At 39.8% G+C, this 72089-nt stretch overlaps 3 protein-coding genes across 4 annotated transcripts; all 3 read left to right on the top strand.

The window, feature by feature from the left end:
• Nucleotides 1-37: 37 nt before the first annotated feature.
• Nucleotides 38-1216, top strand: LOC141651216 (uncharacterized). Its single transcript, XM_074458938.1, has 2 exons — nt 38-403; nt 1083-1216. The coding sequence occupies exons 1-2, from the start codon at nt 55-57 to the stop codon at nt 1214-1216; spliced, it is 483 nt and encodes a 160-aa protein (XP_074315039.1). The 5' UTR covers nt 38-54.
• A 35997-nt stretch (nt 1217-37213) lies between these two features.
• LOC141607938 (phosphomevalonate kinase, peroxisomal) lies at nt 37214-47119 on the top strand. Of its 2 annotated transcripts, XM_074427289.1 has the most exons (10): nt 37214-37490; nt 37960-38110; nt 38666-38763; nt 39940-40049; nt 40141-40193; nt 41363-41749; nt 43605-43709; nt 44208-44435; nt 45202-45324; nt 46202-47119. In XM_074427289.1, exons 1-10 carry the CDS (start codon nt 37483-37485, stop codon nt 46466-46468), a joined length of 1530 nt encoding a protein of 509 aa, XP_074283390.1. In that variant the 5' UTR covers nt 37214-37482; the 3' UTR covers nt 46469-47119. The 2 variants fall into 2 exon arrangements, with proteins under 2 accessions (XP_074283390.1, XP_074283395.1); XM_074427294.1 differs by lacking the exons at nt 37214-37490; nt 37960-38110 and adding an exon at nt 38489-38581.
• A 6058-nt stretch (nt 47120-53177) lies between these two features.
• LOC141607935 (extra-large guanine nucleotide-binding protein 3-like) lies at nt 53178-61667 on the top strand. Its single transcript, XM_074427285.1, has 9 exons — nt 53178-53560; nt 54154-55351; nt 55430-55567; nt 57515-57619; nt 57724-57903; nt 58489-58666; nt 59504-59757; nt 60536-60705; nt 60887-61667. The coding sequence occupies exons 2-9, from the start codon at nt 54371-54373 to the stop codon at nt 61488-61490; spliced, it is 2610 nt and encodes an 869-aa protein (XP_074283386.1). The 5' UTR covers nt 53178-53560; nt 54154-54370; the 3' UTR covers nt 61491-61667.
• Nucleotides 61668-72089: the final 10422 nt, after the last annotated feature.

The raw sequence follows: 72089 nt of genomic DNA, 5'->3' as shown, positions 1-72089 counted from the left end.
TAAATTAGGGTTGAACTCATTCATCACTTATCGATTAAGAGGTATAATAAAGCCATGGAGTTCAACAACGAGGTGGAAGCGAGATTGCGGGAATCGTTGGCGCAGCATTTGCCATGGAATACTGAGCGTCGTAGATTGGAGTTAAAAATTACCGATTTGGATGATTTAGTATCCGAATTAAAGTTTAGCAAGAATGCCGAGGCGAGGGCGGTGAAGAAGCATAATCAGGCCTTGGAGTATAATCAGGAGGTGGAGGCGAAACTGGAGGACTTGAGGAGGGAATTTAATGAGGAGAAGGGAAAATTACTGGGAAAATTGACTGAGACGGAGGCGGAATTGGCGAATTTGAAAGAAAAATTGAAAGGAGATAAAGTACTGGAGATTGGTGGGAATTCAAAAGCAGGTATTTGGAATTTTGAAAGCTTTGTTCTTTTAGTTAATTTGGTTTGCTAATTGCCAACATTGTTTGCTGTTTTGCTCGCATAGTCGCATGATTCGAACTTTTCTAATTCATGTCTCGTAGTTATTCCTCGGGATTTTGATCCGTTAAAGAGGCCCTGATTAGAGCATTTAGCCTTGAATTTTACGCGAACAAGCAATGATACTCCTATTATTTTAGATAACTTTGTGAAACCATTTTGATGCATAGCAAATGACTAATGTTTCTGGAAGTATGAGAACAATTGATCATAGTTCTGGTTTTGTTCTGAATCATGCTTTTTCTTTCCTGCTTTTCCCGTTTGATTCTCTGAAAAACGAATTGACCAGAAGCATTACCAAAACTGTTGAGAATAGCAAATATTTTTGGGAGATGGACAAGGAGAGATTTATTTTGGAATAAAAACATAAAGGACAATTAAATACGGAGTACTACTTTGAGGTGGCAAAATCAGGCAAAGTAACGGATTAAGGTGGGGTATTTGTTGTCGTTGATACAGTGGTATTTCTTTGCTTGTTAAGTTGTGGTAACTTGTAAATGGTAATTGATAAACTGTAGTTTGAGATGTGACCAAATTGTCTATCCTGGTTATAAGAAATGAACCCGTTTACCTGTTTTTTTTGTCCCCTTCTCTCCAATTCAGATCCAGCTTTTGAAAGTCGTATCAATGATGTAAAATTCCCTTTGAAGGCAGTCACGAAATGTGATGAGACTGCTAAGGCGACAGCCCTTTCTGAGGAGAAGCTTGTAAGAGAATTTGGTCACATCTCAAACTAAGATTCTATGATAAACTGTAGTTTGAGATGTGACCAAATCTCTCCTCGTTGTTGAACTCCATGGCTTCATGAAATAAGATTCTATGTGCATGAAATAAGGTTCTATGTTCATGAAATAAGGTTCTATGTGCATGAAATAAGTGTTAAATGGGCATAAATAAAATTATATGTGCATGAAATAAGGTTATATATGCATGAAATAAGGTTCTATATGCATGAAATAAGGTTCTATGTGCATGAAAAAGTTGTTCAGTTACAGTTGGTTATATTATGATACTAATTACTTTTGGTTAAGGACGTTAATTTTTGGATACGGACCCGCTTAATCCAACCCTAAACCCTTTCCCGTCCTAAATTTTAACACTATTCCTGCATTGTTTGTCCCAATAATAATGGTTAGGATTTGGGGTGTAATAGACTTATCAATGCACGAAGTAGTCTTGTAGATGTATGAAAAAGTAATATATGTGCATTAAACAACCGCGTACATGCATGAAATAAGATTACATGTGCATTAAATAACGTTCTATGTGCATGAAATAAGTGTTAAATGGGCATGAAATAAGGTTCTATGTGCATGAAATAAGGTTCTATGTGCATTAAAAAGTTCTTCTGTTGCATCAGTTGGTTATCTTATGATACTAATTATTGTTGGTTAAGGACGTTAATTTTATGTGGCATGAAATAAGATTATATGTGCATGAAATAAAGTTCTATGTGCATGAAATAAGATTCTATGTACATGAAATAAGTTACTATGTGCATTAAACAACGCATAATCAAGATATTAGGATAAAGTATTTTTTTCACAAGGATTATGAAGCTCCTTGCTGTCAAACTCTAATGTACACATACTGTAGCTTGCATCTTTTATTACTTAGCCACTACACTGCCTGATAATCAAGAAGACTATACATGGATTGGCAGCTTGAAGTTGGGACTTGGGAGATTACAGTTATTCTCATTCTATAATATGATTTGATTCATCTCTTTGGAGCAATTGTGTTGTGTATAACTCTCATTTCATCTTTGTTTGTCCTATTTTAAAGGCTATTAGCTCAATGGTAGAGCGATGTGTAATTTTGCACAAAGGTATGGGTTCGAATCCCATATAGCCTATTAAATAACAAGTCTCATGACTGCAACTTGTCGAGATGCAAGTGGTACATCGCAGCGAAGATTAAACAGACTGTAATCATAATTGGGCAATGATGAGCCGGGTCGCACGTGCAGCAAGAGCATCAAGGAGGCAGTGTAATAGCTTTGTAGTGATCAGAAGTTCAAAGGCTAGCTTATGCATAGAAAATATGACCATACATTCCGGTCTTTGGTGATCTCAATGTAAAAGAAACACGGGTACTTCCTAGCCAATGTGGGAGTTGAACCCACATCTTGTGCATTGCACAATGCTCTTCCATTTGAGCTAATTGGCTTGAAAGTATATGAATTGAATAATAATCAACATACACCACAACACATTTCTAGCAAAAACAGGATCAAACATGATCGGCAAAATTGACAACTTCGGTCAAATTTCGAGATAATGATGACCAATGCATAACTTGATAGTTGGACATGAGATAGACATCGTGTTTTGAGGAGGCCCAAACAAGGTTCCTTAGCTGTGAACATGTCAAAACAAGTATCTAAGACACAAATATGAGTCCTAAAATGTTGATTGAAGCAACTTACACCACTGTAGTGATTAGTTGACTCTTCCACGAGCAAGTCCACAAAATTGAGGAAAAATAGCAGAATTGGGTGCACCAATAACTTCAAAACTTCTCGAAAATTACTGTAAAAGAGTGATTGACAAGTCTACCAAAAGGGGACGAGGACAAATAAGAAGTTCCTAGAAAAGCTGAAAGATATGATTCCACACTTATCCGAAACCGGTAAGCACACGAGTCTCGGAAGGGAAGCACAAAATTCATATGACACGGTTTTAAACATGAAACCAACCCATTACCCCTAAAGTTTAATGAGGAACACATGAGAGTGTTGGCCTCGCATACGAAACCGAGTCTCATACATGACTCATTAGGAAAGAGGATAGGCCATTCAAAAAGAAAAAACCAACAAATTTAATCAAGAGATTAATATGTCAGGTCAAGATTTACATAGCCTTAACCGAAATTTGTGGAGAAGCTGCTGTGAGAAGACTTTGAATTTTCTACTTTCAAAGCATGAAAATGGACTGATATAGCAACCAATGAAAAAGAAACAGTGGAACAAACAAATCTCCCTTTTCAAACTCAGTAGACTGTACATGACAGCTTAGCCTATGTACATTAACACAATGTGACAAAGAAGAAGATATTTTTCATGACTGTTGCACCAACTGCAATACCTGCCAGTCGCGGTAATTAAAAAAAAAAAAGAGAATTCAAAGACTCACCCTGCAACAAGTATGTTGAGCATAACTGTTGCACCAACTGCAATACCTGCTAATTCTCCCACCCGTGTTTATGCAATGTTCGATGAGGATGACGGTAGTAGCAGAATTTATCCATCAGAAATATGTATGGTAGATAAATGTATGGACATGACACCCATTCATGACATCGGGTTTAAAACAGTATTAAACAGTGTAACCATGTTGCAAGTTGGTGCCCAGAGTGCGATAATGAAGTATACTCCTGTTCATCGCAACTTCCCTTGGCAATCATACAATGAACAGACAGCTTTCATTCAATCACCATTAACAACCATAATCCATTTTTATCCTCCATCACCACCTCCATTTTCGAACACCACCATACATCACCAATCAGCGGCATCAACAACCACGAGCAGCCTCGTTTCCTTCAACTGCTTCAACACCAATAGCCGCAGCAGCAGCTCGTCACCATCCCTTCATCTCCTCCCTCTCCATTCACACTTGTCCTACGACTCAACCGAGCCCACAAAACTCCATCAACCCCAGACCCGAGTCATAACAGCATCGAAACTGAACACCAGCTTCAATTTCAGCTCAAAACCCGACTCCATAAGGACCATAACATGTCCTGCTCCTCCAATCAGCCGGACATCAATTCAACCACCAATTCACTCGATCCCATTAAATGTCGAGTCACCAATTCAGCCACCATAATTTCATGTCTAATTCACGAAACCCTAATTTCACATAAATGATAATCAATTTTGAAACTTTACCTCGAATTAACAGGATTGATTTATTGAATAATCATCGAAAAGTTAATTGTCGAAGAGTTTGTTCATCAGATATGTGTGGACAGCGGGCCGCCCACGGGGGCGCTTGGTGAAGGTCGGAAAACAAGCGTTTGCATTTTGTATGGAGTCGCCACCAATTTTTATGGGAAATTGGAACCGTTCGAATACCTTGTGTCATGTCAAGACACAAAGTAGTGACATGAACACTAAGCAATCGTTACCCTTAGCATTCTATGTCTAGAATGACTCTCGTGGATGCCAATGAACACGGGTGCTCACGGAGATCTGGAGTAAGGGGTGAGGGTACGTATTAGGAAGCTCTTTTGATCGAACACCTAATCCTGCCCGCCTCGATAGCGGCCTCTACTAATGATTAGGGAGTTTATTCGTACTTGATATATCGTCGGCTATATGCATGCAATGCAACATCCATAGATTAATCCTAGCATGTGAAGATTAGACTAAGTCGGTGAGACAAATAGTTTATCATGCAATTAGGTCGAAGTAGGAGTTAATGCTCATTTACATGTGAAAGCATACAAACAATAAAAGAAATACAATAATGATGAATTACAATAACGAAAATTACAATAATTACAATGGAATAGGCGATTTATGTCGAAAATACCTTTAAAACGGATGATTTGAGAAAAAGAAATAAAAGAATAAAAGAATAAAATAAATTAACGAACAGGAATCAGAAGGTGATAATACGATTAGTAGTTAGTTAATATGTAAACTAATTAAACTACGTCAAGGCAGAAACGGAGTTCAGGGACAGAAATCATCCTGGAACAGCGCAAGAGATCGCGCCCTTTGGAAGAGGCGCGGCGATTCTTTGCGTCTGTTCCAAGGGTGAGTTCTGGCTGTGAAGCCGGAACTGCAAATCGTTAATGTCGATTGGTAAACTCAAAGGATTAATTGATGATATTTACTCGGATGAAAGTGACTAATGGATTATTTAACATGTGAACGGGTCATAAAAACAGTAAAACATGGATGGGACGGAATTAAACGGATTAATTACATGAATGAATGAAAACATTAATGAGTCCTCTGTTGAAATAAGTCAATTAGGCTAAATACGACGGATATACAACGAATATGTGAATAAACAGATGAAAACTATATCAATGACGAATTCCAGAAACTCAACATGAACAAATTGAATCTCCAAAATCCGGGTTTGAATTTAATGACGAAAACCCGTAAATATGGATTATTTAGGATTTAAGTCGGATTTATGATGAATTAAACATATTAATGAATTATGATAATACAATATGAATTATATGCTATGATGACGAATTAACAAACAAACATATGAAAACAAATAAGAAAGACGGAAACACAGAGGACGAAGGAAGAAGAAAGGAAGCAGGAACTGCGGCAGCCTCACGAAGAGGCGCAGCAGGAACTGCGCTCCTTCGAAGAGGCGCAGCAGTTGCTGCGTCCTTTCTCTTCGTCTGTCTACTGGAAATCCGTAAAAAGAGATTTTTGAAGACGGTTTTAGAAATCGGTTTTAATCGGTATTTTCGACGTAAACCTTACAATTGATGATTACAAAAAGTAAAATACAATAAATAAAAGGATCATACACCCTCAGACTTACATGTTGACGGAACGAGATGAACTAAGATATTGACTAGTGAATGCTCGACGCGAATGTAAAGAGAGTGCCCTCGTAAGAGGAAAACGATTGATTAATTTAAGTTGATTGAGTGTAGTTGGTCAAATTGGTCGGTCATGCAACGGAGAGGCTGGTACCCGGAAAGATCCGAGCTTACGTGGTCGGAAGTTCAAGCACGTAGGCGCCAATTAGTAAGAACGAAGTCTAGAATGCAAAGGGAGAAGAGAAGGGCGGACACTCGCGTGAGAAATATGAGGAACGAAGGCTCCTATTTATACTAATCACGTGAAGGAATAGGGTTTCGGAGACTCTTTGGAAGTGAATCTCGGAAAGATATGAAAAAGATACGTAAGACATGCAAAGAAGGGCCTGGGAAGAGGCGCAGCAGCCACTGCGTCTCTTGGAAGAGGCGCAAAGACTCGTTGCGTCTATTCCCGGTGAGTTTTCCTCTATTTGAAGAAAGATTTCCGCGTTTGAGTTATGGTAGGACGGAAATAATTCGATCATCTTATGAATATTACGGGATATTATTTGCCAAAAGATAGAATTTGTGAAATATGGAATAGAAATATCCGGAACATTCCAGAACATTCCGACTCGGGATTTAACAGTTATCAGAAGATGGAGACGGTTTTTGACCCGGACTCCGAATGTACTCTAATTACTGCCAAAACGACCGTATCAGGACGTAGATGACAACTAAGAGGTAGACATTAATGTTTGAGCAATCACTTGACGATAATCTTACGAACTGTCACAAATCGTTCCGCGTACCAAACATGCGGCCCAATCATCACCGGGTGGTTTGCGGAAGGTGCAGAAACGAGGTGTCTACAGAGCCCCCACTTTGACTGAGGCTTGGACAAGGCGAAAGTCAAAGTATAGCCATCAGGTCAATCGAAGATTACAACCTGACGACTATGGCGACGCGAGGCGGCTCAAGGGGTCTGAACCAAGGACCTGTCGTCGGGAACATTTTAGAGTCTGTCGACTATCGGGGAGGGTCGTTTAAAGTCCATTAGACTACGTAAGGAAGCTCGCCAGCCATAAGAAGAGACCATACATGAGATTTAATCGAACTTCGCGGGGAAACAAGAAATATTGAAAGCAGCAGGACGTCGGTAGAAACTGCTGGGGAATCCGCTTGCGTTAGTCTCAAGCGAACTCTGGCGAAATTTGAGGTTGAATCTGCTTGCGTTGGTCTCAAGCGAACTCTTACTGGGGAATATACTGACGACTAGGAACATCTTGATCGTCGTGGGAGAAATCTTGAATGAGCAGTACTGCAAAATACTACTGCGCTGGATATAAGGATCTTGAGCAATACCGCAAAAATCTTTGCTATTTGGGTGATAAGGTATGAGCAATCGCAAAATACTCTCTTATTTGGATAAAATGGATTTGAGCAATAATGCAAAATATTGCTGTGCTGGATAAAATAATATGCAACAGTCCGTCGTTTGGCTGATGAAATGCGGGCCGGAACGAAAGAAAATCATCGAAACGGACCAAAAGAATATAACAGCGTCAAGGAAGAGGCGCACCGAAGATGGGCCCACAAATAACGAACTCATAACGAATTTTTGAAAATCCGTATGGAGGGAACACAAGGAAGAGGCGCAGCAAGAGCTGCGTCTCTTGGAAGAGGCGCAGCACCTGCTGCGTCTTTTCCCCAAATTGGCTATTTCTGCGTAAAAACGCGAAATCAGAAGGGATTGTATTTCATTATTTCGAAACATAAATCACTCATTTCTCTCTCAAATCTTCACCATTTCCGTCGAGGTTTGATCCAAAAGCTTGCATTAAACATGACTAATCGAGGTATGTGTTCCAATCTTGCATTAATCATCTACATTTGTTGAATTTTGAGCCGCGAGATTTAGGGTTTTCGACCCTTTTGATCGAAAATTTGGGGCTTTTCCCCCAAATGGATTTGCCATGCCAAATTGATGTTAGAAACGGATAGTAGGCAATATTAAGAATATAACCATGTGTTTGCTTCGAATTTTTGTCGAGTTTTGAGCCTTTGAGCGAACTTTGAGACGGTTTTACAGCTAAACCGTAAATTGCTTCGAAAATAGCCTTAGGAATGCCCATTGGCGATGAAACTTGGTATTTGGGATCCTTGAATGATGGGTAAACTTCCTACCATCTCAAAATTTTGGTTTGTGACAACTTTTCAGGACACCTTTCTAGGGCATAATCGCCGTTATAGCGAAATGCTGCCGAATTTTCGACTTGAACTCGGAACTAGGCTTTGACTTGGACTTGACTTGACCCAATTTATCACATGAGTGATTGGGTTGGCGGGAATATGGCCAAAGATGGCCGGAAAGGGGCGTTTTCGGGGCTTCGAAGGCTCGAAAATCCCTTAACAAAGGCTTGTCGTCATGTGACGCGGCCTGAATTTACTTTAATGTTGCAGGTGATGAGGCTTCTACTTCTGGGAGAACTCCCATGGAGATAGACGCCAGTACTATTGAGGAGGCTTTGGAGCAGGCCTTCACCGCTGCGGTGATGGCCACTGGAGACGAGGCTCACGAGGAGGAGGCCGTCGAGGAGGAGGAGGCCCCGAGACGGGCCAACGTTGGGCGAGGAGGTCGTCAGCTGAGAGGAGCCCCTGCGTGGGCTGAGACCTGGGAGAGTAGGCACCTTGTGTGGGCTGCAGAGGGTCACCTGTCCTACAGGACGGTGAAGAGCTTGGTAAATAAGAATTCACTACTCAATATTCCTCCTCTTTCATTCTTTTTAGTTCAAATCTCTTGCAAATTTCATTCAAAACTAAAGATAGCTTTGTTTCAAATCATGATAGGAGGCCGGGAACATCAGGTCGTTCTCGGGTTACACGACAGCGATGGAGCACTACGAGCAGCTGTCGGCGGAGGAGAGGGCCATGATCGAGCGTGGAGCGTTCGGTCCTCTGGTTCGTGTCCTGGAGGGATATCGTGAAGAGGAAGTTGCGGGCTAACCTTAGCCTGGTCCGCGCTTTCTTGGATCGATTCCGGGATACGACTTCCACGTTTCACCTGCCTTTCGGCGAGGTGGGAGTTACTACGAAGGACTACGGCATGATTTCGGTCCGCCGTGTGGGACCGAGGAGATGGTGTGGCCGAGAGGCGCCATGAGAGCGGACTCGGGCCGAGGCGAGGAGATTGATCGGTGGAACTTATCGCCGAAGGTGTTGCGATCGGGTTTGGTACCCAGACTTACGTTCGAGACTACTTTGCGGGGAAGACCCCGGCGCTGGTGACGATCGATGGGAGGGAGACGGCTCCTCCTCCCTGCACAGCTGAGCAGAGGGCTCGCCTGTGGCTTTGGTGGTTTCTGTCTTCGATTTACCTCGGAGACAAGGGCGAGAGGCTATCGACGAAGCTTCTTCCCTTTCTTTCTAACCTGAGTTCCCTAGGACGTTGGGACTGGGTCACTGCTGGTTTTGCGGTCCTCATCCGCTTTATGAGGGCCATGGTTCGTCCAGAGCTGATGGAGAAGGGGACTTCTCCAGGCGCTGTCGGACCTGGACTACTGTTGGAGGTATGAACCTTCCTTTTAATAGCAAATTCCTTTCTTTATCGAATCACGAAAGATCGTTCTTGATTATTTACGTTTTACTGAGGCTTGGGTGTACTCCTACTTCCCGAGTCTCGCGCCGAAGAGGACGGAGCCGTTGGAGAAGGCCTATCCCGTGGTGAGGGATTGGGTGATGTGCCGGACGAAGAGCAAGCGTTATTCTCACAATGTCTACTGGCGGGATGTGAACGCCCTTCAGCTGAGCAGCGTGAGTATCCCATTTATATTTATTCATACTTCTTTTGCTTTTAATTGATCATAGGAATGACCTTTGCCTTTATATTGTCGCAGTGGGTGCCCAGACCTTGGGCGGAGTACGCTAGAGCGCCTCCTTTTGTCGCTGAGGTCCTTCGACCTGGGAGTCCGAGTAGGCTGTTGTTGTGGACGTCGATGGGTCTGTGTGGTATCCGGGCAAGCGGTTGGCTCGTCGGTGCTCTCGGGACGTGTTGACGGTTCCGTCGACCCTCCCGGGACGATGTTTAGGGAGCCTTCGAGGCCGAGAGGGAGGCGGACTTGGGCTGGTGCCGTCGGACGACCTTCTTCTCCTCGGCGAGGACTACTCGGCGTTCCTCTACGGGAGGTTGGCGTACTGGCCGGTAGTGGTGAGTATCTTTTACTTTCGTTTGATTTGATTTTAGCGGATTTGCGACGAAAGATCGTCGGTTAACGAGAGCTATTTGTCTTTGCAGGAGGTTGAGGCGGCGGGCATCGAGCCCCCAGAGTACCCCGAGTCCCTTGAGTACACTGACGCGACCGGGAGGACGACGATCTCCGAGTTGCGTGACTTTGACGTAGCTGTGACGGATGCTGGCCTAGACGATCGGCAAGATCTCGATTCGGAGGGTGAGCCTCCAGCTTATATACCTTTCGTGTAAGAACACATTTGATTGAACTTGTTGAATTTACTGAGAATTTCTCTTGAAATGTAGGTCGCGCCATCTCGGTTCGTGGCATTATGGAGGGTGGCCAACCGGCTGCGAGCTACTGCCATCGAGGCACTCGTCGGTGGTCGAGGTCGTCAGGTATGAACCTCATTTGATTTCTTTTGATTTTTGATTTTGGATTTTGCTTGAATTGATTGACATGAGCCAATTTATTGCTGTTTACAGGGCGACCGCGAGCTGGAGCGAGAGTTGGCCCAGTCCCGGGAGGAGACGGCTCGCTTGTTGAGGGAGCTCGAGTTTCGGGATGCCGAGAATGTCGTTCTTGCGGCGAGAGTTGCTGAGTTGGAGGGTGCCCAGCGGTAGTTTTGTGTAGTTTTGTAGACTTGTACATTTCGACTTCCGATTTGAACATTTTTTGGACTTTGTTTGGGGCGCAAGCCCCCAGTTTGCTTGGACTTTTGGACTTTGTTCGGGGCGTAAGCCCCCAGTTTGCTTGTACATTTGTATCATTTGGTGTATATACGACGGCCTGAGTGCCTTTGCTGCTGGGTTGTGTTGCTTGTACCTGCAGGTTAGTTCTTGAACAGGTTTGGTAGACAACGGTTTACGCCGTCATGCTGCCGAAATTTACATAGAAATCACGCAAAACATACATTTTATACATATGGCCTTAAATCAGCGCGAAATGAGACTCAAAAGAGCGCGAAAAATGCAAACATTTTGGCAAAAAATTTGCCGGAACATGACCGGACGGTAGGGAGGGTTACCCCCTAAAAAAAGAAAAAAGAGAAATCTATAAGTGTAGAAATGAAATGTTGAAAGTCGTGAAAAAATGAAAAGAAAATTATTTCCTAAAAAGAAAATGAAATTTATTTCCTAAAAAATAAAATGAGATTTATTTCCTAAAAATAAATAAATGAAATAATAATAAAAAGAATTAAGTGTGATGAAAATGGCGACGGTGTCGACGTTGCCTCGAAATGCGTGCCCGCGGATTTAGGAAACTTGAAGTATGGAAATCTCTTCGTATTTACCAGAGTAAAACCCCGCAGGAATAGGAAATCGTGCGTTTATGGAATTAGGAAAGATCCCACGCGGAAATCTCAGAAAGTGAGCCTGGGGAAGAGGCGCAGCATGAGCTGCGTCCCTTGGAAGAGGCGCAGCAGGTGCTGCGCCTGTTCCCAGGCTGATCCGTTCTGGCGGATTTTTGGAAACAGCAATTAGTATAAATAGAAGCGTCGATGGAGTTTTAATTCACACAAATCTTCCGTCTCTTCTTCGTCTATTCACATAAAATTCTCAAAATAAATTTTCAAGAGAAAATTATCGTCATGAATACTTTGGAGATCCGCTTGAAGGAATGGACTAATGAATTTTCGAACACGGAGAAGCATGACATGGGTGCTTATAACCTTGGGTCTTTATTGAGTTTGAAACTCATTAAAATTGTAAAACCATTCTTGGATGCTTGCCTTGACTATTGGGATCCGAATTATCATGTTTTCGCGTTCCCGGGAGGTGATATTTGCCCGTTTCCCGAAGAAATTGCTGCTATTGGTGGGTGGGATCCCGAACATTTACCTGCTATTCCTTCCACTTCACAAGGGTATAAGAGCAAATTCAGAGACTTGCTTGGACTGACCAGACTTGAGGTGGATCGTCTAGTTACCCCGAAAGGCGTGAGAATGTTGGATTTTATTGATCGATTCATCAACAGGGCCGACCCTACTGTTTCTTATGTTGCCAGGAGGAGGGCATATGGCTTTTGTTTGTTGCACGTGTACGTCTTCCAAGGACATGTTGATGAAGACTTGAGAGGTGATCCTCGTCTTTTGTGCCTTATCGAGCAAATGGAGCTGCGCAGGAGCCCAGCTTGCTTATGCTTAGGGGAGATTATCTTGGGCTTGGATAATAGGAAATCCAACAGCGATCTGCCATTTTTGGGGAGTCCCGTCATCTTACAGGTAAAAGACACCTTCTCTTTTTCTTCTTTTTTTTTTCTTTTTTTTTGTTTTTCGTTCGTTTTTTTTTTTTTTTTTTTTTTTTTTTTTTTTTTTTTTTTTTGTTCGGTGTCTAATACCTGCTTTTGGTAGGTTTGGCTTATGGAACGGCTCCGACTGCTCGAGCCCCCAGTTCATGCATTTTCCTATCATTCCCGTATGATTGCGATGAGGACGCGGTTGTACATGGTGGACTTCACCCGGGTCTGCGATTATTGGAAGAACAAGCTGAAAAGTGATGATGGCCCGTTGATTAGGTGGATCGTACCATGGTGGCACCTCAAGTCTGTCACTAGAGTGTCTTCTTTGGATCCTACTAGGTCCGTGCGCATTCCGGGACTGGAGTTCGTGGTATGCATCTTTCCGGAAAGATTGATGAGGCAAGTTGGGTTGAAGCAGACGATCCCTAGGCTTGATACCGTCCCGCAGACTGCTATGGCGCTTACTACCGAGACCCGAAGAGAGTGGGCTATCAAATGGGCCCAAAGAAACATGTGGTTCTTGAGCTTCTCCGCCAATGCTTTGTGGGTGTCGGATTCCTATCTGAGGTGGAGAAAGGCTGCAACTTCGGAAGAGCGCGAAGGACTGAGGAAACGCGAACCTGTTGACTACAAGGTGCGCGAGGGAGAGAAAGAGAAAGAGAAGCATCTGACAGAGGGAGAAGAAGAAGCCGGGCTTCAGGTCATTCGTCCTTCAAAGAAATCAAAGACTACTCCTGTCGCAGAGATGGTGGTTAGCAAGAACGGAAGAGTCAGGCCTCGAGAAAGACCGTTGGTGATTAGGTCTGAAGTGGTGCATGAGCGCCCGGCTCGAGGTCGTGACAAGAAGTATGACAAGAATGACAAGGGCAAAGGGAAGATGGAGGAATAGCCCGAGTCTTTATTTATTATTTGATTATTATTATTATTGTTGTAATAAAAAGGAGGGATTTTTAGAATCCTAGCCTATTCTATTTTTATTATGTAACGTACTATTATTATTTAGAAAGCGAATGAAATAAAAAAAGGTTAAATGGTTATGAAACCGTTGTGATTTTCTTTTATTATTCTTGTCGAATTTCAAATGCAATGCAAATGTCCTTCTATTTACATTTTAGATATAATGGGTTGAATCCTGTGAAGGATTGCCTACGTATTCACTTAAAAAAGCGAAATCAAACCCTTGTGCGTAGTTCGAGTAAATGTAAAAGAATAATTGTTCTAAGCAAGAGCTTGTAATGAACATAGAAAATAAGCATGAGCTTTTGCTTGTTCTCAAGGTGCGAATTTAGTTTATTTGATGACATGAGGATGACAAATTTGTCAAAATGCAAGAGCATAGTGACACTTAGCTTATTTCAGCTTGGCCAGGGGCCGTTTATTTAGTGCCACAAGAGCGACACATGGGTTTACGCGAGGCGCGTTTTTTGTCCTATTCTAGGCATAGTATCGTTTCAATTGGTCAAGGTTTGTGGGGTTTGAAAACTCATTCCCATCTAGGTCTGTGATCCTAACCGCACCCCCTGGGAGTATGGATTTGACTAGATATGGTCCGGCCCAATTAGGTTTGAATTTTCCCCTTGGGTCGACAGGTAAAAGAGCTCTAACCGATTTGAGTACTAAGTCTCCTTCTTTGATGTTTCTTGGCCTAACCCTTTTGTTGAAAGCTCGTTTGATACGTGCTTGATAGGTTTGGACATTATGTAAGGCGCGTAGCCGACGTTCATCCAGGAGGATGAGTTCTTCGTATCTATCCTTCTTCCAATCGGCTTCAGGGATTTGGCTTTCGAGTAGAATACGCAAGGAGGGTATTTCTAGTTCGACTGGTTGTACGGCCTCCATGCCGTAGGTCAAATAGAAAGGAGTAGCCCCAGTGGGCGTCCTGACTGATGTACGGTACCCCCATAGGGCAAAGGGTATCTTGCTTGGCCAATCTCTGTAGTTGTCAGTCATTTTCTTGAGAATTGTGACAACATTCTTGTTTGCCGCCTCTACCGCGCCGTTAGTCTGTGGTCTATAGGGCGAAGAGTGGTGATGCTTAATCTTATATTTGGCTAGCAATTGCTCTGTTTCGGCTTGGAAGTGTGACCCATTGTCACTAATGATCTCATGTGGGCAACCATATCGACAGATGATGTTGTTTTGTATGAACTTTGCCACATTTTTAGCCGTAAGACCAGTGTAGGAAGCTGCTTCTACCCATTTGGTGAAATAGTCAATCGCCACTAGAATGAAACAGTGACCTCCTGTTCCGGCTGGGTTTATCTTTCCGATTATGTCAATTCCCCATGCAGAAAATGGCCAAGGAGATGTCGTCGTATAGAGCAATGAAGGAGGGACATGTTGCACATTCCCGAAGATTTGACAATTGTGGCAATGTCTCACGTATTTGATGCAATCAGATTCCATTGTGGTCTAATAATATCCCAAACGTGTGATTTTCTTTGCCATCATGGGTCCACTCATGTGAGGACCGCATTCTCCGTCATGGACTTCTTCCATCACCTTTCGTGCCTGTGAATGATCAAGGCAACGTAGGACTACACCAAGAGGTGTTCTTTTGTATAATTCTCCTTGCATCAGAATGTATTGGGAAGCTAATAGGCGTATAGCACGTTGTCCCCTCTTGTCCATATCCGGTGGATAGGTACCATTGAGCTTAAAGTTCAAGATTGCTTGGAACCAGGGTTCCTGTGCGATTTCCTCTTCATCGGTGATTTGGTGGACATAAGCCGGTTCTGACCGTCGTTCGATGCACAAAGGCATGTCCATCATGTGGTCTGGCATATTTATCAAGGATGCAAGTTTTGCAAGAGCGTCTGCAAATTGATTTTCCTCTCGAGGTAGGTGTAAGTAGGTCACGTGGTCAAAGAATTGGGCCACTTGGTCTATCCTAGCTTGATAGGGTGCAAGGCTTTCACTTCGGATTTTCCAAGATCCTGTAACTTGGTTGATGATTAGTGATGAGTCCCCATGTACTCGGAGGTTTTTGATGCCTAAGCTTACTGCCGCTTGTAGTCCAATGAGACAAGCTTCGTACTCTGCAGCGTTGTTTGTCACCTCGAAGTCGAGTTTGACAGCAATCGGTGTATGCTCACCTTCAGGAGAAATGAGCAACACTCCTATTCCGAACCCTCTTAAGTTTGATGCTCCATCAAAGTACATATCCCAGGAGTCTACATCTGTTTGAAGTATATCCTCGTCGGGAAATGACCAAGTATCTATGGTTTGTGTGTCGTTGATAGGATTTTCTGCGAAGAATTCGGCGACGGCGCGACCTTTTATAACTTTCAGTGGCACATATTTGAGGTCGAATTCTGAGAGAATCAGAGTCCACCTTGCCAGACGTCCGTTGAGGACGGGTTTCTCGAAGAGGTATTTGACTGGATCCATTTTGGAATATATCTTGACGGAGTAGCTAAGCATGTAGTGACGTAGCTTCTTCGTTGCCCACACAAGAGCGAGGCATGTCTTTTCAAGTTGTGAGTATTTGCACTCATATTCCAAGAACTTCTTACTTAGATAGTAGATAGCTCTTTCTTCATTTCCTACAGTTTGAGCCAGCATAGCACCCATGGCAGTATCGGTTACTGTGAGATATAAACCAAGAGGTTGATCTCGTTGTGGCGGCATGAGGACTGGAGGTTTAGCCAATATCTCCTTGATTCGGTCAAACGCCTTTTGACAATCATCATCCCACATGGTGTGGTCTGTTTTCTTGAGTTTCTTGAAGATAGGCTCACAAATCATCGTAAGTTTCGATATGAATCGACTTATGTACTGTACTTTTCCCAGGAATCCTATGACTTCTTTTTCTGTTTGGGGTTGTGGCATTTCGATCAGAGCTTTGATTTTGGAAGGATCTATTTCTATTCCTCTTTGACTAACCACGTATCCCAGGAGTTTGCCGGATGTTACCCCAAATGTGCATTTCTGGGGATTGAGCCTCATGTTGTACTTTCGTAGCCTTGCGAAGAATTTGCGAAGGTTCGCAATATGTCCCTCTCTTTCTTTGGATTTGACGATCATGTCATCTACGTATACCTCAACTTCTTTGTGCATCATGTCATGTAAGAGTGTAGTTGTGGTGCGTTGGTATGTAGCTCCGGCGTTGATTAATCCGAACGGCATTACTGTATAGCAATAGGTTCCCCATTGGGTGACGAATGCGGTCTTATGCATATCTTCCATGGCCATCTTGATTTGGTTATAACCCGCATATCCATCCATGAAGGATAGTAATGCGTGGTCTGCAGTATTGTCCACCAATATGTCGATGTGAGGTAGAGGAAAGTCATCTTTTGGACTCGCTTTGTTCAAATCCCTAAAGTCAACACAAACACGGATTCTCCCGTCCTTTTTGGGTACGGGTACTATGTTAGCTACCCAGTCAGAATACTCGGAGACTTTGATGAACCCGGCTTTGAATTGCTTATCAACTTCTTCCTTAATCTTTAGAGCCCATTCTGTCCTCATTCGTCGAAGCTTCTGTTTCACAGGTTTGAAGCCTGGCTTAATCGGAATCCTATGTTCGGCGATATCCCTGTCGATCCCCGGCATGTCTTTGTAGGACCAAGCGAAAATGTCTTTGAATTCATTTAGGAGGTCTATGAAAGCGGCCCTTTCGGTAGAGCTCAAGGTAGTCCCTATCCTAAGTTCTTGGGGTTCTAGTTCGGTTCCTACGTTGATGGGCTCGGTATCCTCTATTACTGGTCCCCCTTCCCCTTCCTGTAATATTTCTTTGGCTACGTAGGGAGGTATTTCGGTTAAGTCTGGGTCTTGGTCATCCTCAGTATCATCATAAACAGAATTGCACTCGAAAGAACACAGAGAGTAAGCAGAACCTGATTTATTCATATTAAGATTTGAGTAAATTTGAAACAAAGAAGCCAACTGATCCATGGTCAGTGGCGGCAAAGGGACAGTGGTTGGGGCATTTCCCGAACTACTGTGACTACTCGAGGCTAAGCTAGGAGAAACGAAGGGAGTGGGGATGACAACAGGAGTAGACTCTCTAATGACTTCTCTAGACTCCGACTCTGACTCCGACTCCGACTCCGACTCCGACTCCGACTCCGACTCGAACTCATCGTCTTCTGGTTCTCCTTTGAACATCTTTCCTTCTCCAGTAGTGAGTGATGCGTGTCTAAAATATGATGTTTCACACTTTATTCTACACGCATTTCAGAGCTCAAATGTGCAATATATGCCATTATTTCCCTATTTTCCTCTACTTTTGTGTTTTTGTCTTTATTGCAGAAATATGGAGAATTTAACGGGAAATCAAGCCAAATCCGTCCCCGAGTAATCTGCATTGCAAATGACGTAAAGGAATTTCTTAAGGAACGAGCTTGGTGCGCGATCCAAGGCCCAAAGACGAGTCCACGAGTTTAAAGAAGTCAATTAGTAGCTCAAGCAGTCGATCGACTAGACCCATCAGTCGATCGACCAATGCTCGGGTTCCAGAAGCTACTGTTGCTGAGATCCAGTCGATCGACCACATCGCTGTTTCAGACGAGAATTAAAAGATCGAGGAACTTAAAGCCCATTGTGTTTAGGTTTTGGAATAAGATGTTACGTATATTTCCTATATAACGTAACCTAGATCATCAGTTTATTATCAAGTCTTTTATTCAGAGTTTTACATCAAGTTTTAGCATTAAGTTTTCATTCAAGTTCTTTATCGAATAGTTAGGGTTTGGGATTATTGTGAGCATCGGAATTTCGGTTCTTTATAATCAATCTTTCCCCTGCAATTCGGTATTCCTCCCGTTCACTTTCAGTTCATTTATTTTGCTAATAGATTAGAATTGCTAGTAGATTCCCGAAACCATCTTCATTATTGCATGTTAATTGCTTCCTTTCCTGTTTTAATCATGAATTCAGTAGCTAGTTTTATCGTTTATGTTATTGTTTCTACCCTTAGCATGAGTAGCTAAATCTATAGTGCTAGGATGTAGGGGAATTGTAGCATAGGCGGCATTAGATTGAACACGGACTGAACCCGCATGTCAGTCGATCGACTGACCTTGTAAGGTTATCCTTCGTTTTAATTGTTCTTAATCTTGTATTTAACAAATCGAATGCATGCGACCAGTTAAATACCTATTTTGTGACCGACCCATTAGATCGAAAGATAGGGAAGGTTATTTGACCGTCAATTAAATCGACTAAACTGTGCTAAGATCGAAAGATAGGTATAGTTTAGACCGTTAGTCACTTTTCAGGACGAAAGTTAGTATTAGTGGCATTAGGGACCTATAGCGAGATCGAGAGATGCTATATGTTAGGAGTGGACCGAGAAGACCTCTTATTTCCCGCCTTACCTGTGTTTGATTCAGACCGACTTAGTTTGCTGCCGCCGAAGCTATAATGACCTGACCATCCTAGTACCCTTTCTTTTATCTGTTTAAATCGTATTTTTTTTAGTTTATTATTTTTGTTCACCTTAGCTGTCGACCAACTCAAATCAACCCTCATAATAGTTACCTCAGACTGAACATAAATCAACTAAAGTTTACAACTGCCTCCTTGTGGTTCGACCCTGTTACCACTAGCCTAGGTTAGTCTTAATAGGAGATTATAAATTTTATCTTTGATACTCACAACGACGGGTATCAAATTTTGGCGCCGTTGCCGGGGAGGCAATAGTCCTAATTTTAGTTGTTTTTATTTTTAGTCCTTCTTAGTTTAAGGAACATCCGTTCCTTAAACCGTTCTTATATTTTGTTGTAGTTTCCTCTTATGCGCAGGTCACAGGGTAGAGAATTAGTACCGTTGAACCCTGAGCTTGAGAGATCCTTGCGCGAGTTGAGGCGAACACAAAGAGTATTACCGACAGAGGAAGAGCTGAGTACTCTGTCAAGCTATTACGAGAACGATCTGTTCGAAGAAGACCCACAGTCTTCACCTGTTTCCACTTCTTCAGCCGAGACAGTTACTTCTCCAGAAATTTCAGTCATGGCCGAGGAAGCAAGTATAGCTAGTTTTTCTGAGCCGACAGCCGACAATTTATACAAAGGGTTCGAGTTACCGGGAGATGCCAGGAAATTCGAACCAAAGCCTGCTTACATTACTATGGTCGAGAGAAATCAGTTTGGGGGAGCTGCAAATGAAGATGCAGCAAGGCATATGGAGACCTTTATTGACTACTGCTGCTCCATTCCCCCACCAGCTGGCGTGACCCAGGATCAAATCAAAGAGACCATGTTCATCTTCTCCCTTCGTGATGCTGCAAGAGAGTGGTATAGAAATTTGGACCGGACCGCTCAGGAGATCACTGATTGGAATACATTGGCACTGGCGTTCTACAAGAAGTACTTTTCTGCTTCAAGGACGATCGCTATTAGAGCTCAAATCACGGGCTTTAAACAAGGGCCAGATGAGAATTTCCACGAGGCATGGGTCCGATTCAAGAAGTTAGTGCGAACCATACCGCACCATGGGTTTGAAAAGTGGAGTTTGTGCAACCATTTCTACAATGGGTTGTACGACGATCAGAGGGCCATTTTGGATCATTTGCCAATGGAAGATTCATTTGAAAATGGGAGCAACCAAGGGGTGGAAGATCATTGACGATCTAGCTACCCACAAGGCCGAATATGGGAATTCGAGAGGGAACCAGAGGAGAGCTGCTGAATCCTCTTCTGTTGCTGCACTTGAGGCTCTCACCGCGAGATTTGACAAGTATGAGCTAGGGGGAGCTTCTAAAGGTGGGATATACCAAGTTAATGCCGTGTCAGACGGTCCCTTCGTCTGTGAAAGGTGTGGAGTTGAGGGCCATGTCTCGAAAAATTGCCCTAGCCCCTTCGAATCTTGTGCTGCCTTTCAACACTATAGGCAGACAAACACCTACTACGAGCCACCGCATCCGAACTTGAGTTGGAGAAGCCAAAATGTCCAAAATCCAACCCAACATCCGCCACAGCAGAAGCCATATGTCCCGCCTCATCAAAAGCAACAGCAATACCAGAAGCCTCCTTATGTGCCGCAGCAGCAACAATCACAAAACTCTGAGTTCTCCGAGCTTAAGAATCTGTTTCTAAAGGAATCCCAAGCAAGAGAGGCCGGGATGAAGTTACTTGAGAGCCAAATTGCTCAACTGGCTAGTAAAAGTAACACTCGAGCTCCCGGACACTTACCCACTCAACCCGAACAAAAAGAGACCCTAAATGCCATCACTTTGAGGAGCGGGTCCACCCTTGATGGTCCTGCCATGATTGAGGATGCTGTTGAGAAAGATGAGCCGGAAACAAGTCAAGAGAAAGCTTCAACGAACAAATCAAAGAAAAAGACGTCTGCCAGGCATTTCAGTCGAACGACTGAAGTACCTAGTCGATCGACTGAAATACGGGTTCCAGGAGCTTCTGGAACTGTGCATCCCAGTCGATCGACTGAGGAGGTTGGTCGATCGACCAATATCACTGCTGATGTTGAAGAATTTCGTCCTTTAATGCCAAATAATCGACGAGACCACTTGTTTCGGGGAACCACCGTCCCGAAAATTTTGGGGGCGGACGAGAGTCTTGATGGGTCGGATCCCAGCTCAAGTTCGATCCGATGACGGTTAATGGCTCTCATTTGAGACGGTCTGAGGAGGGGTCTAGCTTCAACAAAGAAAAGGTGACGGACTTTCAACCTAAGTCCAAGGATACCGGCACACGCGACTTAGAAGAGAGGGCTAAGGTGCTCCTTACAGCCCCATATCCAGAGAGGCTCGTGCCGACCAAAGAACAGGTATCTTTCAGTAAGTTTGAGAAAGTTATCCGTAGTCTGAATGTGCAAGTCCCCTTCCTTGAGTTAGTTAACCAAGTGCCCGCATACACTAAATTTATGAAACAACTGTTGTCCAAAAAGCGGTCACTTGAAACAGTGCACACTGTCGCACTTACTAAGGAGTCTTGTTCTTATCTGTCTCACACTGCGCCCCATAAGTTAGAGGATCCGGGTAGTTTTTCCGTTCCTTGCAAAATAGGTACCTTCTCAATTGAGAAGGCCTTGTGTGACTTAGGAGCTAGCATAAGTGTCATGCCCTTAAGTTTAGCTAGGAAACTCAAGTTGACCCGGTTTGCTATCACGACATGACATGACAGATTCGGATGGTGACCGATCTGCGGTCGAGCCTATAGGAGTCCTAGAAGACATACCCGTCCAGATAGGGAAGTTTTTCTTCCCTGTTGACTTTGTTGTCCTTGACATGCCTGAGGATGCCCATATACCGATCATCTTAGGTAGGCGTTTCGCACACCTTTGGTGCGATTATTGACGTCGGTTTAGGAACCTTGACCTTCAAAGTTGGGAAACATTCTATCATTTTTGCTCAACCTGCTAAAAAGAAGGACGCCATGTGGCCTGTTACTTGTAACACGGTCTCTGAAAAGACATCGTACTTTGTGCTTCCTGAATCAACTGTCCCTATTACTACTGCTGTGTTAACCCCTCCACCCCGGATTGGGAGCAAGAAGGAGGAAGAATTTGTTGTCTTAGATAATGCAGGAGTTGGTTTGGGGAAGGAAGTGCTACAAGTTGTGCCAGCTGTGAAGAAGCCTATCATTCAAAGAGGAGGTCTTGGGTGCCTAAGCTATGGGACCGATGAGGAAGTGGAAGATGAGCCAGCCAAGGTGAGACGGTTTGATTTGGAGTCTGACGATCTCAGGGAAATCCTTGATTGGGGAGGTGACGAAGCTGATCAGCTGAGCTCTCCGACTGTTGAAGCTAAGAAGGGTGCAACTGATAACATGAGCACCTATGAGGCTACCTCTAGTAGCCAGAAGCCGACGAAGTGGGCCATACCGTGGCCCTTCTTGATCAACTATTAGTTGATCATGCTCGTTATAAACTTCTTTCTTTTTGCTTTGTTAAGACATTTTTATTGCTTTTGTGTGCGCGAAACTTCGCTTTTATTCTTTTTGCTTAGAATTTTTAAGTACTTTAGACCTCGTTCTGGGTTTTGCGCAATTTTGGGCGCGTATTATTGTGCTTTTGCAGGTATTTAGAGCTTATTAGCTCAAATCATTGAGCAATTACGAAGAAATAAGACACTGCGCAATGATGTTTTGATCGATCGACTGGCACCATTGGTCGATCGACTGAATTGCAGGTTTACAGAAGCTACTGTTCACGTCAACCTGGTCGATCGACTGATCTCAGTGGTCGATCGACCACTGCTGCTGCTATATTTGTTTACGACCTCTCCCCTGCTGTGTTTGGTCGATATGCGGACCTAAGGGAGTCTTCTACTCCACTCTATTTTTCCGTCGAATTATCTATTTCTTCTATTGTCTCATTTGTGCACAATTTTTACGCTTCAAAATTGTTTTCTTCGGTCTTATGCGTGGTTTTAACTGTCTATTCAGGTCTTTATTGGTAGCACTGCTGGCTACTGAAACCTCCTAGCTCACGCTGGTTTGGGGAGGTTTCCTTTGCTGCGCTTAAAGTCTTGTGAGTTCCATATCTTTCCTTTATGTCTTGCTTATTTAATTTCTCGCAAATTCCCATCTCTCTTTTCTTCATTACATGATTTTGCACAATGGGGACATTGTGCGATTTGGTTTGGGGAAGGGTTTTGCGTCGCATATCACTTGCTTGCATTCACGTTTACTTTTTGTTTTGCATTGTTTATTTCATTTCTTTCATATATACAAAAGTCAAAAAAAAAAAAAAAAAAATTGATAAAATTTCAAAATTTCATAAAATGCACGTTTATTTTAGCATATAGGTCGAGTCGGAACGGTAGTATTTCTATGATGATTTTGCATTTGCACCTGTTTCGCCTGAGCCTTGATTGATTAACATGTTATTAGTAGAATCGTAAATGCATATCTACGAGTTTTCGTTACATTCTTGCTGAACTTGAGATTTGACTTTGAAAATTGGCAAGCTACATCATATTTCTGAGTTTTAGAGCCTATAACTGGTGACATCTATGACCGGTTTATTTAGGAATGTGAGTATTACTCCTTATGAGACATGTTTCCTTAATTTGCATAAATATGAACTTGATCTACTTAATACCTGTATGCATTCGGTTTGTGGTTTGTCGACACATGTGGTAGAGGTTTCCCTTTATTCATTTTGCCCATAAGCTCCACACTGCCAAAAATATCCTTTTTGTCCCGATTACTACATCCTACACATAGCCTGCCTTTGTCAAGCTAGTAGCCTAGTTTTTGGGATTGTGACTCGTTTTTAGTAGCATATGCTCATGTTTGAGATTTTGATGGAAAGATGAAAAGGAGGAAAGAAAGAAACGAAAAGAAGAAAAAAAAAAGATGAAGAAAAATGATTCCGAAAAAGAAAAGAAAAATTGTCCTGTACTGTTCAAAGCAGTCGATCGACTGCTCCTCTTGGTCGATCGACTGAAGATTCGAGGAAGAAATCAATTCGCATAATTCAATCCTTATCTTTTGGCGATTTTTGCTCCCATGTTTTATTCATATTTTATGGGGAGTTTATTGATTTGTTAGTTTGGAGATTTGTGAGATTTGTGCTTGCTATAGCACCGTTTAGTTTGATTATGAGCAAGAAGTTGGATGTTGCCATATGGTTCCGTTTTGGTACTAGCTTGATCACCTGTACCTCCACTTTTCCATAAATATTTTGCCTCTTCTTACCCATACCTCACATATCCCATATATACCTCGGCATGTGTCATGGTCATTTGTTGGTTGGAATGCATATGTACGGTTATAGAGATCATTTTCATATTTTATTGCTGGCATGTCTTCATAGGTCGTAGTTAGGTGAGAGTCTTTACAAATCTAATTCTTTCTATCTTTCACATATTCACCTGTTCTTATGAGAGATTTGAGCAACCCGCGAGAGTCCAATTTGATAAGTCTCTACAGTTGACGGTTCAGCAGTTTTTAACGACTACATAACTCGTTTGCATGATTCACATTGCTAATTGATTGTTGGTTGTGCATTAAATTGGTTTGGGCTTAACAGTTTGCATTTCGCTCTGAGATCGAACTCGTTCCATTAGGTCATTAGATCGAGTCTAGTTCTTGCTTGGGGACAAGCAAGGTTTGGTTTGGGGAGATTTGATGCGTGTCTAAAATATGATGTTTCACACTTTATTCTACACGCATTTCAGAGCTCAAATGTGCAATATATGCCATTATTTCCCTATTTTCCTCTACTTTTGTGTTTTTGTCTTTATTGCAGAAATATGGAGAATTTAACGGGAAATCAAGCCAAATCCGTCCCCGAGTAATCTGCATTGCAAATGACGTAAAGGAATTTCTTAAGGAACGAGCTTGGTGCGCGATCCAAGGCCCAAAGACGAGTCCACGAGTTTAAAGAAGTCAATTAGCAGCTCAAGCAGTCGATCGACTAGACCCATCAGTCGATCGACCAATGCTCGGAGTTCCGAAGCTACATTCTTTGAGATCCATCGATCGACCTCCGCTTAGTCGATCGACCACATCATTTTTTGAGACGAGAATTAAAAGATCGAGGAACTTAAAGCCCATTGTGTTTAGGTTTTGGAATAAGATGTTACGTATATTTCCTATATAACGTAACCTAGATCATCAGTTTATTATCAAGTCTTTTATTCAGAGTTTTACATCAAGTTTTAGCATTAAGTTTTCATTCAAGTTCTTTATCGAATAGTTAGGGTTTGGGATTATTGTGAGCATCGGAATTTCGGTTCTTTATAATCAATCTTTCCCCTGCAATTCGGTATTCCTCCCGTTCACTTTCAGTTCATTTATTTTGCTAATAGATTAGAATTGCTAGTAGATTCCCGAAACCATCTTCATTATTGCATGTTAATTGCTTCCTTTCCTGTTTTAATCATAAATTCAGTAGCTAGTTTTATCGTTTATGTTATTGTTTCTACCCTTAGCATGAGTAGCTAAATCTATAGTGCTAGGATGTAGGGGAATTGTAGCATAGGCGGCATTAGATTGAACACGGATGAACAGCGTGTCGTCGATCGATCGACATTGTTGGTCGATCGCCCGACCTTGTAAGGTTATCCTTCGTTTTAATTGTTCTTAATCTTGTATTTAACAAATCGAATGCATGCGACCAGTTAAATACCTATTTTGTGACCGACCCATTAGATCGAAAGATAGGGAAGGTTATTTGACCGTCAATTAAATCGACTAAACTGTGCTAAGATCGAAAGATAGGTATAGTTTAGACCGTTAGTCACTTTTCAGGACGAAAGTTAGTATTAGTGGCATTAGGGACCTATAGCGAGATCGAGAGATGCTATATGTTAGGAGTGGACCGAGAGGACCTCTTATTTCCCGCCTTACCTGTGTTTGATTCAGACCGACTTAGTTTTGCCTTAGAAGCTATAATGACGACCATCCTAGTACCCTTTCTTTTATCTGTTTAAATCGTATTTTTTTTAGTTTATTATTTTTGTTCACCTTAGCTGTCGACCAACTCAAATCAACCCTCATAATAGTTACCTCAGACTGAACATAAATCAACTAAAGTTTACAACTGCCTCCTTGTGGTTCGACCCTGTTACCACTAGCCTAGGTTAGTCTTAATAGGAGATTATAAATTTTATCTTTGATACTCACAACGACGGGTATCAGTGAGCTTGAAGAGTCTTCCTTTGTTGTTGGTCCACTTGATTGACTTTCTCCATCCTTTCTGCTGCTTTGTGTCGATTTCTGTGATCAATGCGGTGGGGTTGAAGCGATCGTCCTGAAGTATCATAGTAATGATCTCATCCTGCGCAGCCTTAATGAATCGATCTTCTCCAAACAATAGGCTCACAGCTTGTTCGTCAAAGCAAGGTGCTTGACGGGTTTTGACGGTAGGAACCGTTTCGGGAGGAATGAAGTAGCAATCGTGAAAGATCTCGATTCCGGCTAACTTCCTCTCAAGATAATGCCAAGGTTCGGGAAATCCATGAAAGAGCTCCGAACTTCCTTCTTGAACGAAGTATCCATTTAAGGTAGAGAGATAGGGCCTCATTTGGACTCCTACGTGCTTGCGGTTTTGGGCTTGGGCCATCATTTCGAGGACTTCCTCTTTTGTAGGTTTGTACCCTAGTCCAAGTGGTATCCTTGTTGAGTTGCCTTTCTTGTGTGGTGCGAAGGTATTCTTCCGAATTGGGTTCAAAGGCATTCCAGGGAAGTATCCCTGGGACTTGAGTATGTGGTTGACCACTAAGTTGGAGTAGGGATTATAGTATAGAGGTGCCAACTCACTTTCTATGACATTTACACTTTGGAAGCCCCCAAGTTCATATATGGGATCCGCAAGGACTTGATTGTTTGATTGTTTCTCGATTATTGCTTTGATGGGTGATGAAGTGATCGTCACTACCTTGCCATTTAGTGGGATCTTGATCTTTTGATGAAGGGTGGATGCCACCGCTTTGGAAGCGTGAATCCAAGGCCTTCCCAGAAGTATATTAAATGAAGCTTCGATGTCCACTATTTGGAAGTTAACCTTTCGTTCGATTGGTCCCGTGGCTATGGTTAGGCTAGCAAGTCCAACCACTTTTCGTCGTGTACCGTCATATGCACGTACACCTTGATTGGTGGGAGTCCAATCCGACTCTTTCATGCCTAGCTTGTATGCCGTTTTGAGGGGTATGACGTTGACCGCGGAGCCATCATCTACCAAGGTCATTGGCACATTCTTCTTTAGACAAATGACAGTGATGTATAGAGCAAGGTTGTGACTAGCGCCAAAAGGTGGCAAGTCTTCGTTTGAGAAAGTAATAGGATTACTTAGCTTTGGTGATTCTTGGAAGACCAAGTTGACTACATCTTCAGGAGTGGAGTTATGTGCTACACTTAGCTTGGCCAAAGCTTGCAGTAAAGCTTGGCGATGCGGAAATGAGCTTGCCACTAGTTGCCAGACTGAAAGATCAGCCTTGGTTTTCTGTAATTGCTTGAGCAAATGATCAGTGGGGTCATCTTCGTTGTCATTTGGTGTGATGACGTTGGTTGGACCGTTTTGAGTAGTATTTTGATATGGGCGACCCGAACGAGTTAGGTGATCCACATCTTGGTCTTCACCATTTTGGACTATTTCCTTGACTACGGAGTTTTCAATGAGATATTCGTCTTCATCATCATCGGCCCAAACCCCATTGATTGCAGCTAGTTCCCTCATTCTCATGATGTCACTTTCTAGTCGTATGATTTGATCGACTAGTTTATCAACCACGGTGACTACTTCTTGCATAGTGGAATTTTGAGAGAAGATCAATGGTACGCGTTCTTTAGGTATTGCATTGGGATGGCGTAAGGTCGTTACCATGTTTCTAGTTCCCACACTTGTCTATCTACACTCCTTGCCCATGCGATGAAGTCGGAAATGGTAGGGGAGATAGTAGAGTAGAGCCTTTCTTTCTCAATTGCATGAATTTCATTTTCGGTGGGAGAAATGAGGTGTGAGCAATCTAAGGTAGATTCGTCACTTGTAATCACTAGAACTCCAAGAGGATTCTGAGTGTTGTTGGGCTTACCTCCTGGTGGAATTGGAAGTCGACCATCTTCAATCATATCTTGAAGCACGTGTTTCAACTTGTAGCATTTTTCTGTGTCGTGCCCTTTGCCCCTATGGTACTCACAGTAGGAATTTTCATCCCAGAACTTGGATTTCTTTTCGGGTTCGGGAGTAGGTCCAATGGGTTGGAGTTTACCTTGTTTCATTAGCCTTTTTAGAGCGTTGGAGTACGTATCCCCAAGGTTTGTGAATTTCCTTGGTGGAGTAGTTTTCTTGGATGGCTCGAGAAGGTTAACCTCATCGGTCTTGCTAGTAGAGCCGTATGAACGACTCGTGGACCCTTGATATCCTCGACCTACCGTTTTGGACAAGAGTCCTTTACGGATGTCATCTTCAATTCGTGTCCCTAATACGGTTAAATCCTTGAAAGTCTTGGTGTTTTGGTATCTCAAATGATTGGCATATATGGGCTTGAGATTATCCACAAACTTTTCCACAAGGGTAGCCTCATCCGGGCGTTCAACTAGTTGAGTACTAGTCTTCCTCCACCTACTTAGGAAGTCGGTGAATCCTTCTTTGTCATTTTGGGTAAGAACCTCTAGAGTACGCATGTTGATTTGGATCTCGGCATTATCCGCATATTGTTTCGAGAACTCGATTGCGGCGTCCTCCCAAGTAGCGACCTTTTTGTGATCTAAAGTGTAGAACCATTGCTTCGGGATGGTGTCAAGAGATGAAGGAAAGATCCTTAAGAACATCTCGGGTTTGATGCCTTTGATAGACATGTAATCCTTGAAGGCACGGATGTGGTTCAAAGGGTTGTCATGTCCCTTGAACTTAGGGATATCCGTCATGCTAAAGTTAGTTGGCAATTTGGAATTGACGGCTTCATACTTGCGATTGTTTTCCCTATAAATGTCATCCCCCTTAAGGTACATCAATTGCTCCTCTAGGTATTGGAGTCTTTTCTCAGCTGCAGTTGTCCCTATGATAGGATTCTCATCTTTAGACTCGTCATCGGAAAAACGTAGTACTTCACCTTTAGAGGGAGGCAACCTTCCCTCTACATCAAAGATACGGCCTTCGATAAGTTCAAGGCGGTCATAGGTTTGTTCTTGAGTGATTTGCATTTGGGCTAGCGCGGCCAGGATTCGATCATTACTCTCTTGAATTTGCTGGAGGTTTGTTTCATCACTTGACCCGGGCATCTTGGAAACTGGATAAGAGATCGGCGACGAATCAAAACACGATCGACCATTCTATCACACTTGCTAAAAGAGGAAAAGTTTTGACTTGTGAAGTGGGTGTGTGCCACTTGTGTTGAGTGAGTTTTGAAGAAAGACAAGGTTTTTTGAAAATGTGTGTCCTAGTCAACTGTAGTGCAGTTGTAGGAGTGGACTCGAAGTGAGGTTTTGAAATGGGCTTGTGGCCCGAATTTTGACACGACAAACGGACAGAGTTTCGACCGGATTTTGCGCTAATTAAAGGCCCATTTTTTCGAAATTCTTGTTTGAAAAAAGGATTTGATTTTTTGAAAATTCGTCATGGTTTTGTTTAGAAGTGGTGATCACGTAGGGTTTACACATTTATACAAGCATTATAACGGGATGCTGAGTGCATTTAGAAGGGTTTTGGTTTAAAGGGTAGGTTGCCATACCGAACCATCAAACCTGAAGTCTGTGGAGAGGCTCGTGCCAAACAAGAGTAAGGCCGATTCCTAGTCCATTTCCTCAAGTAGTGAAGGCCCTTGATACAAACAAGAGTAAGCATCATGGTATGGATGACGTCAATCGCTATCCACCCTTAGGCCCAAATAAGAATTAGGACCGTTTAGACGGGACGATTGGTCGAATGGGTTGGGTTGGGCCTAGGAAGGCCGAATTAAACGATCTAGGAAGACCGAGTTATGAAAACCGACAATTGTCTTGTACAAATTTATTCCCTAACCTTGTTCGAGTTTCACCCTAGCTACACGTAAGTGTATATCCCCAATGAGTCGCCAAAGCGTGGACAGCGGGCCGCCCACGGGGGCGCTTGGTGAAGGTCGGAAAACAAGCGTTTGCATTTTGTATGGAGTCGCCACCAATTTTTATGGGAAATTGGAACCGTTCGAATACCTCGTGTCATGTCAAGACACAAAGTAGTGACATGAACACTAAGCAATCGTTACCCTTAGCATTCTATGTCTAGAATGACTCTCGTGGATGCCAATGAACACGGGTGCTCACGGAGATCTGGAGTAAGGGGTGAGGGTACGTATTAGGAAGCTCTTTTGATCGAACACCTAATCCCGCCCGCCTCGATAGCGGCCTCTACTAATGATTAGGGAGTTTATTCGTACTTGATATATCGTCGGCTATATGCATGCAATGCAACATCCATAGATTAATCCTAGCATGTGAAGATTAGACTAAGTCGGTGAGACAAATAATTTATCATGCAATTAGGTCGAAGTAGGAGTTAATGCTCATTTACATGTGAAAGCATACAAACAATAAAAGAACGTCATTGCTCTTTCATGGACGAGTTTTACTCTATCATGTACTTTTTGCCATAATATTTCCACACATTGTCCTTCCTCTAAAAACAAAGAAACAAATTCTCTCTTTTACTCTTCCTCTCAAAATTAATCAAATCTCAACCAATTACTTAATCAATGATTTTAGTTATCATATTAACAAGAATTCTAAACTCATTAATTTTGCATTAACTGTCTTGCATCAAATTAAGTTGGAATAAATTAAATTAAGGTTAAATAAAATTGGGGTTATGAAAATAGGGTTTATAGGGTAGGCAAGGGTGGCAGAGATGGGGGCTAACGGTGGCGGAAGGGCAAGGGCGGGGACGGTGCATGACGGTTTCAGGTGGTTGCGAGGGGTCCTGGTGGTTGGGATCTGGGAGAGAGGAGTGCGAGTCTGGGTGGTCGCCAATTGCAAAAATTCTGGAAGTAAACATTTGTTTGGCTTATGAATTTCATGGCTTTGCCCACAAACTACTTGCATCGACTTCTGGCTTACCAATAGCTAAAACGGCAGAGCATGATAATGGAGTTATTCATAGCACTCCACCAAGCCAGGAATTTTGGGCACCAAAAGTTAATGCCACTGACACCTATTTACTCCCAACTTTTGTTATACTAATGATTTCAGTGTAATTTTGGAGTATCAATTTGGTTATATTCTATCGAGAACAATCGCACGAAGGGGTTGAGTTAGGAGGGATGGTGAGGTGGTTTGGTGGGGGAGAGGTGGTCTGGGCGGGGTGTTGGTTGGTGGTTGAGGGGTTGAGAGAGGAAATGGGTGTAGAAATTAAAGGGGTATAATGGTCATTTACGTCCATGAAAGAGTAAAACTCGTCCATGAATGAGCACCACCCTAAAAGAAATACAATAATGATGAATTACAATAACGAAAATTACAATAATTACAATGGAATAGGCGATTTATGTCGAAAATACCTTTAAAACGGATGATTTAAGAAAAAGAAATAAAAGAATAAAAGAATAAAATAAATTAACGAACAGGAATCAGAAAGTGATAATACGATTAGTAGTTAGTTAATATGTAAACTAATTAAACTACGTCAAGGCAGAAACGGAGTTCGGTGAGAAATCATCTGGAACAGCAGAAGAGATGCGCCCTTTGGAAGAGGCGCGGCGATTCTTTGCGTCTGTTCCAAGGGTGAGTTCTGGCTGTGAAGCCGGAACTGCAAATCGTTAATGTCGATTGGTAAACTCAAAGGATTAATTGATGATATTTACTCGGATGAAAGTGACTAATGGATTATTTAACATGTGAACGGGTCATAAAAACAGTAAAACATGGATGGGACGGAATTAAACGGATTAATTACATGAATGAATGAAAACATTAATGAGTCCTTTGTTGAAATAAGTCAATTAGGCTAAATACGACGGATATACAACGAATATGTGAATAAACAGATGAAAACTATATCAATGACGAATTCCAGAAACTCAACATGAACAAATTGAATCTCCAAAATCCGGGTTTGAATTTAATGACGAAAACCCGTAAATATGGATTATTTAGGATTTAAGTCGGATTTATGATGAATTAAACATATTAATGAATTATGATAATACAATATGAATTATATGCTATGATGACGAATTAACAAACAAACATATGAAAACAAATAAGAAAGACGGAAACACAGAGGACGAAGGAAGAAGAAAGGAAGCAGGAACTGCGGCAGCCTCACGAAGAGGCGCAGCAGGAACTGCGCTCCTTCGAAGAGGCGCAGCAGTTGCTGCGTCCTTTCTCTTCGTCTGTCTACTGGAAATCCGTAAAAAGAGATTTTTGAAGACGGTTTTAGAAATCGGTTTTAATCGGTATTTTCGACGTAAACCTTACAATTGATGATTACAAAAAGTAAAATACAATAAATAAAAGGATCATACACCCTCAGACTTACATGTTGACGGAACGAGATGAACTAAGATATTGACTAGTGAATGCTCGACGCGAATGTAAAGAGAGTGCCCTCGTAAGAGGAAAACGATTGATTAATTTAAGTTGATTGAGTGTAGTTGGTCAAATTGGTCGGTCATGCAACGGAGAGGTTGGTACCGGAAAGATCCGAGCTTACGTGGTCGGAAGTCCAAGCACGTAGGCGCCAATTAGTAAGAACGAAGTCTAGAATGCAAAGGGAGAAGAGAAGGGCGGACACTCGCGTGAGAAATATGAGGAACGAAGGCTCCTATTTATACTAATCACGTGAAGGAATAGGGTTTCGGAGACTCTTTGGAAGTGAATCTCGGAAAGATATGAAAAAGATACGTAAGACATGCAAAGAAGGGCATGGGAAAAGGCGCAGCAGCCCCATCTGCGTCTCTTGGAAGAGGCGCAACACACTGCTGCGTCTATTCCCGGGAGGTTTCCTCCGTTGAAGAAAGATTTCGCGTTTGAGTTATGGTAGGACGGAAATAATTCGATCATCTTATGAATATTACGGGATATTATTTGCCAAAAGATAGAATTTGTGAAATATGGAATAGAAATATCCGGAACATTCCAGAACATTCGACTCGGGATTTAACTTGATTATCGAGAAGATGGAGACGGTTTTTGACCGGACTCCGAATGTACTCTAATTACTGCCAAAACGACCGTATCAGGACGTAGATGACAACTAAGAGGTACACATTAATGTTTGAGCAATCACTTGACGATAATCTTACGAACTGTCATAAATCGTTCCGCGTACCAAACATGCGGCCCAATCATCACCGGGTGGTTTGCGGAAGGTGCAGAAACGAGGTGTCTACAATATGTCACGATCGAGGGAAGCGAAAGAATTTCATATTTGAAGAGCTAGAGTGATGGTGGAAGGTTTTTACAGTCGAAGAGAGAGAAAGAACGATGATAGAGAAAAGAATTTTGTGAAAATGAAGCGGATCGAAGGTTTAGGGGGGGGAGGTGTTGCGATTATTTGGACCTTTGGAGTATGGTTGAGTTAATCTCAGCCTTCCGTAGGATTAATTAGATCGAATGGTCGTAAGTGGTTCTCATTATACTAGTGGTTCTCACCGGATCCCGACATATATATATATATATATATATATATATATATATATATATATATATATATATATATATATATATATATATATATATATATATTTTGGAAAATTTTCATTTTGGTGCCTCGAGGTTTTGATTAATTCCACTTTAGTACTCTGAGGTTTGCATAATTCAACTTTGGTGTCCTGAGGTTTCTACTACTTCACACTTTGGTAACCCGAGTTTTGAAAAAAAAAATTCTTTTTTTTTTGTTAATGGTTAACTATGAGGTATCGTACATGGGTTTAGTTGAATATAAGGTACTGCTTAGTGTAATAAATTAGGTTAAAGTAAAGACAACTAATTGCATATATATTGGTTAAGAAGTGAAACGATTGTACATATATAATTAGTAATTTGAAGCCATTTTCTTAAAATTGAAACTCTTTTTTGAAAATTTGTTCATTTTGTTATTATAAATAAAGAGTAGAATAATAATGTAAGATAATGATACTTGATTTTGTTGATAGATAAAATTTCAAATAAACAAAAATGAGTTATAATTTTAATAAAATTAATCTAAAACTAATCGAGTTTAACAGTAGTATCCTAATATCCTACTCCCTCCAATTCACACAAAACTCTTCATTTGCTTTTTGGAGATCAGACTTTGAAAAGTTGATCGTTAATTTACTCAAAAATATATCCCACATCTACAAAATTGGATGTCGTATTGTATATTTTGCATAAAGTTCATAGGGAACAACCAGTCTTAATGGTAGATAGTCAAAAACAAATTTATTGTTTAGAGATCTAACAAAAATCCTCCAAACAGTTTACATATATAATTGAGATACATGTTGTTTTGCGTACCACCATTCAACATTTACACTGTCGTATCTTACAAAATGCAATATATTGGTAGATGCTGTAAGTTAATCTAATTTGTGAATCTTATAAAAGTCAGTCTCGGATATCACGTGTTCATTTTAAGGAATTAAACCACATTTTTGGGAATGACGTTTTAAATTGACTAAAATCGGTGGTGTGTACAACAATAAAAATAGGTAACTACATAATATAATTAACGTAAACCAAAAAGAGTGGCTTTTATGTTAAATGGACCGATGATCCATCAATAATCAACTAAATCAACCCAATAGTTTTGTGTTTTCCGATTTTCAACATAGTTAGGCTTTTTTTTTTTATCAACTTAATAGAATTCTACTACCAAACCATGACAATGTAAATTAAACCAACGTTCGCAATCTATTGTTCAACAAATTCTTAAAACATTCAACATGCATATTGTAAAAGATGTTCTTAATGGAAGCCTCATGCATTCTATGTAATAGAATCACATATTTTTGTGCTGTTGTTTAGAGACTACTAATTTTATTGGAATTCAGTATGGATTTGATTTTACGATAAGTATATAGACCAAAACACTCTTAATTGTAGATAGTTAAGGTAAACTTATGCTATAAGAGATCTAACATTTTCTCTAAACACACTCAATATAGATAATTATGATACATGTTGCTTTACATAACACCATTTAGTTTTACGTAGTTGTTATATGTTAAAATAATTTGCAAAACTCATAAAGGTCTGTCTTAGCTATTAAGGGCGGTTCATTTGGTAAGTTGCACTACGTTTATGAAGATAACGTTTTGTATTTAATTAAAAATCAGGGATGCCTATAACAATAATGAAAAAAATTAACTACATACTCTTACAATGTTACTTGATGTTTTACAACTGAAATGATAACTACTAAATGACAAAACTTCTATGCTTAAAGCACTAATAGTTCATTGATTATCAACTACATCAATCACGAACTTTTATTTATCAATGATTTAAACATAATTGAACTTTTTTTTTTATCAAATATAGAATATATTTATACAGATGATCCTAATGAGAACCCCGTGCATCGCACGAGCTTTTCAACTAGTTTTTATTGATATCAAAATAATTTTACAAGTAATTAGTTGGCAGCCGAGATACTATCTGAACTCTCACTTCTTTTACAATAGCAAAGCTAAGTCTATTAAAAATGTGAGCAGAAACACGTACCCTGACATGATGAGACACAGAAAATTTCTGAATCCACTTGAGTAGTACAATAGTAGTGCTGATCATGGGTCGGGTCGTGCTGACAAAAACGGCCCATTTGTGTGGGTTGGGCTGGGTCGGGTCAAATTAGTGGATTTATTTAGCGAGCCCAAACCCAGCCTTATGGGCTAATTTGGGCTTTCAGGCCTAAATGAGCTTTTCGGCCCTAAACTTGCGACTTAGCAAACGAGATAAGTAGCATAATACCTTTAACTAGTACTTTAAAAACATAATTATACCGAAAGGTAAGAAACTATAGCCAATCAGTGTACACTAGCATGAAAGTATTCGAAAATAGAGTTCCCTCGACCAAAAAAAGTACTTCTTTTTTCTCGGTCATTTGTTATCATATTCTATTTTTGGGTGTGTGAGTCAATTGTTGTCTTTTCTATCTTAGGATTGTATTTGATGAGCAATTTGATCTTTCACACCCAGTTTGATCCATTTATCATTTTATAATTGGTCCCCTCTTCTTTAATTGATCTTTAATCTTTGAATCCATTTTTAAAATAATGCTCAAAAATAAAGTATTTGTCGTTTTGGGTCGGTTTTGAAAATAATTGTCGAAATGGTGTCCACGTAGACTCGGAATTACGGAACCTGAAATTTGGGATAAACACGCCATAGGGAGTGGCGTGTTTATAGTTATTATGAAAGTGTACTTATTGAGAAGTAAACGTAAGGAAACACGCCAATACGAATGGCGTGTCTTACTAAATAAACACGCCACTTCTCCTGGCGGGTCTTACTAAATAAACACGCCACTTCTCCTGGCGGGTCTTACTAAACATGCACTCCAAATCAGCATCTCGTCACCATTACCAAATCATCTTCAACACCCACATTAATGGCTTATCATCTCCGTCACACCCCAGCCACCATGGTTCGCTTCAATCGAGTCATTATGGCTCGGACTAAGCCACAACCAATGAACCAGAAACACACCGCTGCTCTCCCTTGCTCCGCTACTTAAAATCGAAACCCGACTCCGCTGCTCAATTACGATTTACGATTAGCCCAGATTCAACCTTCAATCAATCCCGTCGGAATCGGAATCGAGTTAATTAACATCACCATAGCTGCTCAATTCAACAACCAGTCCGACCCCGTTGTCGCTCACCTCGGTCCAACACCATCGAAACGAAGTTAGAGCAACAAACCACCTCCGCATCTCCAACGAACCAGATAACCACCACTTGCACCTGCTCGCATACAACCCAGAAACGCCGGGTTCGTGTCACATCGTACCACCATCAGCGGCAGCAGCTTAAGTTGTGTGAGGTAAGGAGGATAAGGAGGAAGCATGGTTGATTGGCATAAATGTTACAGTACGTGGTACTGTATTCAATTGAAAATTTTTAATCCATGAGCCGCGCCACTATCAATGGCGTGTCTCCTCAAGTATACCCGCCGTTCCGTGTGGCGTGTTTGGCTTCCTAGTTTATTTCGCTATTGACCTTCTTGGTAACTATAAACACGCCACTCCCTATGGCGTGTTTATCCCAATTTTCAGGTTCCGCAATCCCGAGTCTACGTGGACACCATTTCGACAATTATTTTCAAAACCGACCCAAAACGACAAATACTTTATTTTTGAGCATTATTTTAAAAATGAATTCTTAATTTTTATGCTAAAATTAAAGAAAAATAATTGATTAAAACAGAAAGATTATTGGAAAATAGAGTTATTCCAATTAGAATCCTTGCCAAAGAAGAAGATGAGATTACCAAACTTGAGACAAAGTTGGGAGGAAGTCACACGAGGGGCTCGTGGAGGGGCACAGGACATTACACTAACAAACTAGTGACACTTGCTTTTTACACATCCTCTCTTCCCTCTTGTTGCACAAACACAAATTTGCCCGTCTCCCTTGTTGTCATCGTCATTCGTCGTCACATTGTTGTTCAAGTCAAACTACTCCTTTCTCGCTTCCAATTTTCTTCAATCATCCAACCATGGAGGTGTAAGTTTATCAATCCCTCTTCTCAATTTTATGTCAAAGATACTCACTCCTATTGCATCTCATATGATATCTTTATGTTATGAATTTACAATAAGTCTTGTTTCAGACCGTCTAAAATGATTTTATCATCAAAGCAGTCGCATTTTGACTTTTGAGGTGATATTGGCCGCGTTTGTTTAATCCAATCATGGGTTGTGCTCTATATTTTTGCTCAATTGCACTCCGTCCGTTCAACCCGATTCCATACGTTTGTTTAATACTCCGTATATGTTAGGCTTATTTTAATCAAACGTATGGAATTTGTGATGTGATCGTTTTGTTAATTGATATTAGCCATACAGATACAGGGATTGAAAATGAGATGTAATATTGTGTATGACTGATTGACTGGTAGGTAAGATGGGCATGTGTTGGATTTATATGTTCTGTTTCAATTTATATAAAAATTTATGTTTGTGTGTAATAATAGAGTTGCTTCAGCTCCTGGGAAGGTATTGATGACAGGAGGATATCTTGTATTGGAGAGGCCCAATGCCGGCCTGGTATTGAGTACTAATGCTCGCTTCTATGCAATTGTTAAGCCATTTTATGATGATGACAAAGCCGACTGTTGGGCATGGGTATGTCATCATTTTCAAGCTCTTTTGTCTTTGCTTTTTGGTCAATATACTATTAGGTAATTGTCACTTTCTCTTGTTTTTCTAGATCTTGGGCGGTTTACTAGACCCTATTTCTAGGGTAAGGGTGGGAAAGGAGATGAAATCGTGGTATTTTCCTGGGATTTTTATTTGCCTTTGAGTGAGTAAAACAAATCCATCCAACTGAACTTACGAACCAAGCAATTGTTTCGCTCTCTTTCTCTTTCCTCCCTTCTACTTCAAATCCTTCCATCCAAACGAAGTTTGGATATGTGCTTTTTTTTTTTGCCGTTGTACCGTTGAAACAGAAAATCGAATACATGTGATGTTTAAGAAAGAGTTCTTATATTTGTAGATAGGAGGTTAAGAATACGAGTCAAATCAGGAAAAAAGCTGTTATTGGAGTTTTTCTCATGTCTTTGCTCTGTATATCATCTTGGTGAAATGGCAAAGGTTAGATGACAGAGTGATGACGTTAGCTGCAGACTTTTGCTCCTGATTCTCTGAATCTTATTACTTTCGTATACTAATTTACAGTCGTGGATGGACGTGAAGCTGACTGCTCCTCAGCTCTCAAGAGAGACAATGTATAAAATGTCAATTAATAACTTCATTCTCCAGTGTGTTTCCTCAAGGCAAGAATTCTCTACAACTTCCATGTACCACAACATTGTCTCTTCTTTTGACGCGTGAACTGATTTATGTTCATTCCGTTCTTGCTGTTGTATCCTGTCTGTAGGGTCGTGTCTCTCTGTTTACCGTCTAAAATGGGGTAGATAAATTTTAATGTTTTTGACTTTTGAGCGGTTTCTTTTGAGCTTCTCAGCTAAAGCATACAACTTTGTTCGCTCTCTATAAGGGAAGTTGATTTAATGATTCGTATAGATACTTCTTATGTGAGCTAGATGTGTGCCAAACACAGGCTTAGTTCTATCAGCTCTTGCATAGTAATTTTACAAAGAAACTGCTCTGAGCTCTAAATATGGCACGTGACTTGCGGAAGTGAAGTCTTTTATTTATTTGATACTCCCTCGTCCCACTTTCTTTGTCCCCATTTCCTCCATGGATTCATCCCTAAACAGTTGGTTGCATTCTATATCATGTAAAAAAAAGTGACCTTCTTATACTATCCCTACTTAAGAAACATGATAAAGTTAATGCAATGTCTATTAGTCAACGGGTAGTAATGATATTTCATCATCAAATCTTAAATATGACATTTAGTCTAATGGGGACACTTTAAATTGGATGGAGGGTGTTAAGAACTTTTATTATGTGGTTTACCCATGTGTGAGTGTTCCACATTGAGAAAATGAGGAGGGAATTTACTACTTTACAAACCAAAGCGTTACTACTCCTACAACCAATTGGTTTTACAATAGAACTCTTGGGCGTAGTGGACTCTCTCTCCTTGTTGGTGTGGCCCACACAGTTTTCACCAATGTAACAGAGAAAGTATAAGTTTAACTTAGCTGTGGGTCTACTGTCTAGTTTGTTGACGTGTCTTCATCTTTGTGTGCCTACTGTCATGTTTTGTGCTGTGCAAATTTTGTCTTCACAGTGGTTCGGACAGATGAGAAATATGTCAATTGGAGTCTGATATAACTGCAGTTTCTTATGGTCTTTAATTAAGAGCTGCGTTTCACTAGGATCCTTGATGTCTTTCAAAATTGAACCTCTTATTGACAGTTTCAAATGATGTTTCATGTTAAATGATCCCGAAGCGTTTCAGGATTAAGGCTTTATTGTTGTATCAGAGTTGAACAACCATGATTCATGTTTGATTTGCGTCTACTATCTCAATATGACAGTGTTGCAAGAAACCCCTTTGTGGAACAAGCTTTACAATATGTTGTTGCGACTGCGTATGCAAGAGCTGACAAGGATAAAAAGGATTCATTGGAGAAATTGCTTAGACGAGGTGGCTGATAGATTTTGAGTTCTTTTATGCTTGGTTAAAGTGAGAATTGAGACTACCTAAATGCTATGCTTTAATTGGGTTAGTCATGCAGGTCTTGATATCACAATCATGGGCGCTAACGAATTTTATTCATATCGAGATCAGGTGATATTCTTTAAAGCTTCTCTTATGTTGCTACACTTTGTTCCCGTGATCCCGTCGTTATTTAACCGAGACTTTAAATTGGTACCTATGTTTCAAATTTCAATGATCACAAGAAGTGTTAAGAATGAATTTGGATTCTTAAGTAGTAAGAAGTTTATTATGAAAATATTAATTACGTCACGTGATGTTACCTAACATGTTTCAACAGCTGACTATTATAGATTGCAATATATTTGCCTTGTGCCCTGCGACCTTTGGACACCTATCTTATAACTCTATGTTGGAAAATGCCACCAGATGGATCTAATAAAAAGAACTTAGGATCTGGAATAATATCTAACAGATAGTGAAAAGAAATGAACTTAACCGTTTTAGAGAAACATCATATTTTAGCTTGAGTTCTAGTTGACACTTTTAATTTCTAGTTGGATCTATTATCATTGAACTTATTGGAGGATTAGTAATTTAGCATTCCCAATTCCCTGACTAACTATCCGTCCAATGGTAAAGTTGGCACCTCGATCATATGATAGTGTTAGCGTTTGCAGTTAGCACAAGTTGTCATTGTGAGCAGCTGAAGTAATAGCGTGAAGTCCACGATTATAAAAGTGTTTTTAATGATGTAAGGATAACATTTTCCTATAAAGTCTGGAAAGTTTAGTAAGAGAAGAGATGCAAGTATCATAACTTGCTTCTTTCATGACTTTCTTTTTAATTGTAGACCCAATGTTCTTCCTCTGTCAATATACCGGAGCTAAGTTGTACAAACGTTTTAATCCTAATATTTTTTTTTTGTGCCTAGAAGTTAAAAGTAAACTTGGTAGTAAATGTCATAAGACTGTAATATTCTGCTTGTGTACTTGTTGTAATGGTCGTGTTCAACTGCTTTATGCTCCTTCCATTTCATTTATATTGTCCCCCGTCTGACTTTGTCAAATAGTGTCACATTTTTTTAAGCTATGATTATTTGAAAATAGTTAATTTGGTACTCAAACATAGCAAATTTACACATTGTCTACTTATATTTGAAAAAATTAATCGTCAAAGTTGCCATTGGTTGAAAACTACAGTCAAATAGGGACGATAAATTTGGATAGAGGTAGTATAACTTAAGATACTGAAAGAGTCAAAGCAGATGAGTATCCTAATTGTACCATTTGATCACATAGTTGGAAGCACGTGGACTGCCTCTCGCACCAGAATCATTGGCAGCACTCCCTCCTTTCTTGTCAATTACCTTCAACGCAGATAATTCCAATGTTGCAAATTGCAAGCCTGAGGTTGCTAAAACAGGGTTGGGGTCTTCTGCAGCTATGACGACAGCGGTGGTTGCTGCACTTCTTCATTATCTTGGCATCGTTAATCTATCTGGTTTAAACTCAGCTCATCATGAAGAAACCAGAAGCAATAAGGATCTTGATCTAGTTCACATGCTAGCTCAAACTTCGCATTGTATGGCTCAAGGAAAAGTTGGCAGTGGCTTTGATGTTAGTTGTGCTGTTTATGGTAGTCAGCGCTATGTTCGATTTTCACCTGAAGTTTTGTCGTCTGCTCAGGTTACTATTTTCCTCTTGTGCACTCTTTTTCTCTTTTATAAACAATTATTCGTGGTCTTCATGAAAATATTAGGTACTAAAAGAGTTAATGATTGGTAGGTTCCACTATCGGTTCAGAAAAAATATTACCATCTTCATCCCAGTTATATTGTCCCCATTTTACTTTGGTGGTCGGTATATGTCACTTTTCAGATATATTCACAATATACCACTTTAAAAATGGTAAATGAAATTAGTTATTTTGATAAATCAAATTTGATAAATTTCACATAATGTGACACATATATTCGGAGAAATTTATGGTCAAAGTTGGCAACTTGGCATCATGTGATTACCAAAGTTAAATGGGGACAATAAACATGGAATGGATGTAGTATGAGATTATAATCATGCGGTAACCCTCAGAGAATACTTTAGGAGCTTGCTTAGATGGAGGAAATTGGGAGGAAAGGGAGGGGCGGATACAATTTCTCTTAGTTGCTTTACTGAGCTAGAGGGATCCGTTTTCCATTTCTAAGGCAAATTAGAATCCCTCCAACATATAAAAGATATAACGTCGCCTACTTATTATCCCCTCCCTCCTGTTCTTTCCCCTCCATCCCCCGTCCCTCCCTTTGCCTCTTAAAAGTGTATACAAAATAGCATTATATGTTCACTTATGTAATTGCTCTTTTCACCTGCGCAATTTTTTCTGCTCGTTGTCAAGATTTAGTTGCGTTTGTCCGAGACGTTTTACCTCACAATTTGTGGGAGCCCCTGAGGAACCGGTGTAGTGTTAATTACTGTTTTTGTTTTTTTCTACAATTTATACCATGCCATATTAAATCCCTTTTCTGTCTAGTCACTACTTTCAATGTTGCATGTTTGCATGGATTATAATTTGGCCATCCTTATGATGACCCCAATCAAAAATGCAACTAAAATATACTGATCTGTAGGCAACTGTTGATTCTGTTTAAGTAGAATAACTCTTCGGTATGTTGTTGCTTTGTAGATGGCAGCCTTTAATGTGATAAAATGCTTGTCTGATCTTAGTTTCTTATATGGGTCTAGGTGAAACCGTGCCCTGATATATATTGATCGCAGGGTTACCTAATTCGCTCACCTAGGGTGCGAATTGCGAATTGATACGCGCGTATTAATTCGCAATACGTTTTCGAATTAATTCGCGAATTATATATTAAAATTAGCGAATTCTAAAAGTTCGATTTGTGTATTAAAAACTAAAAATTCAATATGAATTCGCCTCCTTTAGGGAGTCTTTTAGTCTTTACCCTTTAAAATTCTAGACATTTCCTTTGGGAATATTGAGTAACGACTAATAGTCATAAACCGCTACCCAAATTTTACAATAGACGGTCTCACACTCTGAGACGATCTATTTTCAAAAACAAATATATTATAAAAAACTAAAACAAAAAATTAATTGTACGAAAATATCCTAATTACAAATTCGTGAATTGCTTTTTTTTGTAATACTTTGCGTATTGAATTCCCTATTTTGAGCAAATTGCGAATTCGAATTATGCGTATTATGAATTAGGCAACCCTGATTGATCGTATGGTTAGCTTCAGAAGTTCCAGTATGCTTTCTAAGTTGCTACAATGCTACCGTAAGCTTCAGAATTCCTAGGAATTTCCAATTCATGTGACTTGTGTCAACCAAGCAACTCACTACTTTTATACTTCCCATGAATTACAATTTATGTGTTTTTTTTATGGTAACCAAACCACCTCCCATGTCGAATTTAGTATGTTTCATGATGCACGTCTATTTTTTTCTCAAAGTAATGTATAATATGATCTTGTGCTTAGGGAGTAGATAGACATAACAGACTGCTGGTTAAATGTATAGATTGCAGGGATAGGATCACTACTTCAGGAAGTCATTATTGACGTCATTGACGGAAAGTGGAATCATGAGATAACAAAATTTTCCTTGCCGCCACGGATGACTCTTGTAAGTTTGTACCTTATTTGCAGTGATAGAAACTCTACATGTTAACCATATTTATTTTTTGGAACGCCGACTGTAAAATTTAGCCACCATTGTATATGCTCACGAGGACTAGTTAGATACTTTATGTATCTCTAACTCTTCAATTCCCTTTTGGCAAGAGTGAGTGCAAGACAATGCTAGCCTGGTATGTGGATGACTCTTATACTTCATCTTAAGTCGAAGCATGACGTAGTCTTATTATTAAAGGTGACTCCGACACTAAACAAGCCTCAAGGCTTGAGAGTTGAGTCTGAGTATGTAGTGTTGGATTGCCTCATTACCTCGTTCCTTTCTGTCATCAATGCCTGAAGTCGCTTATTATTTATGCATTCAAGTGAAATAGAAGAAGTTTTATAGAGGGACAATGTGTATTGCAGACGTCTATCCTTTTGCTTCAAAAGATCATCTACCCTTTTAGGTGACCTTGTTGCTCTTTGTGGTCACTTTTGCTGCTTGCAGGTACTTGGAGAACCAGGAAGTGGCGGGTCGTCCACACCATCAATGGTTGGTGCTGTTAAAAAATGGCAAAAATCTGAACCCGAGAAGTCTCTTTACACATGGACAAAGTTGTCAGAAGCAAATGTACTGCTTGAGAAACAGTTGAATAAGCTGAGTGAATTGGCTGAGCAGAAGCACGAGGCATATGAAAGTATCATTGACCGATGTTCCATGCAGAAATCAGAGAAGGTAATCCTGATCAATACTACTTCGTAATGTTTACTGGGTCACTGCAAAATAATCTTCTTTATACACTGTTGCTTATTTTCCTCGAGAAAAATGAGTTTGATTATTTTATTGGCTTATATTCCCCTTCCAGTCCTACTTAAAAATCAAATGAATGAAGAAATATGCAGAAAAATTCTCGTGCATTTTGTAACTCGGGTTAAGTCAACTACTTCATGTTGATATGTATTCTTAAACCACGGTGCAGTTCAGATTAGTAGTATGATTATTATAAACTCTCTAGAGTCGTGAGAAAATTCCTTCAAGAGAGCAACTGACCATAACTTCAGATAGATGCTCAATTCAGTGGAGGCCAGTGGCCCTCTGGTGTCACCTTCTAATGGGTTTTCGTGTAGGAACACCATAAGATTTCGGATAGTTTTACTTTGGTTCCCCATGATTTCACAAATTTCACATTGGTAAGTTTGGGCATCATCCACCTAGGTGGCTTGAAGTATAACATGGTAGGAAATCCATCTAAATTAAGGACGCTTTTAGGTGTAAAAAAGTTTGGGCACATTACAAATATGTGTGATTTGGATGAAAATTGATGGTAGTACTCTTCAGGTCACGGAAATGGGAAAAATTTAAGGCCCATGTCACGAAATTGAGATTTGTTCAACATCCAGGCACCAAAGTCAAGAATAATATTCTTTCATGTATTTGTGATGTTTAAATTTGTTTATAACTGGTACGAAACTTGTGATTTCCTCACGATCTCTGATAACAGTGGATGGAGCATGCAACTGGCCCAAGTGAGCAATCAATTGTTGAAGCATTAATAGCAGCTAGGAATGCGATGCTTGACATTAGAAGTCATATGCGACACATGGGAGAAGCTGCTGGTGTTCCAGTGAGTTCTCTCTTCAGTATTGATTCTATTGAATTGTTCTTAATAAGACTTTTTATTGCTCGTTAATAACTGTGATGTCCATAACTATCAAGTGCACTTACTCTATTATGAGAAACAGTGTATTTTATCCTTTTATTCTTTCCCATTGAATATTTACATATACACGTCTATCCCCTGTCATATATTGGATTTATATATTTAAGGAGAGAAGTAAACCTTCTGTGAATATTATGGGCAACGAAAACAAGCCTAATTTGCCAAGAAGATGAAAGCCTGTTACTTCAATGACCTCATGGATTGCTACAGTGATTCCTTGCAGCTATTGGCTTTAGCTGGTTGTTCAATTTGCAGGCAATAGTACTGCAAGGTGGGGTGTAACCATAGTAGTATCAATCACAGTAATGGTAAAAAAAATCATAACAGCATACCATGACGCTTTGGCTCAGTTAATGCAGATTTGTTTTTCTCTTTATTAATTCATCCTTTTTTTACTTTTCCAGCGAAACCAAACACTAACTATTCTTTCGTTTTGGATTATAATATGATAAAGCAAAAGGAGACACTAAACTCGCTACACCTTTTTCTGCTATGAAGTAGCCAGCATTCTAATATGTATTTTCAACCCAATTTTCACTATTCCTTGCATTTGACCTCTTTATCCACCTATTTTTTAAATCTACGGGAGTCCGTGAGGCACTAGAGTAATTTCGTATGAGATTCATAGGCTTATGATTGGCTTTACTGTCAAGTAGCCGCCAGTTCTTTATCAGTCAAACTGCATCTATATTTAAAATGATTTACCTATCAACCTTGTGTATCAACCTGCCTAAAACCGTGATGCAAATGTCAATTACATCAATTTATCATGATATTACAGATTGAACCTGATACTCAAACTCGTCTTTTGGATGCCACATTGGATACGGAAGGGGTTCTTTTGGCTGGAATTCCTGGAGCAGGCGGTTTTGATGCAGTTTTTGCCATCACTCTAGGTAGTTCTACTAGCAAGGTTGCTGAATCATGGAGCTTACATAACGTTCTGGCTTTGCCAGTTAGAGAAGACCCTCATGGTGTGTGCTTGGAAGGCGGCGATCCACGATTGCAAGACATCACAGTTGGTGTTTCTTCAGCAACTATTGATTAATCTTATTACCTGAAGCTATTTCTTTCAAGTTACTTCGTCTGGGTCTGAGCTTAATGCTCATATGGTGACCCAATTTTTTTCGAGGTCTCTGGTGTCTTTTTTTTCCCCCTTATTGAATAAACGCTAAATGCGTTTCTTAAGCTCTTGTTGGGATCGGATGATTTGGAGGCAAGGGAAAAGAAGGAAAAAGAAAGGTATACAAAATTCTTTGTTTGATTAGCAAAGAGGATAGAAGGGCAATGATGGATGGGGAGGAAAATGGCGAGATCTATTTTCCTTCTAACAAGGCAGATCAAAATCTTTCTATAACGGAAAGATCTAGAGAGAAATTGTATCCAAATACACCTTATCGTCTCCCACCCTTTCTTTTCCCTCTATCTCCCTACCCTCCTTTTCGAACAAGGCCCTATGTAAGAGAACTTGTCTTTAGGTTATCTTTCAATTCATTGTGTATCATATTGTGTAGTTTGTATTTCTTTTATTAACGTTGAGTCTGTGTTTGAACAAAGAATAAACCCCGGTAATCGAAGTTGTCCTAAATCCTTAGTTTTACCTCTAGTTTTTGGAGGATATAGTCGAAGACTCTAAGCATTTGCTCTTGTGACATGTTGCTAGATTTTTTATTGGAGACTCCATTGTGAGTTTGAAGAATTAATTTAGTTTATGCTTGTTTTTGAAATAAAATGGCAATCTTATTAAGGTTAGTTCATTTGAAGCTATTACCTTTTTAAGCATTCAAGTGTCTTGCAATAGAGTAATTTGATCATTCTATTGCACTATTGTCACTTTTACCAGTCATACATGGACCACATGAGAGGAGAAGACTGAAGAGAGATGATGCACATCATTGCTCTAGTTTTGATTGTTGCTTTTAGGGTGTGTTTGGATTGGGGAATTTTGAGGGAAAAGAAAGGGAGGGAGAGTAGGGATTTAAAATCCCTGGTTTGGATAGCAAACAGGGTGGAGGGAAATGAAGGGGGAGAGATTTGGAGGGATCCAATTTCCCTCCTCCAAGCCTACTTAAAATCTCTCTACAATAGGCAAAATTTGGAGGGTAATTGTATCCAAACACTCACACCTCATTCCCCCTTCCCTTCCCTCCTTCTCCCTCCCCTCCCTTTCCCTCTACTTTTGCTATCCAAACACACCTAAAAACATGCACAAATTTACGTCGTTTTAGTAGTCAAATGGATTCAGATAAATATCACACGATAAGAATAGTTGTCTACATAATAGCAAAATAAGTAATAGCTAAATTATATGCAAAGTTTTACTATATCCTGCGCATTTTGTCAAGGGTATTGCTCTTTCACATACGCCTTTTACTCTTTCACATACGTAGTTTACAATGTTACCCTTCTCATTTCTTCACTCACTCCCCCAATTGTATTTTTTTTTTCTCCCATCCCTCATATCTGTTCACCACCAAATCACCAATACCACCTCCATTCACCATCTCCGGTCAGTCCATTTGCCGACAAACCTAACTCCGGCCGACCTCGACCTTTATTCAATTAATAATAAATAAATTAAATAATTATTATTCACAAAGAACAAACTACAGTATTACGGAGTACTGTATGATTTTAGATGAAAAAAAAAAATTAAATACTACAGACCACCATCACCTGACCACCTAACTTATCCCCAGCGCCAGCCGACCACCGTCGTCCCCCGCCCCCAGCCGACCACTCCCCCTGCAATCGCCCCTCCCTGCTCCGACCACCACCGTCCCTGCTTCGACCAACACCCAACAACCAAACCACCATGCCTTCATCCATCAATCTAATTGAAGGATTTGAAGAATTATAAACCCTAATTTGAGGACAGAATAATTGATAAACAAGTTTTTAATAATTGTTAAACAAATTAATTACTTCACTACTTGAAGAACTTGAAGAATTGTAATTGTAATCGATTATTTAAGTTTTTAGAACAATTAGAATTAGTTAATTTTAGAATTTGTTTAGATTTTGAGATTGAGGAAAAGGGTATAGTATGGAAACTTTATGAAAAAATGTATGTGAAAGAGTAAAATCCGTATGTGAAAAAGCAATCCTACCCTTCCTCTTAAAAAAGAAGTAAAAAAAGGAAAACTCTAAACTATCATCCCTTCCCCCCACTCCCTCACCACCCCTCCCATCAGCCCCATTCGCACTTGCTCATCCCCGCACCGGCGAGTCGTCGATTGCGCCGCCTCTATACAACCTCGTCCCCAATTTATTCCCGCATGTCGAACCGATGGTATATGCGCTCGAGTCGTCATCAGTGGTCTGTGAGCCCAACTATCGCCGTCTTGTCATCGAACGCACCCTCATCCCGAACCCTGCGCGTTGAGCCAAATCCCTTCCCCAAATCCCGCGCTTCGAATCAGTGGTGGTTTGGGGCGCTGCGGGTTAGTGAATTACCCCATCCCCGACAATCAAATATTTATCGCGGTTGGTTGTGTGTGTGTGTGTGTCTGAGGGGGGGGGGGGGCTAGAGTACAGGGAGGGGCTGTGGTGGTGTCGGCTCGGAGATAGGAGTGTGGAGGGTGGTCGGCGGCGATGGAAGGGTGGTGGTGGAGGGTGCCTGTGATTGGGAGTCGTGTTTCTCAATTTTTTTGGGTTTTTAATTCTCTCTTATTTCCATTTTGGTGGGGTGAGAAATGAGAGGGATATACCCAGAATAAAGGGGAAAAATGTGGGAGATTGAGTAAATTAGTGCGCGGGATTAGCAAATCTCTTCATTAAATGATACTCCGTAGTAGTAGAATTTGTTAACGAATACTATCGTTTTAAACAAGACGAACTTTTAAGCAAGACGAACCGGTGACGATGGGATAGATATGATGATGAGGGCAATTTCCTAGAAAACGAGATAATGATTAACTTTGATCTAATCTACCTATAATCTATCTTTCTATAAATATAATAAAATGACAAATTAAAGCATCACATTTCACCATTTAACTATTTAATAGTAATTTATCAAGCCACATCATCATTTCTTATTTTAAATAGAAAAAGGAAAACAAAAATGAATTTGTAAACATTAAATGCAAATAAATAGCATTATAAACATTCAACTTTAGCCTATTTAATTTTAAAATAAATTAAACAACAACCAAAAATAAAAAACACATACTAATTTAAATTTTTACGTTTATTGTTGGACAAACTAAAGCATCACATTTCACCATTCAATTATTTAAGAACAATTTATCAAGTCACATCATCATTTCTTATTTTGAATAGAAAAAAGAAAACAAAAATGAATTTATAAACATTAAATGCAAATAAATAGCATTATAAACATTAAACTTTAGCCTATTTAATTTTAAAATAAATTAAACAACAACCAAAAATTAAAATAGATACTAATTTTAAATTTTTACTTTTATTGTTAGAATAAGATAAAGACAAATAAAAATCATTTCATTCTAATTTTACGCAGTTTATGAGAAACTAATGAATTTTTGTAAACGATAAATGCAAATTAATAATAGAAAAATAAGCATTATTTAACTTTGACTCTTTAATTTTTGATATAATTAAACAAAAATTCAAAATCAATATCCAGATAAATTTTTCAATTCCGACGTTAATTGTTAGAATAAGTTATACAAAAACGAAAAATAAAATCACATCACCCTAATTTTAAATTGTTTATATATACAATTCCCACTTTTTGTTATAAGCTTCCCCTAATTTTAAAGAAGTTTTCCGAAGTCAAATTATCGTACAATATAAAAATGAAGTATTGCAAATATATTAAAAAAAAAGTTGTGTTGCGAAAAGAGGAAAATAACTGAAAAGATATCAAACAAAAAAAAATGCACTTTAGCGGAAGAAGAAAAAACAATAAGCAAAGAAAATAAAAGATCAAATACATCACGTACCCTATAAAAAAAATTAGAAAAACAAAGTAAAATGTAAAAAAAATAAAGAAAAAAAAAATAATGTAATACTCCACTACGCACCAACACCGGAAAACAAAAGTGCTGCCCCACTACTAACACTCTCATCCTTTCACATATCTACCACCAACCCCGCCACCCATTTCCAGTCAAGCACTAACTTGCCAAGTGCAAGTGTCAATACTTTGCAACTCAGCACTAATCCGCCAATGATGAAAAAGAGCTATGAAGTTTTTGATTTTACAATTGACACAATTAAATTTATATCATAACTCTTAATGATTGATTAAATAGTGCAATTTACCGTGATACAAACATCAACATCTACCATATATGTACAACAATTTAGTTCATTTGAAATAATATATTAGGTAGTGTTTGGAAATACGGATTTGATTTCATTTTCATGATTTCAATGGTAGAAATTCAAATGTTTGAATTCAATTCCAAATTTTATTCAAAAATTGTGTTTGGGAAACCCATGGAATTGGAATTGGAATTGAACTTGGTCGAGACGGATATGGGTCGAGGTCATTCGATGTTTTATATTTGAAAAAAAAAAAAATATTGTCTCGGAAAATATTTGCCATCAGAAAATTATCATAAATAAAAATATTGTGATGACATTTGCGTCATAAAATAAAACAAGAATTGATAAAATTGAAATGACTACTACAGTATATAGTAGGTATTTGAGAACTCCAAATTTTAACTAGCTTGAAATTGATAAGAAATTGAGTCAAATTCAATTCCAAATTCTATGGGTTCCCAAACACTTGAAATGTCTCAATTACGCAATTCAAATCCAATTTAAGGTTTCCAAACATACCATTTTAGGGCTTGCCTGGAATGCATGTAATAATTAGGGGGTAAATTTTAATTGGGTGATAATTACTGGGGAAGTTAATTACTTGGGTAATGAGTTCCTTGAGGATAGGTTTGACATATATGCGTAATGATTACTGAGGAGATGTTTTACTCCCTTAATCATTACTCAGGAGGGAGGGTGGGTAATGTATTACCCCTTCATGAGGGTAATAGATTCGGGAGGTGAATAATTACTCTCATACCAAACATGGAAAATACACCTTTTACCCCCAATCCAAGCAAGCTTTAAGGAAAATATTTGATGATTCTTACCAAGATACATAGATAATTATACTTTATAATTTATATATAACAATTTTACAGTTAAGTAAAATATGTCAACGACTTTCACCAAACTAAAGAATTTTTATATAAGTATTAACTTATACATTAGGGCTTGCCTGGAATCCATGGAATAATTCGGAGGTAAATTTTAATTGGGTGATAATTACCGAGGAAGTTAATTTCTTGGGTAACTAGTTCATTGATAATAGGTTTGTCATAAAGGTAATAATTACTGAGTAGATGTTTTACTCATTTAATCATTACTCAGGGGGGAGGGTGGGTAATGTATAACCCTTTCATGAGGGTAATAGATTCAGGAGGTAAATAATTACTCTCATGCCAAACATGAAAAATGCACTTTAACTATTAGGAAAAATTACAAATAACCCCCTTGTATTTGCGTATTTTTACAAATAACCACCACGTATTTCTGTTTTTACTAATAACCCCCAAACTTTCATGTATACTTCCCAATCACCACCGTATATTTAACCCGAGACTTGTTTTTCATATATCCCGACTCTTTAATTAATGATTTATCTTAAATACCCATATCGCCCTCATCGATTTAAACAATGCAACATACCCCCTATTCCTTTTTTTTCCCCCAGATCGTCCCCAAACCCATGCTCAAATTGTTCAAGCTAATCTCCCTCTCCCTCTCTTTCTCTTTCTGGTAATTCAATTTCCTGTTAAATCATGACTATGAATCATAAAAGTCGACCATATATATTCATTCCCTTGATCTCCCTCTCTCTCTGGTTGTGGGAGCATAAGTCAATATCCTTGTAAATCTGGGTAATTAATACCACACCAATATGAAAAAAAAATCGCAATTTTGATGAATACCCATTTCAATTAACACTAAATTTGATCCGGGTTTCCATTTTCATGGCAAAAACAGGGCTAATTTCGAGGTAGATGCAACTAAAGTTTTGGAATTGAAGAAAGAGCTTAGATTTTTGGTTAAGGCAATTTTAGAAGAAGAACAAGATAATGAATTTATCTCAAATTCAAATAAATCGTGTTGTATAGACGCCATTAATAAAGCTAAAGAAGTTTTATCGTCTTTGAAACAAGTGAAGCTTAAGAAAACGACGTTGTTGAAAGTAGGTGAGGATCATCATGATTGAGAATGAGACTAGCTTAAACAATTTGGGGATTTAGGGTTTGGGGATGATTTGGGGAAAAAAAGAGTAGGGATAGGGATAGGGATAGGGATAGGGATATGTTGAAGTATTGTTTAATTTGATGAGGGTAATATGGGTATTTCAAATAAATCGTATTAAGGAGTCGAAAAATGTGAAAACCGAGTCTCGGGTCAAATATACGGTGGTGATTGGGGAGTAATGAAGTATACATGAAAGTTTGGGGTTATTTGTAAAAACGAAAATACGTGGTGATTATTTGTAAAAAGACGCAAATACAAGGTGATTATTTGTAATTTTTCCTAACTATTACTCCCATATTCATCCTTTTCTTTTTACCCTAAATTTAAGTAAGCCCTAAGCTTAAACACAAATCCGTGTGATTTTCACGGGTAAAAAAACTAGTGATGATGAGATATATATGATGAATTGATGATGAGGCCAATTTGTTTTTTTTTTTTGGAAAACGGGATAATGAAACTTTGGTCTAATTTTCTTAAAAAACAAATGTAGAAGGGAGAATAAAGATGGGAGGTGTGGGGAGTTGTAAAGAAGGCAAGAAACAATTAAAGAAAAATAATAAGACAAGTCAAAGTTGCAGCATTATGGCACTCTCTCCATCCCATCATATCTCATGCTTCTTTCTTTCTCCTTCCTTTCGCTTTATCTCTCTTCCTAGTTCCTACTCCTTTGGTGGACCCCACTCAACTTTCTTCCCCATTTTAACCCCAACATACTAAACATACAAACACAAACACCCTTTCACTGTCTTCTTCTGCTCTCTTGCTTTGTTTTCAGTAACACAGCTATCTCTTTCTTTCTCCCAAATTACTGAATTTGTTCATTGTTTTTTCCATAAAGATTGAATCTTTCAGCTGATTAAAGGTTTAAAAGGTATAATTGACACTCTTTCTCTCTCGTAAAAGGACTTTCTTTTGTTTTTTTGAGCAAATTTCGTTTGATTCCGCTTTCTCTAAAAGAATTCCATTTTTTAAATGCTACCCATTTGTACAAATTCCTGAAAATTAACTTTTTATTTATTTAGAATTATCATCAATAATTATATGTGTAATACGGTCTTATTCTATAATTTGCGTAAAATTATTGATGGGATGGTTGGAATTAGTCTATTTTCTTGGTTCTTGTTTGACCCATGTAAAAGTTTCAACTACCCCAAAACTGCTTTAAGTTTTCTAGTCTTGAGAATATCCAAATTATTGACTTATTTTATTCATCATTTGCGGCTGTTTTAATTGAAATGAGTTTTTGGGTTTGACTGTAGATTATTATGGAAATAAAGGGTTGGTGGAATGGTGGGTAAAAATTATTTAAGCTAATAATTGATTTCATGTATTCCTGTTAATAATTGTAGTTAGTTACTACTAGTTAGGGTGTCATTCTTTTAGTAGAAAAAAAAAAAATGTTCCTTGAATTTTGCTACACATGATTTATGTTATATCATTGATAAATTGTTTTCCTGTCCTCAGGTGTGAACATGGTGGTCTTCATTGGTTAGCTTGAAATTCTTCCTCTATTTGAACATTTAGAATGGTAGTCTTGAATTGATTTCGGAATTTTTGATGATATATGTAATTGTCTTTCTTGGTTGAATGTGAAGGCTTGAGAGTTTGGAATTTTATTATTTGCTTTTCTCGAAGCGTTTGATTGAGGGGTTTTGATCTGAGATAGATAGGTGTGGAGAAAATGGAGGGTAAGAAAGGGGAGGATTGGAGAGAGATGGTTAAGAAGATGCTACCGCCTGGGGCGTCTTTGCCTCAAGGAGTTGATAATCCTGATTACTCTATAGCTATAGAATATAATGGACCACCTGTCCCTCAGAAAGTCCCTAGAGTAGAACCTGTTGATGTGAGTAGGCGTTTGATTCCGACTGCGTCCATTGCTGAACCGCTTTCAGATTCTCAGAGACGGGTTTTTGATTCGGATCCTCCTGTGGTGGCCCCGATTCCTTTGCCTGTCTCTCAGTTTGCTGAAGCCATGGATTCGCCCACTCAGAGTCCTAGGATGTCAGGAAGTTCAGAATCTGTTGTCTCAGTACTGCAGAATCGTGATTATTCTTCAGCTTCTCCCTCGGGTTCTGCTGGTTCACCTCAAAATGAGCAGAGTAATGCTGCAAATCCAACAAATAATGAAGGGAGAAGAGTTCCTGTGGTGACATTCAATACAGTTGATAGATCCGAAAGGAAACACAATGATGAGGAAAATTCATTCTATCCGGAGTATGTTGCTATTTCTAAAGAGAAGAAGAAGAAGAATAAAACAAAGGTTTGTCATCGATGTGGTAAAGGAAAGTGGGAGACAAAAGAGGCTTGTTTAGTTTGTGATTCTAGGTATTGTAGTAATTGTGTCCTTCGGGCTATGGGTTCCATGCCTGAAGGGCGTAAATGTGTTACTTGTATTGGTAAGCCAATTGATGAATGGAAGCGACCAAAACTTGGAAAGAATTCTCGGCTATTGTCTCGGTTATTGAGCCCATTGGAGGTTAAGCAGATAATGAAAGCAGAGAGGGAATGTGGTGCTAATCAACTTCGACCAGAGCAGTTAGTCGTCAATGGATACCCTTTAAAGCCAGAAGAAATGGCTGACTTGCTTGGGTGTCCTTTGCCACCGCGGAAGCTCAAGCCTGGGAAGTATTGGTATGACAAAGAGTCTGGTCTTTGGGGAAAGGTCAGTGTGCTTCTGTTATGAAATTAGGTGTTCTACATTTATATGTAAATTCACTGAACCACTTGTTCAATGTAACAGGAGGGAGAGAAACCTGATAGAATCATAAGTTCTAATTTGAACTTCACTGGAAAGCTAAGCCCTGACGCCAGCAGAGGAAATACGGGAGTTTATATGAATGGTCGTGAGATTACGAAGCTTGAGTTGAGAGTACTTAAGGTTAGGATCTCAAAGCTCATTCAAACTTTTCAAAATATGTAATTCAGTTCAGTTGTCCAAATGCTTGCGCAAAGAAGTGATTTAACCATTACCCTTTTTTGGTGTAAATGGAGTTGCAACCCACTAGGGTACTTTTGATACTGTCGCATTTCAAACTGATGTCATGTGAACCACTCTCAATGATTTTATCAGCTGAGCTTGTTGACACCAGAACCAGCCATCCATTACTCTTTAGGGCTTGCTTGGGATGGGAGTAATTATTAAGGGAGTAATGAGAGCTAAAATAAGAAGAAATGAGAGGAGATTGGTGCTTTGTGGTGGTTGTGGATGGTGGAAAGAGGAGGTGAGGGAGAAATTATTACCTCTATATGGAGGTAATTATTACTTGGAGGGGGAGGTGGGTAACAATTACTCCCTTAATGGAGGGACTATTACACTATATTTTCCCATTTCTATCCATTTCTATCTCCAACCCTCATCCCTTCCCTCCATTTTTTAGTTCATTTTAGCTCTATTACTCCCTTAATCATTACTCCTATCCCAAGCAAGCCCTTAGATGTAGAAATGAATAATTCCATTTTTAAGGTTTTTTTATTCTATTTTTGGAAATGATAGATATCACGAAGCACTAACGGCTTTCCTATCAATTGTTTTGGTTCTTTGTATATACATCCTGTCTTCGGTTGTTTAACTGTTAACTATTGTGAATACTATGCCTGTTGCATACCTTTGTGGAAGAAGGCAATTCGGCAGTGAGGTTTAACAGGCTTTTTTTTTGAGGCGGCTGTGGGGTGTGTTGGGGGTGGGGTGGATGCAGGCAACAGTTATTTAGGATGTGATAAATGTCTCTTTCAGCTTACAACTTTTGAACAGGATGAATTCAGAAGTAATAGGTGAATGGATTAAGAGGTTTAGCATAATTCAGTAGTGAAAAGCTGGTGTAGACAATACTGTATGAGATAAATGGTTTCATGCTAAACAAAACAAGTAACTTTTGCAAACTTGAGGTTGGAGTCGTGAAGATGGTCTATTTAGCTAGGATAGCTGAATTCTTTTCATGTTAAAGGTTATCACAGGGCTACACCTAACCTGGACAATCATAATAAGATACAATGAATTCAGTGAGTTGGAGCTGGTGGTTTTATTGGGATAAGGGATGTTACTGTGACTGTTCTATATTCATTTGTGGGTAAGCTTCCTGATATAGGAATGACAAATGCCTTGGAGTGGGTATGAAATTGCCAAAGTACATAGCAACTCAGTCTTCAATACATGTAGATGGAGCAAAATTTTACCCTTTTGGGAGGATTGATTTTGCGCTCCATTTTTCTATGGAGCCAAAGACTCATTACTCTTTGACTGCCCTTCTTTCTATTGTGAAGTATCATTCGATATAGTTTTTGATGATGCAATTTTCATCTTGGGTCATTTAGAAATAGTCTCTTTGTGTTGCTAACACAAAGGCAAGGCTGCATAAACCCCCCCCTGCTGTCGCGCACACACACACACACAATTAGCGAGAGCCATTGAGGCAGTGGGGTAATGTTGTTGAGGGATGCTTGGTTTTATGCTAACGTCTCGTTCAAATTCCTGTTGGTGCCTCCAAAGAAGTGCGCTTTAGATGTTGGCATATAGTGTACCATATTCTTTATTTTTGTCATCAAGCATGACACGTAATTTGTCTAGTGTTGGAATGTCTTCCATCTGTATCATATCCAACGCAGTATTTCTAGTGCCTACAGTCAAGTTCTGTTGTCTTTAACTAAATTGTTTATATCTTATACGGAGTACTGCATAATATTCCCTCTATTTAAGTCATTGAGCCCCATTTGCCACTTGTTTATATGAGGCAGATTTTGAACAATGGGGCTTATTTACAGAAAAAAGGCTTCTAAATAACCTTCATGCCCATCTAACAAGGACTGTCTTTTCTTATTTGATGTTTAGCTAGCAAATGTCCAGTGTCCCCGTGAAACTCATTTTTGGGTATATGATGATGGTCGCTATGAGGAGGAAGGCCAGAATAATATCAGGGGGAATATCTGGGAGAAGGTATGCCTCGACATTAACAAGGACTGTCTTTTCATATTTGATGTTTCATTCTTCTGATTTTTAAATCTGTAAAAAAGCGCTTAAAATAAACTGCTCCACAACAGGCATCAACTCGTTTTGTTTGCGCATTGTTCTCTTTGCCTGTGCCCCAAGGTCAACATGGCGGAGCTAGAGATGAGGCAAGCAATTATGCCATGGTTCCAAACTATTTTGAACAGAAAAGAATTCAGAAGCTTCTACTCCTAGGACTGGAGGGTTCTGGAACCAGCACAATCTTTAAGCAGGCATGTACAATATATTTATTCTTCTACTAAAGAAACTTTTTATTACATTCACAGGAAAGTAATTTCAGAAGTTTAATTCATGAAATCTGTTTTTAGTGTCATGGAAAGCTCTGGCGTACGTGTTAGATATTAGCCCTCCATATTTGCTACAAATTTTCTGATCATTCCTTTTTCGAAGAATCTGGAGAGCTTTAAATTCCCTGTTAATTGTGCTTCTGTTTCATTTCGTTTGGTTTGTGGTTCGGATACTGATTTAGTATTTAAACTTGAGGGGTAACTTAAAGGGCCTCTTCTACGTAGAGTTTTTGAAAACATAGACTCAAATGCATGGTTGCATGGCTCAGGGTTATGTCAGATGATCCTCAAACCAATCTTTATTAGGACGGAGTTTGTTTGGGAACTAGGTCACCATTGTGCTTTATATTTAATCTTGATCGTGCTTAACAAACTCAAACATGTTTCCTGAACTGAATCAAACACCAAACCAGGCAGCTCGGATGTTTCATTTTCCCTTCATCTTCTAAGGAAGCGAATAATAAGTTTATGTTTATTGTCCTCATGTAAAGTGTAAACCTTGTATGGCAGGCCAAGTTTATATATGGGAACACATTTACCACGGAGGAACTGCAGGATATCAAATTAATGATCCAGAGTAATATGTACAAATATCTAAGTATTTTACTAGATGCCAGAGAGCGTTTTGAGGATGAAGGGATAGCAAAAGCGACGATATTAGAGGCGGACAACGAACGTTCTGAAACAGGTATGCTTAAACAGCTTGTAGAAGAGACGCAGCTCTGTTTGGTGATTTTGGTCTAAATCGGGCCATGCCTCCTGCTGACTTTGTGTATTACTGATTTTTTGAACTCTGTCGAAACCTGTGTGTGTTGGGACAGCGTGGCATCTTACTCTGTCAGGAGGGGGGTTCTTTGTGAGCCGCGTTGGACCTCCATCACAAGCAAACTTAAACTGTTTTGGCATTTTTTCTTCTTTCCTAATCATATGCTCTGTCATTTTGGATGTTTTTTCCCCTATTGTTTAAATTTGGCTTAAATTGTCCAATTGCCGATTTGCCCTACTCCCTAGTTGAAAATATCTGTTCAAGAATCATCTATATGGTAACGTGAGAGTAACGAATTACTACAAATGTTTTTATATACTTAGATCTGAAATTAATTCTTATATATGTATCTAGCATATATCAGTATATCACAATGATCATTTTTCCTCTCCTATGTAAGGACATCTTATGCAATACTCGGTATAATTTAAATAAGGGTATTTTTATAAAGGTACAGTTGCTCTTTACTTTAATAAGCAGCATTCAACTCTCTAGTCTTCGGCCTTTCATCTAAAACAATGTTAAGTATACATATAAAATCGCCGCCCTTAGCGTGCAATACTAGCTTCGTCATGCCTGTTACTTTGAAAATCGTAATGTCACAAAATGACTGGTTGTGCACTTAGTGCACCTAACAGCCTTGTGTGCCTATGAGACGGGCAGGGGCAGACGACTGCATTGAAATTTCCAATAAAAAATGTTCGTCTGTTTTTTCAAGTAAAATGCTCCAACACTGACAAGTTTTACCTGTATTATTAGGCAGGACTTCCGAGTTGGAATCCAATGAGACCAGCGAAAGCATTTATTCTATAAACCCAAGACTAAAACATTTCTCTGACTGGCTGTTGGACATAATTGCAACGGGTGATTTGGACGCATTTTTCCCGGCTGCCACGAGGGAGTATGCTCCTTTAGTTGAAGAAGTATGGAGAGATCCTGCCATACAAGAGACATATAAGAGAAAAGACGAGCTTCACTTCTTGCCCGATATTGCTGAGTACTTTCTAAGCCGGGTATGTGCTTGCTAGAAGTATTTTCATTTTTCCTACACCCAGTGAGATAAGAAAAATTCAGATGTGTTTATTCTGAGTTTCAGATTTATTGGTCTTTCTTTACTTTTCTAAATTTTAAGCTTATAACACCACGCATTACGTTTTAATTGCGGAGACATTGTATTCTAGTTACCCTTGTGTAAAATTATATTATTATATACTCCCTCCGTCCCGGTCATTCGTTGTCCTTTGGTTTTGGCACAAGGACCAAGAAAAAAGGAGAGGGCCAATTACTAAATGACAAGTGGAACAAATTGAGTGTGAATGATCAAATTACTCATGAAGTTCATTCTTAAAATAGAAAGGACAACAAATGACTGAGACACCCCAAAATGGAAAAGGACAACAAATGACCGGGAGAGAGGGAGTATATCTTCCTTGTATGCTTCCTTCATTCTGTTCATATTGTCCTTGTTTGACCTTGGTGGTCAAATGATGTGACATTTTCTCACTAATACAATTGTTATGGTTTGTTAGAAATGATCCTATGAAGTTGTTTATAAATCAAACAGGTCTTTTGTCCGTCATTTAACTTGCCTTTTACTTCTTGTGAATGCTGTTTATGGGTTTGCTGATAGTTACTTTAGAAACAGAGTATTGGTGATATAAGATCTTGAGTAACTGTTAGTCAAACTTGTTTTTGACTTTACAGTAGCTTCAATGTTTGTAGAGAGGGTATTCTCTCTAAACATGAGCAGTCTACATGTTTTTTTTGGCTGAAATTTGACTGGAATTTCAGGCTGTTGAGGTGTCAAGTAATGAATATGAACCATCAGAGAGAGACATATTGTATGCTGAAGGGGTCACGCAAGGGAACGGTTTAGCTTTTCTGGAATTCTCCCTCGATGATCGGAGTCCGATGTCTGACACTTACACTGACAATCTGGATGCTCCTCCTCCTTTGACCAAGTAATAACCTTTTCCTTACTTGGATAATTGATTTTTAATTAGTATCACAATTTTTTTTTTTTCATAAAATAGCCCCTTTCGAGTTTCAACTGACAAGTGGGCACCTTGTCACGTCTGAAACTTGTGGCCGAGTCCAATTTACATAGGTCTCTAACAGTCATTGATGTATTACCAAATGCAGGTACCAATTAATCCGGTTGAATGCAAAGGGAATGAGTGAGGGGTGCAAATGGGTGGAGATGTTTGAAGATGTGCGTGCCGTGGTCTTCTGTGTGTCCCTAAGCGACTACGACCAGACATCAATTTCTGCAGACTCTACAGGAAGCAGGACGCTCTTCCATAACAAAATGATGCAAAGCAAAGAGCTTTTCGAGAAGATGATGATTCACCCGTGCTTCGTACACACCCCTTTTGTTCTAGTACTCAACAAATACGACCTTTTCGAGGAAAAGATTAGCCGGGCTCCCTTGACCACTTGTGAATGGTTCAATGATTTCAGCCCGGTTCGAACTAGCAATACTAATCAGTCCCTGGCTAACCAGGCTTACTTTTATGTAGCCATGAAGTTCAAGGACCTCTATGCGTCGGTCACTGGCCGTAAGCTTTTTGTGTGGCAGTCGAAGGCTAGAGATCGAATTAATGTGGATGAGGCGTTTAAGTACATAAGGGAGATTCTAAAGTGGGACGATGAGAAGGAAGAAAACATGTATAATAATGCGGAGGATTCTTTTTATAGCACAGATATGAGTTCATCTCCTTATGTAGTTAGGCAAGAAGAAGAGTAAATCATGTGAATGTAAGTAACATTTGTGTATATGTAATTTAGTGTTTGTAAGAGGTATACAAAAAGCCTATAAATAAAGCTTGAAAAGCAAGAATGGGCTGATTTTATTTGTGTTATCACTGTAATAATACATTTTGCATTCTTCTGTTTTTTCAAGGCTTGTTAAGGTTTTGTTGCATCTCTTTATATTGAAGAAAAACTAAATAGATTTTTTACGTCTCAAATACCACCTTTATTACTTTATACAATACAAATTGTTCAACTTTGGGTTGCCAATTTCTCGCTTTCGAGATTAAAGATTGAATTTTGGAGTCTACATGGAGTCATGTTTCAAATTACGGGGAAGCTCGAATCTTTCAATGGTTCACACACCTTATTAAAATTTATAAAATTGTTCTTTAAATGGGTCACACACCTTATTAAATTTTATAAAATTGTTCCCTTGCAAGAAGTTGTCTAAATTGACTCCTTGTAAGACGAAGTTGTCTAAATTGAAAGAGAGGGTTCAGTTGAGTATGAGGAGGAACCAGTGATTGAAGAGATAACCCTTGAGGAGGAACCCAGCCAGGAAATAATCATGACTCATCCTCATACAGGCCATAGTCTGGTTTTATGAAGGGTAATGCACTCTCAACAGGCACATTTGGAGGAGGATCAGAGGTCCCTCATTTTCAGGAGTAGATGTACTATTCAGGGCAGGGTATGCAACTTAATCTTTGATGGTGGAAGATGCACCAATGTAGCATCTGTCACCATGGATAACAAACTCAACCTCAGCACCCAGGAGCACCTCAATCCTTATAAACTCAGATGGCTAAACAAAGGAGCAAAGGTCAAAGTGGATAAACAATGCCTGGTTCCATTCTCAATTGGGAATGTTTATAAAGATGAGATTTTGTGTGATGTAGTCCCCATGGATGCATGCCACGTACTGTTGAGTAGGCCATGGAAATTTGACAAGAATTCTATCCACCAGGGAAGGAGCAACACCTATTCCTTTAAGCAAGACAGCAGGAAAATCACATTGACTCCTTTACCACCTAATCAGAAGAACTATGGGAGTCCAAGTGTGACTGATGGACTTAATGGGGTTCTATTCCTATCTGAAGCAGAAATAGTCAAGGAAAATATTAGAGGAAGGAAGCTACTTAAATTTTAAATATTAAATCGAAACACTTCTCTTGAGCAATTGATTTATTACATGTCCAAAGAGTTTTTATCGTTTTAGAATTCATAGCAGCTAAAAATTGTGTAGAACTTTAACTATTCTCAAATCACTCATATTTTCTTAAATATTCAATCAACTAGAATAAGAGTTTTAGATACGTTTGAGTATATAGTTTTATATTGTTTTCGTAATATTCTTACACAAAAAACCCAATTTAAGGAAAAAGAGCACACTCCTAGACTAGGTACCATTGATAGTGAGGATTATTATTCATAAAAAACTACTACCAAATACCCAGGAGATAAATTGTGTATAGCCAGGAATAACCCATTTGAATGTTCACCCTTTTCAATTTAATTTAGTGGAATAGACTTGCAGCAGGAGCTGGATGAAGGGTTCACAACCCTGACCAAGCCACAGACCAAGACCAGATAACACCCAATGCTCCACCACCAACACAGCCTGTCAAGAGGTTCACCAGGTCTAGCTTTCAGCTGCCTATATGGCCAGCTGGAGGGGGCCTCAACTAAGTCCAAGCAAAGGTCCTAAGCATCCAAGCCAACCCAAGGAAACTGCAATAGAATTTAGCAAGAAACTGAGCAAGGAAATCAGTCACATGTTACTGAAAATAGGGGTGTTCATCGGTCCGGGACCGGACCGGACCAAACTTAGAGGACCGAAGATCAAATAAGGGCAAAATGGTGGACCGCGGACCGAACCAAAGTTATAATGGTCCGGTCCGATCTGGACCATAAAAATGTATGGACCGGACCAGACCGGACCACATGGACCAAATAATATATTTTTTGTTACCTTATTATTTCGATGATTACTTTAATTTATATTAATAACCTAGATTTTTTTTGTTCGAGTAGTAGAATATGTCAAACTAATATATTGCGAAATAATATTATGAGATTAGGAGAAATATTTGTATATCATACAATTTCAAATATATTCTTTACAAAAGTTTGGTCCACGGTCCGGTCCGCGGTCCGTTCGGTTTGGTCCAGGACCAGACCGAAGACCAAACTTATGTAAATAGGTGGACCGGACCAAATAAAGTATGGTCCGGTCCGGTCCGGACCAAATTGCGCGGTCCGGTCCGGTCTTTGGTCTGGACCATCGAATGAACACCCCTAACTGAAAAAGCATAAAGCATTCTTTCTATTTTTGGTGAGGCATTTGTGGGACTGTCCAAGAAAGACCACTGCTCATTTTCTCCACCAGAGCCTGCCATAGAAAGATTACAAAAAGCCTTGACTTTGCTAGCAACCAAAGCAACAGTAACCTGTTGATACGTGCCTAATGTATAGTCTTTTTGGCCTATTTCAGCACGTATTTCTATGCATTTCTATACTGTTTTTATAGTATTTTGCCCCGAATTGGCTACTTTGGTGTATTTGGTCCTTTTTGTAGGAATGATCGCGGAAGTAGCGGAACCATACTCCTTTTCGTCCTTTTTGCATGCATTTAGAGGAGACGGGATTGTCCCAGAGTAAGATATTGCACTTGGAAGCATCGTTGCACGCATTACGAGGAACTTGGGTGAAGACGTGAGCTGAATTGAAGATACAAGTGCTCGATCGAGTTGTTTTCTGGTCGATCGAGTGGTTTCTAGGCTCCCTGATGCTCGATCGAGCTACTCCTTAGTCGATCGAGTAAGCTGCACATGACCAAGTCCTCGATCGAGTAACCTGCTGGTCGATCGAGGGACTTCTGCTGCGATGTTGGTCGATCGAGTGGTTTAATCCACTCGATCGAGAGGTTTTCACGGGCGTGGGCTTTTAATTAGTCCGTGGATGTTTTATTTCGCTAAACATTGTTTGTTTTCCTATTTAACCTACGTTTAACTAGGTTATTAGGATCTTTTTTTCCAACTATCTTTCACATTAGAAAAACTCTCTACTGAAAACTTAATTACGTTGCTTTGAACTTTCTCTACTGCTACTTTCGTTTCGGATTATTATTGCTCGGATTCCGTTGTTCTTTACGCCGGATTCGCTCAGATTGTAATCTTTCCCTTCTCTTTATTATTAATAATCACTTGTTGCTTTTAATTCTTGTTTATGTTATTTATTCTCTTGCCCTAATTTATCATTATTGCTTTTTATTATTATTTCGTTATGTCTTCTGCTGGAAACTTATTTGCTGTTAGATTAATTATGAACATGAGTAGCTAAACCCCCCTCATGTTGGGATTAGGGGATCTACGGTATAAATGTGATGATGTAGTAAATGAATTAGACGGATTAATCACGAGACTCTGTCACTATAGCAATTTAACTGTAATTCCCGACCTAGTTGAGTGCACGCTTCTATGTCACCCATTAATCTGGCTAAATTTGATCCTGGATCGAAAGATTGGACTAAATAGGCCTGCTATAAACAGTAGACTACCCTAATGAGGACGAAAGTTAAGTTAGTGGTATTTTAGGATAGAAAGTGGACCGAAAGGAACTTTTAACATCCGTCTCACACCTAGTTCGTCTGAATCATTTACAGCTGAGTCGCAGGACTACCGTAGTGAACCGAATTCCCGACATGTCCCTCTCTTATTGATAGTTTTAAATCACTTTCCTGCTTTACTGCTCTCTACTTTATTTCTCTTTCCTTTCAACTCCGTAGTTTAGGAACCAAATTCAATTCAACACCAATTGTTACCATAGGATTAGAAACAGATAGTTTGTAGTTGCATTACCTCCTGTGGATTCGATACTCGATTTGCCTCTGCTACATTTTTAGTTGAGACCGTTAGGTTTTATTTTTGACAGGTACGCGACAGACGTGTCACCTGTGCACAAGAAGACAACTGACAGGACTGCATTCCATGCTTTATTTCAGTCTGTTTTACCCATTGCTGTTTATTTTCACCTAGTAACTTTAAATTTTCAGCTTGTAATATATTTAAGGTAGTTTGTACTCATCCTATATCAAATCTTGGCCCTTGGATTGCTAGGTTTTCGAGATGTAATTCAAAGACAAGGCCTATATAAGGACCTATGTCTCAGCTGTTTTAGACAGATTGCTTTTGAATGAAAATTAAACCTTGAGACTTCTCTCATTTCTTTCAAACTTGTGTTAATCTGTAGTTTGAATCCCTGGCCTAATAATTAACCTGTGATCTCTGTGGTTAATTGATCGAAGTCACTTTGGCATCATTAAGTTGAACCGGTGCTTGACTGTGGTTCAGTTTAATTGTGTTGAGCAAAGTTTAAAACTTTAATCCTGTGTTTGCTGTGGATTTGAGTCTAAATTTGCTAAGTTAATATCTTGGATTTCCTGTGAATCTTCTGTGGAAATTTAGGGTCTTGACTATATCATTTTCCTACACAACCAAGTCCCATAATTCAGTTGAGTCTGCTGTCTGCAATTTCAGGATATTCAGGCCGTTTCAGTTAATATTAAAAATACTTAGAGTCCCTCAAAAATCATTAGATTTGGCACATTTTAGTTTGATGTTTAAACTTAATTGTCACAAAATTTCAGATAATGGTTGCACCATGTCCCTTGACACTCCAGATGAAAATTTGGGGAATATTGCTGTTATTGCTAACCCTCCGCCTCATACTGAGAGCAAAAAGGAGGAAAGTTCGTCTGTTTTCCTTACTGCAGGTACAGATGAAGGCAAGAAAGGAGCTGTCAAGGGACATGGTGCAACCATTATCAATCAAACTGGAGCCAAGGATGCCAAAGAAGATGACAGAGGGGCGAGAACGAAGAAAGTTCGAACCTACATAGATTGGAACTATGTTCCTCCTCCTCTTGCAAACAGTAATTCAAGCTCATGGAAATCAAAAAGGACGGTCAGTATCGCTGAAGTGACGTCCTCCAGTCAGAAGCCCACCAAGGGGCTACTGAAAGCTCATGGGAATTAAACGGGGAAATGCCCCGTGTAACAAATTGTAATAGATATTTGTTTGAATTTCTTGAATTTCTTTATTACGTTTTTAATTAGGACAATTAGTTTAGACAATTCTTTAGCTTAGACTAAGACTATAGACTGTGTTTTCTGCGTATTTGGTATTTTGGGATGTGTTTGGATATGTTTTACGCAGGTTTGGGGAAGTTTCACGCAATCCGAGGAAGAAAGGACGAAATCCAAAGAGTCTACAAGAGGAAGTCCTCGATCGAGTACTTTTTGTACTCTATCGAGTGGAAATTGGGTCGATCGATCTGTCTAGGTACTCGATCGAGAAAAGCCAAAGAGGAACAGGTCGATCGAGAGGATTCTTACTCGATCGAGCAAAGGGGACATCAAAAGTCCTCGATCGAGTGATTAAAACCACTCGATCGAGTGAAATGAACAGTGGACACGGGAGTTTTTTTTTCTTAAAACTCTTATTTTCCTAATTTTATTTCATTTCACCCCTAATTTCCGTCTAACCCCTCCCTAATTGCGATTTTCACTCCCCCAAATCCCCAATTTTCTTGCCCATTTTACCAAATCCGTCACCTACATTCCATTACTAGCACTTTAATCTTCAATAGCCCCTTGTTTTCCCCCTCTTTTGTGCTCGTTTTCGCGGTTTTTAAAGGGAATTAGGGTTCGCGGGTTTTTCAATCGAAAATCCGCCTTTGTTGCTTGTTATTTGAAGTTTAATTGCTATTGTAGGATAATCATCATCAAGTAAGTGTTTCTTTCACACTCTTTGCATTTTCTCTTCATTTAATTCGAATTTCTTGAGGTGATTTGAATTAGGGTTCGAAAATCCATGTCTAGTCGATTTTATTTCGATTTAATTATGTTTATATACCCTTAAATAGCTTGTTGATGATCTTTTCGCAATTCCTCGCTGTTGTTACATGTTTAATTCGAATTTTGCGCGAGATTCCGCGATTAGGGTTCCTGTAAGTCGAAATATGTCGACTGTCAGACGGTCTTTTCTGTTTGCCTTGCTTGCTTAACTTCAGTCCATGCTTACTTATTGCTGTTGTTAACTGCTGTTACCGTCCCCTATCACCATTCACTTGCTGCCAATTCGGAAATCCAGAGGAATTGTTGGGGTTTTGCTTGCTGTAAAGTCGGTCTTTTCGACTTTTAGGGACTTACATGCTGCCACATGCTGGCTAACGCGCTATTTTAGCCACGGTTAGCAGCCGTTCTTTCTTATTTAGTCCCTTGATCTGATTGCAGGATAGATGCTAGTTCCTTGCCTTCCACTAGTACGTCCTCCAGCCCGTCCGTGGGCGAGTCAGTGGTCCCTGCTGTCACCACTACTTCAGCCCTAGTCACCACTGCAAAGACCGGTTCTCCTTGTTTTATTTGCGAGGGACGGTTTACGCCTCGGCCTAGCTCGGTAGGGAGCTCAGACCAGGCTACACCAGCCATTACTCCTACCAGGCCCTTCTCCTTGCTGGACTGCGGATTCATCCCTCGTTTCCCGCAGCCTGGTATGGTGCCACCGAGGCCGAACCAGCAGGCTAGCCAGTTAGCCATCACTTCCAGCCCTTCTGAGGCTGTTGTCGCGGGAGAGGGCACTCTCACACCTTTACCAAAGATGCCCACGGTACATTACTGAGATGCGACGGGATATGGCTTTGGCCGTATTCCCGCTCTACGAGTACCATATCCGAGCCGGCCGACCGATTCCAGAGGGGTGGCCGCATCCCTCCTTCTACCGATACCCAGCGGACGGGTACCCTCCACTTCCTTCTGACACGGAGGAGGAGGAGGAGGAGACAGCGGTAGCACGAGAGGTGCGGTTGCGGGCTGAGCAGGCGGCACAGCGAGCTGCCAGAGAGGAGGAGAGGGATCCCCCGTTTACACCGACTGCGGAGGACTTGGTTGGAGGTGACGACTAGAGGCCCCCCTTGTTTGTTGCTGGTTTGGGGAGACCGTTTTGTTGAGTCGGAGTACCTGGGAGACGGCGGTGTCGACGACGAGTAGCTACTGGTCTACTCACTTTGATTTTAAATTTTGGTTTGGGGAAGTTCGTGTTTTGTATGTTCTCTTACTCTTTTTATTTCGTCTCCTTTATTTTTCTTTTGTTGGTTGTATGCTCCCATCCCCCATTTTTCTGCTGGTGTATGCTGGAGGACAACGAGGGCATTGTCCGTTTTGGTTTGGGGAGGGTATTGCATCCTTTTGAGTATGCATCTGCATTTGTTTTGCATTCACGTTTAATTTTTCAGTTTGCATTGTTGTTTATTTTCATAAAAATCAAAAATCCAAAAAAATTAGAAAATGTCAAAATTCAAAAAATTTCACGTTTATCTTTTGCATTTAGGTTGAGTCGGAACGGTAGATTCCCATGATGACAATGCACTATAACTTGTCAAATTACTTGAGCCTTGCACTTTATTGATGGTTTTTAGCTTTGTCATATGCATAATCTACGAATTTCTGTTCAAATAATAGCTGACTGTTTAGACTTGACCTATAAACTGGCAAACTACTTAAAAATTCTGAGTTTTTAGAGCCATAACTGGTGCCATTCATGACCAGTTCATTAGGAATTTTGAGAGTAGTACTCCTTGCATAGCATGTTCATCTTATTTGCACATTTATGACATTCAATTTCTCGTCAAATGCACATATTCGGGTTTGTGGTTGGTGTCATATGCAGGGAGGGTCTTGCAAATTCCCCTTTCTTTACATCTTTCACCCATTTAGCTCCACTTTAGCCAAAACTTGCCTTTTTGACCCATTAGCTACATTCCAAACTAAGCCTGCCTAGTCAAGCTAGTTAGTTTGTCCTCTTGTGGTATGTTTTCCATTGCAGTTTGGTCTGTCATTCTTGTTGGAGTTGGTGTCTGTATTAAGGAAGGAGGAAAGAAAAAAAAAGTATTGAAAAAGAAAAAAAAAAGAAAGAAACGTGAAAGAAAGAAAAAAGAAAATGAGAAAAAAATGAAAAAAAAAAAAAAAAAGAGAGCTGGAACGAAAGGAAAAAGAAAGAAAAAAATTTGTTGAGAAAACAGTTGTACCCTCTTGTCAGAGTTGAGAAGATGTTCGAAGATGTACAATCGAAAAAGGTTGTTTGTTCCAGTTAGTATTTTCAGACGGTGTTTAAAAAAGGGAACTTTGTGACCGTCTGACTCCTCCACTCTTATTCTATATTTTGAGGAGATTGTGCTTTGAGTCTAGTGAGTTTTGTGCCAAAGAAGGGCACCTGTGTTCAGTCTTTCAGTCAGTTGAGATCCGGATGGTTTATTATGGTCCTGTTAGGAACTAGCTTGACGCTTTTACCTCCACATTTCCATAACTTGTTTTGCCTTTTCTCACCTGAACCTCACTATTCCCATATTATTTGCAAATCCTCTTGTGATGAGACATTATTGGTTGGAGTGTGTGCATTAGTACTTGAATTGTCTTTCATTTTTGTTGCATGCATGCTATGTAGGTCGCAGTTAGGTGAGTGACTGTCTTTTCTTCTCTCTTTTACATATTACATTTGCCCTTTGCTTCATGAGAGAAGAGTGACCATGTGAGAGTCCAGTTTTGTTGGTCTTGCAAGGTCGATAGGTCAGCTTTATTTCTGAACAGTTTATAATTCGTTTGCGTATTGACTACTTAGCTTTAACTGTTGATCTTCGTTGCATTAAATTGGTTCAAGTAGACAAGTTAAGCTAGCTCTGAGTTATCATTTCCGTTCCATTAGTTTAGTTTTGAGTTTACTCGAGGGCGAGTAAAGGTTTGGTTTGGGGAGATTTGATACGTGCCTAATGTATAGTCTTTTTGGCCTATTTCAGCACGTATTTCTATGCATTTCTATACTGTTTTTATAGTATTTTGCCCCGAATTGGCTACTTTGGTGTATTTGATCCTTTTTGTAGGAATGATCGCGGAAGTAGCGGAACCATACTCCTTTTCGTCCTTTTTTCATGCATTTAGAGGAGACGGGATTGTCCCAGAGTAAGATATTGCACTTGGAAGCATCGTTGCACGCATTACGAGGAACTTGGGTGAAGACGTGAGCTGAATTGAAGATACAAGTGCTCGATCGAGTTGTTTTCTGGTCGATCGAGTGGTTTCTAGGCTCCCTGATGCTCGATCGAGCTACTCCTTAGTCGATCGAGTAAGCTGCACATGACCAAGTCCTCGATCGAGTAACCTGCTGGTCGATCGAGGGACTTCTGCTGAGATGTTGGTCGATCGAGTGGTTTAATCCACTCGATCGAGAGGTTTTCACGGGCGTGGGCTTTTAATTAGTCCGTGGATGTTTTATTTCGCTAAACATTGTTTGTTTTCCTATTTAACCTACGTTTAACTAGGTTATTAGGATCTTTTTTTCCAACTATCTTTCACATTAGAAAAACTCTCTACTGAAAACTTAATTACGTTGCTTTGAACTTTCTCTACTGCTACTTTCGTTTCGGATTATTATTGCTCGGATTCCGTTGTTCTTTACGCCGGATTCGCTCAGATTGTAATCTTTCCCTTCTCTTTATTATTAATAATCACTTGTTGCTTTTAATTCTTGTTTATGTTATTTATTCTCTTGCCCTAATTTATCATTATTGCTTTTTATTATTATTTCGTTATGTCTTCTGCTGGAAACTTATTTGCTGTTAGATTAATTATGAACATGAGTAGCTAAACCCCCCTCATGTTGGGATTAGGGGATCTACGGTAGAAATGTGACGATGTAGTAAATGAATTAGACGGATTAATCACGAGACTCTGTCACTATAGCAATTTAACTGTAATTCCCGACCTAGTTGAGTGCACGCTTCTATGTCACCCATTAATCTGGCTAAGTTTGATCCTGGATCGAAAGATTGGACTAAATAGGCCTGCTATAAACAGTAGACTACCCTAATGAGGACGAAAGTTAAGTTAGTGGTATTTTAGGATAGAAAGTGGACCGAAAGGACCTTTTAACATCCGTCTCACACCTAGTTCGTCTGAATCATTTACAGTTGAGTCGCAGGACTACCGTAGTGAACCGAATTCCCGACATGTCCCTCTCTTATTGATAGTTTTAAATCACTTTCCTGCTTTACTGCTCTCTACTTTATTTCTCTTTCCTTTCAACTCCGTAGTTTAGGAACCAAATTCAATTCAACACCAATTGTTACCATAGGATTAGAAACAGATAGCTGTAGTTGCATTACCTCCCTGTGGATTCGATACTCGACTGCCTCTGCTACATTTTTAGTTGAGACCGTTAGGTTTTATTTTTGACAGGTACGCGACAGACGTGTCACCTGTGCACAAGAAGACAACTGACAGGACTGCATTCCATGCTTTATTTCAGTCTGTTTTACCCATTGCTGTTTATTTTCACCTAGTAACTTTAAATTTTCAGCTTGTAATATATTTAAGGTAGTTTGTACTCATCCTATATCAAATCTTGGCCCTTGGATTGCTAGGTTTTCGAGATGTAATTCAAAGACAAGGCCTATATAAGGACCTATGTCTCAGCTGTTTTAGACAGATTGCTTTTGAATGAAAATTAAACCTTGAGACTTCTCTCATTTCTTTCAAAC

Source organism: Silene latifolia, chromosome 1 (genome assembly GCF_048544455.1).
Source record: "Silene latifolia isolate original U9 population chromosome 1, ASM4854445v1, whole genome shotgun sequence".
NCBI lineage: Eukaryota > Viridiplantae > Streptophyta > Magnoliopsida > Caryophyllales > Caryophyllaceae > Silene > Silene latifolia.
This window is presented reverse-complemented; position numbering and strand designations above follow the sequence as displayed.

Coding starts and splice junctions, on each gene's coding strand:
- LOC141651216 (XM_074458938.1), top strand. CDS start 55: ATGGAGTTCAACAACGAGGTGGAAGCGAGATTGCGGGAATCGTTGGCG. Junction 404..1,082: donor TGGTGGGAATTCAAAAGCAG/GTATTTGGAATT, acceptor TCTCCAATTCAG/ATCCAGCTTTTGAAAGTCGT.
- LOC141607938 (XM_074427289.1), top strand. Junction 40,194..41,362: donor TTTATTCATATCGAGATCAG/GTGATATTCTTT, acceptor TTGATCACATAG/TTGGAAGCACGTGGACTGCC. Junction 45,325..46,201: donor GAGAAGCTGCTGGTGTTCCA/GTGAGTTCTCTC, acceptor ATGATATTACAG/ATTGAACCTGATACTCAAAC.
- LOC141607935 (XM_074427285.1), top strand. CDS start 54,371: ATGGAGGGTAAGAAAGGGGAGGATTGGAGAGAGATGGTTAAGAAGATG. Junction 57,904..58,488: donor CCAGCACAATCTTTAAGCAG/GCATGTACAATA, acceptor CTTGTATGGCAG/GCCAAGTTTATATATGGGAA. Junction 59,758..60,535: donor CTGAGTACTTTCTAAGCCGG/GTATGTGCTTGC, acceptor CTGGAATTTCAG/GCTGTTGAGGTGTCAAGTAA.